The sequence below is a fragment of the Microchirus variegatus genome (assembly GCF_963457635.1).
Source record: "Microchirus variegatus genome assembly, chromosome: 17".
In the NCBI taxonomy this organism is placed as follows: Eukaryota; Metazoa; Chordata; class Actinopteri; order Pleuronectiformes; family Soleidae; genus Microchirus; species Microchirus variegatus.
In genome coordinates this window covers 18,407,055-18,468,512 of record NC_139818.1, presented here as the reverse complement: position 1 = coordinate 18,468,512, position 61,458 = coordinate 18,407,055, and the positions used below count along the sequence as shown (strand labels likewise).

At 40.5% G+C, this 61,458-nt stretch overlaps 3 protein-coding genes across 3 annotated transcripts; 1 reads left to right on the top strand and 2 right to left on the bottom strand.

The window, feature by feature from the left end:
- Positions 1–1,086: 1,086 nt before the first annotated feature.
- LOC310939053 (formin-like protein 1) lies at positions 1,087–28,612 on the bottom strand (the record flags this gene model as incomplete). Its single annotated transcript, XM_083903720.1, has 26 exons — positions 1,087–1,187; positions 2,779–2,893; positions 3,705–3,800; positions 3,895–3,996; positions 4,387–4,550; positions 4,875–5,004; positions 5,089–5,169; positions 5,260–5,328; positions 5,971–6,205; positions 7,313–7,515; positions 7,621–7,745; positions 7,829–8,089; positions 8,859–9,102; positions 10,058–10,159; positions 10,487–10,636; positions 10,725–10,835; positions 11,813–11,887; positions 14,710–14,803; positions 14,903–14,979; positions 15,170–15,278; positions 17,487–17,630; positions 18,353–18,436; positions 18,518–18,591; positions 18,912–18,995; positions 19,648–19,731; positions 28,451–28,612. The coding sequence occupies 26 exons, from the start codon at positions 28,610–28,612 to the stop codon at positions 1,087–1,089; spliced, it is 3,276 nt and encodes a 1,091-aa protein (XP_083759846.1).
- An 18,408-nt stretch (positions 28,613–47,020) lies between these two features.
- On the top strand, positions 47,021–48,650 carry adoa (2-aminoethanethiol (cysteamine) dioxygenase a; the record flags this gene model as incomplete). The annotated part of the gene is made up of 2 exons (XM_083904250.1): positions 47,021–47,338; positions 48,108–48,650. 2 exons carry the CDS (start codon positions 47,021–47,023, stop codon positions 48,564–48,566), a joined length of 777 nt encoding a protein of 258 aa, XP_083760376.1. The 3' UTR covers positions 48,567–48,650.
- Positions 48,651–53,391: 4,741 nt separating this feature from the next.
- Positions 53,392–55,519, bottom strand: egr2b (early growth response 2b). Its single transcript, XM_083903613.1, has 2 exons — positions 55,156–55,519; positions 53,392–54,954 (listed from the first exon to the last, which is right to left on the bottom strand). The coding sequence occupies exons 1-2, from the start codon at positions 55,313–55,315 to the stop codon at positions 53,783–53,785; spliced, it is 1,332 nt and encodes a 443-aa protein (XP_083759739.1). The 5' UTR covers positions 55,316–55,519; the 3' UTR covers positions 53,392–53,782.
- Between the last annotated feature and the right edge of the window lie 5,939 nt (positions 55,520–61,458).

The following is a 61,458-nucleotide window of genomic DNA, read 5'->3' as shown; positions in this document are numbered from 1 at the left end:
TAACAATCATACGTCGTCCGAAATTCGACTACAACGTCATACTATACTATGTCATCCAAATTTGAAAATTTTTTTGAAAAAACATTTCTTGGGTCCAAAATTTGACCAAAACGTCATACTATACTATGTTGCCCAAAATTTGATTAATTTTTTGAAAAGCACTTTTTGGTCTAAAATTTGACAAAAAATGTCATACGTCGTCCAAAATTTGACAAAAACGTCAGTAAATATTTTGGTTGCTTTTCTCCTTTTTAGTTCATCAGCAACTGAATAATAGATCATAGATTTTTTCCACGATCATATATTAAATCATGTTTAAAGTTTTTAGCTGAGTTATTCTTCATTGTGCGCTAACAGACAGTCAGTAATCTCCACACAACCAGACATTTAACCATCACAATGAGTCAGAGAAGCTGTAAAATGAGGGTACAAACAGTCAGGTATAACAGTATAAAATTCTTTTATTTGTTGAAATGCCAAAGCAAAAGTAGAAGTTTCATCATTCTTTCACTTCAGTATTAAAAATAATCTTAATATATTACAAATCTTTAGCTTAATTTTTGAGCGAACAGAAAAAAAAGAAAGAATGAAAATTAATATTTCATTCAACTTAAAACCAATTAAAAAATCATGTTTAGAACATTTAAAAAAAAAAAAAAAAAAAAAAGATTCATGAGTTGTCTGTCTGTCAAAGTTTCTCTTTAAAGATTCCACTTTAAGTGGTTTCTGAGCTGCGTTAACGAAGCACTCGTTTAACATCTCAGTCTTCCATGGAGTCGTCTTAATCAGCTCACATGACATCCAGTGTCATCAGCATTAAGATCCATTCAAATCATAGAATGACATATAATCATTACATCAAGTTTATTGTTTTCAGTTTAGAGGCAAGAGTTTCATCCAAACTCTTTTTTGTCAGCGTATGTTTTTAAGCTGCAGGTGTTTTTCCTCTCTTTTGTGCATTCTCAAACATGCATAAAGACTGTGACGCCACGGCGGAGACTGAAACATCTGAGCTCTTGTGCTTGTGTGCCGCCGCCGTCCGCCGCCGTCTGCCGTTGTCGTCTGGGTCTCTACGGCGTTTGTTTCTCAGAGAGAAATGTCTGAGGACACGTGCAGCTGCTGTCCCGCTTTCCACTTGGCGCTGCGGCGAACTCCGTCTGCCCTTCTGTACGGCTGATTCCTCAAATCTGACACGTAGGATGAAAAAAAAAAAAGAAAACATACTCTTAGATAAGCATGGGGCTTTAACGCATAAGATTGGGTTTAAATTGCATTTAACTTGACTTACAGTATATTAGTTATTATTTGCAGTGGAGTAAAAAGGTAGTTTTTGGGGCCTGAACTTCACCAAACCTCAACCACAGCTTAGTTTAAAAGGATTTGCTTTCACGTCTATAATTCACAATATCCTCTTTTAAAAGCATCAGGCGGTTTCAGTTGAGCCTTAAATGTACAAATACTGTAAAGAGCACTGAGGATATTGGCAGATTATGACGTGTGTGTATGAGCCCGTTTCTACTTCCTCTCCAATTAGTATCAACTTCCAAATAAGTTATGACTATTAAATGTGTGTGTGCAATATAGTAGAGCAGATTATTGCATTTTTTTTGTGGAAAGAAGCACCAAAATTGGCACAAAAAAAACCATTAGCCACACAAAAATCAAGATGGCTGCCATTGTTTCCACCAATTCAAGCTCCGAAATGATATTTCCAGGGCAACTTTGTATAAAATTGCCTAATAGGTATAATCTTGATATCAAATCATACATTTTTATACTGGAGAGGCTAAGAAGCTTCCTTTAAAATCACTGAAATCAGCCCACGAAATAAAAAATTCTGATGTAAAAGACGGTTGGAAATGGCGGCCATCTTTAATAATGGCCTTTAAAAATAAATAAATAAAATAAATGCATTTTCCTTTTTGAAATTTACATGGCTTATGCATGGTTGTTTTATATGAACTGGATAGAGCACCGCCCCTTCGCTTCCGTTCATTCCCATGAAGCTGCTCACCCAGCGCATATGCCCAAAAAGTTTTTGACTTCCACGTTTATTTCCGGGTTATGGGGCCCATGGAGCATGCGCAGTAGTGTCACTACCATATAAAGATCTATAAAAGCCTGTGTCCATGTCTCGAGGTGTCCTGTGGACACTTTTACAGGCGTCTCTTTTACTATTGCGGTCAATGGGAAAATTGCTTTTGGGCTCCATGGGGTTTTCTGTTGCAGTACCCACAGTGGCCACCATGTAAAAATTGTCTTCAAGGCATTTCAAAAGAATGACCCATTCAGTGAAATGGTGCTTCTTTCCAGATGTGATTTTTTTTTTTTTTTTTGCTAATCTACTCTACTAATATGTATGTGGTTGATTTTAAGGGTTTATAATGTGACGTGAAATGAACAGTCACATCTTACGTGTTTTGTTTGTATTGATAATATGGCGAAAAACCCTGCAATGTGATCATAACCATGCAGACGAGCTTTATCATCATCATCATCATCATCATCAATAATAATCTGTACCATAAACCAGACGAGGCCCCGGGAGTCACCTCGTCACTGAAGACAGAGTCACAGAAGAGGCGAGAGGAGCGTTTGGCAGAGCGAGCCGTGAAGGGCACGGATTTTAACGCTGGAAAGCGCCGCAGACGCAGAAGAAGAAGAAGAAGAAAAAGCAAGGAATAATCAAAAAAAAGAATGAAATAAGTGAAGATTTTTGAAGAAAAGGAGGAAGCAGAAAGATGCAGAGTCACGTGGTCTTCAGGTTGTTTTCCGTACCTGTGATGATGTCCTCGATGGCTCCGTCCTTCCCCTCCCTCACCAGAGGAGACACCTGCCTCCTCTTCAGCTCCGCTATCAAGTCCATCTGCGGCAGTTTGGGCGCCACGGACACCTGAAACATCCCAAACATCCGACATCTGAAGCTCCGCTGTCGTCAATTATTGCGCGGATTTCATTTGCAGAGGCGAGAGCAGGACAGGTGATCTTTTATGCATCGCCATTGTTTTTAATTTAACAGATCCGTTAAAAGACCCCCATGAAAGATACATGTGCCTCTGCAGTGTCGCATAAAAACAATATAATTAAGCCGTCGCATCACATTTTCTACTCCAGTAAAAAAAGTTTAACTATTTAACGACGCGTTCTGTTACTTATTTAACCGTTCTGCGTCCAAAGGCGAGTTTTTTTTTTTGGAATATTTAATCAATTCCTTTGTTAAATCAGGATTAGGGACGTCAGTGACACACTTTGAGTGCTCTTTTATTAAGTTTACACCAGGGCTGTCAGAATACATGTAACTAAATGTAACCAAATATAATGTTAAATAAAGGTAACATGTTGCTAAATAACTTTCTGTGTTCATCACTTGTCGCATGACGCGTATACAATGATACATTTGCGATCTAGTGGTGGTGCCGTCACTTTGCGGGTAACGTAATCGTCCATGCATTGTGGGAAATGTAGTCTATGGTCAACGCACGCCTTAAAGCAGCATAGACCTATTTTAACACAGATTTTTTAAGACCAATTAATCACTCGCGGGACACATAGAATGACGTGGCGGGCCACATCTGGCCCCCGGGCCTTGAGTTGTGGTTTAGACCTAGCTTGTGCTAACTAGAATGGAAATTCTTACTTACTCTAAATAATTACTCTAACGTCACCTTTTCACCTAATTTCAGCGAGCAGAACTGAGACGTTACCTTATTTTCCACGACTTTAGGCTTAGGTGGAGACGTTGGAGCTTCACAGCTCAGGACGTGTTGTTTCCTCCTCTGCTCATTCTCCAGCTCAGCTTGCTGTCAGGGATACAACACCGGAAGGTAAAATAATAATAAGAATAACAACAACAACAACACCAGCTCTGGTTTGTTTAAAAGACAATAATCTGACCTTGTACGCTTTGATGAATCTGACAAAAACTGGGAAGAAAATGGAGGGAGGAGTCGTTTTGGAGTTCTCTCCGAAGTACTCCACGGCCGAGTTGTACACGTCCTGTAAGAGAATATAACACAGAATCAACTTCAGCTCTTGAATTTACCCCAAAAATGAATATACACTCTTAAAAATAAGGGTTCCAAAAGGGTCCTTCTACAAGGGCTGATGTTCTACCTGGAACCATTTGCTTCTGAAAAACCCTTTTCCCGAAAAAAGGGTTTTTAAAGGGTTCTTGGTAACACTAATGGTTCCAGTAAGAACCATTTTGATCCAGAGAACCCTTTGAAACCCCTTTCCTGAATAAAGGGGTTTTAAAGGGGTTCTTGGTGGAACCCTCCAAAAGGGTTCTCCTACAAGCTAGAAGAAACTTATATGGTTCTACTTAGCACTTTTATTTCTAAGAGTGTACACAACACAGTTATCACAGATGCTTCATTAAAGTTTGACCTGTGCCGTTTTCCCATCAGCCGCGAGACGGTCGAGCACGTCCGTGTTCCTGCTGACGAACGTCTGCAGCACGGGGTTCTCCTGCTCCACGGAGAACTCCCTCTTGGTCACGTCCATGCCTCTCTCCAGAGCTCGCACATCCTGCAGGATACTGTCCAATGAGACTGCGAGAGACACAGAGGCACTGTCATTTTTTTTTTGTTCAAAAGGCCACTGAGAGAGAGAGGCCTTCAAAATTAACATTCCCATCACTGCGAGTGTCGCGCGGTAATTATATTATATGGCATTTAAGCCGAGCGAAAAGGTCACGCTGTGGTTTCAGGGTCAAAGGAAAAAGATAAGCTGCACAAAGGCAAGTCTTCTTATTAAATATGACATTTGACACTTCTATTTAGGGCTGAAATAATGATTTGGTTAATCAATTAGTCCAGTGGATTAGCGTGTAAAGCAGGTCAGTTTGACACCTTTCCAACAAAGAAATGACTCACTCATGGACGCCTTGTCCAGGAAGTGCAGCTCCGTGTAGAAGGACCGGAGTTCAGGGTATTTCTCACGAATGATGCCGACGATGAAGTGCAGCAGCGTTTGTTTGCGGTCTGTGGATTTGGTGTCTAACAGCTTTGGAAAATGAAATATGAAAAGTCAAACTTTGAAGCCTGATATCGTGTAATACGGTTGTGGTTCGAAGCCGTTTTTGCTCACCAAGTCCAAACTCTGCAGGCGGAAACCGTACGCCGCCCCGCGCTTGCTGCTGTTCATGTAGTTCCCGAACGCTAAGATGATCTTTCGGGTCATAGAAGAAAAAACAAATAATGTGACGTTTACTTTTCTGCAACATTTTTAATCATCATCGCAATAATAAAAGCAACTGACCTCAAGGATTTTCTTTAGTTTCCCCGAGGATTTGATCGACATTGACGCGGCAATGATGGCATCGAGTTGCTGAAAGAATAAAGTTGTATGTATTTTGCACTGAATTTGACTTTTACATCAGTGCATTTGTCATGAAGTCCAGTGTTTATAAGGAACTTTACTCTTCTTTGTTGTAAATAGTTAATTGGTCTCATATATTATGCAGCAAGAGGAGGAAAAATAAGCTTTTATATACTGTGTATAAAAGTTATTCGGCTAACTATGGCAATGTGTATTAATGTGCACCGTCCCTGTCAAAACAAACCCATAAAATTAAAAGTTAAACTAAACTAGGGAAGAGATATTTCCCCCTAAATGGAAAACAAATGGTCTAGAGTTGTCGGCAAAGTCAAGGAAAATTTACTTTTAAACCCTTTAATATCATAAATATATGCTTCTTTAAACAATAACTCTACAGAAAATATCTTTAAAATCCAACGGTTTTCTAAAGAAACATGTTTTCCTTCAGTATCACATTAGAGAGTTTAGTTCAAAAATGTACAGAAATGGTCATTATTCCATGTAGAAGAAGTAAAGCAGATTATACGGTGGGTGATCAGGGTCAAACGTCATAGTCAAACTTTGCATGTTACTTAAACTTTCCTCCCTGACACTCAGCTCATGTTACATAACCCCCCCCCCCCCCCCCTTCACCCCCACAGGGGAACTCACAGGCTGGATCAGCCGGACGCTCTCGTGGAAATTGCCCATGAAGGTGAGCGTGCTGATGTGCTGAGAAAGTCGCGGGATCTTGCTGAAGTGAACCATGAAGCGGTCCTCCTCGCTGAGCTCGTCCACGGGCCTGCCCTCGCACTCGTGGCTGTGGATGAGCTTCATCTCGTACTCTGTGGGGATGAAGCGCTCCAAGAGCTCGAGGAAGTCCAGGCTTAGAGATTTCTGGTTGTACCTGCAGGGAGGATTCCGATTTTATAAGTATCTTATCTCATACGTCAGTAGTGAAAACCATTTTTTTGGGGCAACCGTTCAGGGTGGGCGATATACATAATGTTATTCTTTAATGATATGATATTGCCATAACAATAATTAGTAGTCTTTTGTTGGTTGACGTGGAACAATGTATAGTTCACAATTAGTAATGGGCACCTTAACACGTCATGTTTACGGAGTCCAGGCACCGTTTACCAGTTAGCTACGTTAGCTGCGTTAGCTCCCTTAGCGCCGGTTGGTCACTAAGGGATCTGTTTGTTAAACGAAAAGAGCAGCGTATGGAAGTAAATCTGTGCCATCTGAGTTTGAATTCGATTTTCTAGCACTGAATTTTTTTGCATCGAAATTAGACTTTGAATTTTAAAAACCATCAAATTTCAAGCAGTTTTTTTTTTGCCATTGATTTTTTTTCATCGTTGAAATTGTTGAAAACGTTGAAAAAATTCAGTTGCAAAAAAATTGATGTCTCAAAAAATTCAGTCTCAAAAAATTCACTTGCAAAAATTCAGTCGCAAAAAATTCATCATCGTTTTTGCAAGTGAATTTTTTGAGACTGAATTTTTTGCAACTGAATTTTTTGAGATATTGAATTTTTTTACACTGAATTTATTTCAATGTTGAAAAAAAATCAATGGCAAAAAAAAACTGCTTGTAATTTGATGGTTTTTAAAATTCAAAGTCTAATTTCAATGCAAAATAATTCAGTGCTAGAAATTCGAATTCAAACTCAGATGGCACAGATTTACTTCCATAGCAGCGCTACAAATAACTAGCGTACCTGTGTACTGCGTATGTGTGCCTCTGTTTTTTAAAGTTTAGCGTTACTTTACAGACTCATTTTAACATGTGGTCACGTAAACATGACGTAACGCGCGTCTTTTTCCGGTCAGTCATCGTGGAAATGCGTCACACGTGTGCGCTAACGCCGATAACGGCACTATTCACTATAGAAACACATTTATGGTTCAAAAACATACAGAAGTAACTCATTCTAACTTGATGAAACAATATAGATAAAAACAATAGTTTGAATTTCATGGACATGTTCTTTAGGTTTCCCACTTACGTCTCGATGGCACGGCAGATGTCGGACGCAGCCATTCCTTCTTTGCGCAGCGTAATGGCCAGGTTTTTGGCCCTGTTGGGCTCCATTATAGAGACTTTACTGGGAGTCTTGTGGACCATTTTCATCTTGATGGTGCCCACGTCTAACGGCGCGGACTGGGCTTTGGTCTTGAACTGCTCCTCAAAGTTAGCCATGTTTAGCTCCTGAGAGAAGAGAGCAATTAGGATACGATAGTTTGTATTTATGCCACATCAGCATCAAAGGAAACGGAGATTTAAAAGACTGGAAACACGAATTATTGTTCAAACCTCTAACACGTGCTCATCATCCAGCTCGTTGAAGACGGTTCCTGCCACCTGGTTAGACTTGAGCGCCTGCCAGTTGAACAGAGGCATGCGGTATTTGGTCTGAACCGTCTTCTTTTTTTTAGAGCCTAGGAAAAGAAATTGTTCCAGATGATCAATTATTGATATTAAGCAAAATAACACAAAAGGGATAATATCGCATGAGACCCACCTGAGCTCCCATCAGCCCCACCTCCAGAAGGCAGCAGAGGAGGTGGAGGAGCAACAGGTGGAGGAGGAGGAGCTGTCGTTGAGACGAGTGGCGGCGGTGGCGGAGGTGGAGGAGGAGGTGGCGGCGGCGGTGGAGGAGGAGGAGGTGGTGGAGGAGGTGGTGGAGGTGCAGAAGCTTGTGTCTCCACTGACTGCAGAGAACCTTCAGAAATGGAATCCGGGGAGTCCGTGGTGTCATTTCCTGTTCCTGCTTCATCTTTGGCTGTGGCATTGGGGGAAACGACACGTTCAACGAAGTTAATCTTCTTTTTTCAAATGTGTTCTTCCATCTGTGCGCGTTCACTAAAGACCAACTCATAGAACAGCTCTCGAAATCCAATATTTTCAGGGTGAAATGATCTCGAGTTGCGGCCGTTTTGCCGTCGGACTCGCGCTGATTTATCCAAGGTTCGTGAAATGGAAATGTGAATTTTGATGTTGTGAGTAATAAGTCAAGTCACGATATATTGGCTGATGTGAAGTCAACTGAGAAAAGTTAGATTGACATTCTGGCTGCAATTTACTACATTTATTAGAATTTATACCTTATCACTATCGCCTTATAACAAGAGAAACCAAGTCTGAGCTTGACCAGGAACCTTTATGTGTGGAGTTTGCAGGTTTTCTCTGTATCTATGTGGGTTTTTCCTACAAGTACTCCACAGTCCAAAGACCAATTTGATATAAATGTGAGTGAGCATAAATGTGTGAGCTAATTCATTTTCTAATTTTGCCCCAAGAGCTCACTTAAGTTTTTGAAGGAAAGGCTGAAAATGTAATTTTAAAATATGGATTTTTTTTCTTTTCTTTTATGTTTATTCAACATTTTAATGTGCCCTTGTGACAAAAAATATCTCTTTCTAAACTTAAAATTGACTCTTTCAAGTGAGTTGGTTGAATTCAAAGTGAATATGTTATTATTTGAACTATAGTTCCTGAAGAGGACGACCTCATTAGTGCTGCCAGGTTTCATATTAAAAACCAGCTCTGACCTTTCTGTATCACGTGCTGGATGACAGGAACCACCTGAATCTCCAGGTGTCCCGACGAGGAGCGCTCCATCCGAACGACCCCTTGCTCGACCAGGGCTTGAACTTTGGCCTCCAGCTCCCTCAAGGCCTGGGTGGACTGGTCCTTGTCTCGCTCTCGCTCCCTTTCGCCTTCGCGCTCCGTCTCGCGCTCTTGTTCGCGCTGCTGCAGCAGAGTCGCCTGAGCGCTCGATTCCCGGAGACTCTCCTGTAAGACATACATGCGTGAGTCATTCTAGCCTCTCGGAAAAGTGGTGAAACAAGTGCAGTTGCTCCTGATTAGTGACTTTTGGAGATGTCTGACACTGATTCTGGATGAAGAGAATCATCATCAGTACTTTCTATTCACCCAGGGCCGGCCCAAGCCCTCCATGGGGCCCTAAGAAAAATTTGGATTTTGGGGGCCCTCTGTTACTGCCAATAATAATGATGATTACTGATCATTCACACACCGGCTATACTAAAGGTATTCTACTTATTCTACTCTGTCACAAATACGAATACACTTGTAAATCTAAATGTGAGAACTTTTATGTTGCATGGAAGCAGACACCAGATTTGCAAACTTACAGAAACATCTTTCAATTAATATTTGGCAAAATCAGCAACTCCCCCTACTGGTGACAAAGAGAATCAATACATAAAACCAAACAGCTTATAAATAAAATATTAAGATATTAAGGTCTGAAAATCTAAAAATGTGCACAATCTTTGGGGGGGGATTGACTTTTATATGTAAAAAATACAGCATTAAATAAAATAAACAAATATCAAACAAATACTGAAATAATAATGTAAATCAACAGAGGCACCCGGATCAAGGTAATAAAAATGGTTTATAAATAAAATATAAAGTTAAATAATCACATCTGACAACTATGTAAAAACTGTGAAAAAGCTTTGATAAAAAATGGGGAGAAAATTTCGAAATAAACTACAGCAACCCAAACTTTTTTTTTAGTTAATTGCTCTTGGGGGCCTCTAGTGGTCACGGGGCCCTAAGCAGCGGCTTAGTTTGCTTATGCCTTGGGCCGGCCCTGTGTTCACCCATCGGGAGAAACTGGAAAACCAGTGTTTTAAATATTCAATAGCAAACAAGATGAAGAAAGAATAATGTTTTTCCTTTAAGGAAACACAGAGAGGAGGAGAAGAGTGAACGTTACCTTCAGGAGCTCCACTTCTTTGGTGGTTTGAATGAGCTTTTTCTCCAACTCTGAGACTTTCTCCATCGCTTCCCTGTCGTTCTCCTGAAGTCGGCTGCTGAACTGTGACACAAGATTTAGGAACAGATCATTATTATCTTCATATGCCCCTAAAAGTTATTTCAAATTCAAATGTTTGCCCGACAATCACTCAATAAACCCAAAACTACAAATGAATAGCATTTTTCTTTTGGGTAATTAAAGTCTTCTTCATACCCTTTAATCCTAAAAAAGGATTAAGTCTCTACATGCTGTGTATACCTGGATTTGGGCAGCTTGGACTAGAAGTGTCTGTAAACTGCCACCTTCAGGTCAGATTAATCTATTGGAGATTAAATGTGCAGCACAGTTTAAGTGTATAAGAAGGTTCTAAATCCTGCCTGACAGCACCTGTGTGTTCTGCTCCTGCAGCTCCTCCATGTGCTCCAGCAGCGTGGTCTTGGTCTCGGCGTCCTCCAGCAGAGTTCCCACATCGAACACGTTGTCCAGGTAGGCCTGGATCTGCACCAGCAGCCTGTCGCTCTCTGTGAACTTCAGCCTCTGCACACACACACACAACAGAACATGTTAGATTAAACAAAAGAACACAAAAAAAACTGTGTCAATTTTCAAAAAAGGTCAAACTTGCCTCCAGGTAGTCGTCCAGTCCGTGTCTGGTGAACTCGTACTGAAGGTGAACTCTGAAGTTCATGTTTTCCACTGAGTGGACCACGATGTTGATGAACTGCATGCAGGCCACCTGACGGACAGACAATGAGAATACTTTATATATATATACATATATATAGTATGGGAAAACTCAGGATACATTTGTACTGTTAGAAAACTGGATATTTAAAGGTGCATTATGTAATAAATCTAAAGAAACTGGCCATAAAATCCTCCTAATATGTCACAGAGACTCAGGAATAATGTTCATATAACAAACTGAACTCACCAACAACAACAGTACAGACAAAATATTTGCATTAAAACATTTTTTTTGCAGACTGCAAATCATGTTTAAGTTTTAAAATCATGTTTTGGCATGTGGCGCCACCTACCACCGTCTACCAATCATTGCAGTCAGTAGAGTCTCAGCTGCCGAGCAACCACGGGTTGCCAGTTACGTAAAAAAAAAAGAAATCTAAAAGACCTCGGTATTTTGAATTTGAATGTAGTAACAGTTTTTGGCCACATTCTTACATATGGCGCCTTTAACGTATTCGTCAAATAACAGAACTTTAATTGAGTGTCTTTGTATTTGTGACTGCTGTGTTTCATCGTATAATTAAACTGTTACCCGACAAGCATCTAATCAGCCAATATAACATTATAATATAATATATTTATAAATTAATTACTTGCTGGATTTAAATCATCCATATATTCACATTTGTTCAAATGTATTAAATGCTATGCAGTAACTTTTTATCCCTCCTGGCACACGTCATAATCAAATAAATAAATAAACACATTTTAAATTTCAACAAAAACATTCCCTGTACTCAGAATTCACATTTGCATAATTGCACACAGGTCTTTTTTCTTTTTAATTAAACAGGACGACTGCCATTTTCTGGGGTTTAAGTGGTTCATTATTCCTATTGTTCTGGTCCACACTGTGTTTTATACAAAGAGGCTTTGTTCTGTTGGTATGATATGAACATAATAGAAATCTAACCAAAACACCATTTAAGTCGTTTAGAATGACAATTAAAAAGGATTAAACTTCACCATGAAGTCAATGTTGCTGTCTTCAGCGCGGAAAAACTCCATGAGCTTCTCAAAGCGGCTTTTCTCTGCACACACCTGAAAAAAACAACAACAACAACAACATCAGATCACAGCAGGCAGCTCAGTATGAACACTGACATGATATAATTACGCCTTTAATTCTCCTCAGTGTGATTCATGATTAATTGTTGAGTTCTGGAATCTCTGTGACGTCTCCTGAGATCTGAGACACGCTCTAATGATGACGGAAGACATTCTGTCGACTGTGTTTCCCTCCACTTGTACTCACCAGGGGGCAGTGTACGCACACAGAAATGTATTTAAAACACCATCCATCCATCCTATTCACTGTATCTACCTATCGCTTGTGCTGTGACGACAGATTACTCGGCTGCCGTTTGTTTGTCTCATTGTGGCCTCAGACACATACAACAGTGCAGCGTCGTTACTTTTTTTTATTTCTCCAGGCGAACCAACACATAATATTCAGTGTTTTTCTTTTATCTCCTGCTGCCCACGCAGAGAATGTTGCTTTTGTGAAACGGAGGTAAATCCTCACAGTTTTCTCTCAGCAGAACCTCTGCAGTCTGTCTCTGTTTGCCGCCTCATATTCTGCCCCCCCCCCCCCCACCCCACCCCCCTTTTTTTTTTTTGCCCACTCATGTCTGCTAAATAATGCAGCATGCCGACCTGGCAACCCGCACAGTCCAACGCAACGCTCGTGTTCTGCTACCGAGGGACACATAAAACCGGCTCCTGGCTGTGTGCCCATTGACCAGGAGCACTCTTTATCCCACTCTATCACTCTCTCCATCTTTCTCCCCCCAACCCCCCCACACACACTCCTCAATCTCCCTCTGGCTCTCATCCACACACACACCACGTTACTGCAGCAGCACCAAAAACAAGAGCCGCTCACTGTGATACTCGAGTCACTGCTGTGGTAAACTGACGCCGTGCTAATCAAGCAGGCGAGAGAGGACCGGTGCTGCCAGAGGATTTGGTCCTTACAAAGAGCCAGCTTTAATTTAACGTTGGCTTTCTTCCTCTGTTTGCTTGGTTACAGGGCAGACACCTGAAGAGCAAAACTAATACAAAAAATGACTTTCGCAGCCTATGTCAGCTGGGATTGGCACAAGAGCGCCCCCCTGTGACCCTCATGTGCGGGATTAAGCAGCAGAAGATGACTTACAATCATTTCCTGGAGGCTTAATCCTAATCCTAACCATTTAACCTAACCCAAACCTCACCTTAAAACATGTCTTCGCCCAAAAAATGGGACTTGCTTTTGGTCAAGTGTCCATAATGTGGACTGTGTAAACAGATTCTGGTCCCCACAACCTTAGTAATACATGGACCGCACACACACACACACAGACACACACATTTTGAATAACATTTGCAATGAAAATCACGACAGAGCAGCCGTGCGCCTCCGCAAACCAAAAATCTCAAGAAACACAGTCACAATAACTCCTTCTTTACACAAAGTATGGTGGGGTTTTTTCCCTCCTTTCACCGCAACCGGCCTAGGCAGATGGCTGCACATCATTGAGTCTGGTTCTGTCAGATATTTCTTCCTGTTAAAAGATTTTTTCTCGTTGGGCTTCTATTGAATTGAATTGAATTGGTAAATTATGGCCACAAAAGCCAAATAAAAAAAAAACGAAAACTGTTCTTCCTGTGGAGCAAAAATATTGACTTTGGTTTGTCACGTCCATGACTTTCAGACCATGAGACTACCCGACACTATACACTGAACACGTCTCAATCCAGAAGCTAAAATCACTGGGCGTTACAAAAATAGACGTCCAGGTTCACATTCATGCTCTCGTCTGTCAGCGCTGCAGAAACCACAGGAGGCGACGCGATGGCGACAGTTGCTGCTTTGTCAGGCAAAGATGAGAGAGGAGGCCAAGGAGAGGCCAAAGACAAACGCAACAAGTGGTTCACATTTATTTTTTTTACACCTCTTCACTCGCTGGCGGCGGGACAACTGCATGCAGCAGCTGACAGGGTCGGGGCGGGGGAAGGGATTGGGGGGGGGGGGGTATGTCCCTTTGGGGGTTCCCCTTAACCTGCTTTTAAACACGTTAAAGAACAAACTGGAATGTCAGAGGTATTATGGTAAGAGTTGATGTAGAAATCCTTAAAAATAACATGGAAAACCATGAACATATAAACATTAAGTGGCTTTTTTTTGTATTAACTTAAAGGTGCATTATGTAATAAATCTAAAGCAACTGGCCATAAAATCCTCCTAATATGTCACAGAGACTCAGGAATAATGTTCATATAACAAACTGAACTCACCAACAACAACAGTACAGACAAAATATTTGCATTAAAAAAAAATATTTTGCAGACTGCAAATCATGTTTATGTTTTGAAATCATGTTTTGGCATGTGGCGCCACCTACCGCCGTCTACCAATCATTGCAGTCGGTAGAGTCTCAGCTGCCGAGCAACCACAGGTTGCCAGTTACGTCGGAAAACGAAATCTAACAAACCTCGGTATTTTGAATTTGAATGTAGTAACCGTTTTTGGCCACATTCTTACATATGGCACCTTTAACATTCAGAGTCATTTACCACCATTTTACTTCATGGAAAAGTAGCATAAGTGTTGCTTTTTGCGGGGAGAATCATAATTTCTTATTTTAACACACATTTTAACAAAATTCTTCGAAAATATCAAAAGATGTTTTATGATTTTCTGCATTTTTACTCAACAACCATTTAAAAATCTCATAGAAATAAGAGAATTGAGTGTTACTCACACGGTTTTTTCCACAGAATTGAAATGTGAAACATTGTTGGAATTAAACTTTGTGATTCTACTCATAAAAAAACAAACAATAAACATGCAAACATATTACACATTACTTCAATCGTACCTCTTTGAAATTGTCGAAGGCCGAGAGGATGATGTCGTGGCCTCCTCTCACCAAACAAACAGCAGCCAAGAGCTCCAGCACCAGCGCCTTAGTCCTGAAAGATAACATTTGAATCATCAACATTCTTCTTTTAATGAAGAGTATTGTATATATATAAATATATACATATATACAGAATATGTTTTGTGTTTACCTTGGGTTTCTGTTGTTGAGGCTGAGCGTGATCTCATTGACACAACACGGATGCTGCATCACCAGGTTAAACCCAGACTGACGACATATATGCACACAAAATGTATAAGTATCCTTTAATGATGTATTTATTCATGTATTTCTTGATTGTGCATCTTGTAATCGAACAATTAATTATCATTGTAAATTTTGGCCTGGTATCTTCCTCTTCCAGGACACAAAAGGTCGTCCAAACTAAAATGTCGAGTGGGCGGTTGTTTCAAAGTACCTGGTAGTTCATGATGGCACGTAAACACATGATGCAGAGATGCACGTCGTCTTTCTGGCTGACGACGCGTGAGCTCCTCGCAGTTTTCCTGTTTTGGAGAGAGTGGAATCTGCCAGGTGAGAGATGCGGCAGTTACGGGTTTGTTGTTAGCAGCCCTGAAGCCGACCGACGCTTAAAAAGCACAATACATCAGTGTTTGTGATCTTTTACTTCTGCTAATCAGCCGTAGAGAAGTGGTGGCTTTGATGACACGTGGTATGTTAGACTTCGGAGCTGCGGATCAGCGCCAGACAGAAACCGGATACTCTTGTTTTTTTTTTCTAACGAGAGGCCGGAGAGCGTGTGTTTGTGTGTGTTTGTGTGTGTGTGTGTTTATCTGCGATGTGACAGATTTCTCAACGATAAGGAATGCACTTCCTACACGACAATCATACGTCTGAGAATCTACGCTTTTGAAGTGATGCTTCACACACACATGCTCAAACTACTACTTATTGCAATTTCGTAAGCATTATTGTCATTTTAAAGTGACAACATTCAGACATCAGCTCTTTTACAAATGGTTGCCATGTCCACTGAAAGACTTAAGCGACCAATCTATATTATTATTATATAGTATTATTTTCTCAATCTATTAATTCCATCCAGTTGTCATAGGGCAAAAGGCAGGGTACGCCTGTCCATCACAGGGCCACATACAGAAATAGACATGGTATGGTTAATTTAGAGTGTCCAAATTGCCTAATCCTAACCCTAATCTGCATGTTTTGGGAGGAAACCAGGGAGAACCTGACAAAAAAATAAAAACACACACACACACACACAGGGGAGAACATGCACAAAAGGGTCGCGAACCTGGGTCTTTTGCTGCGAGTATGTATAAAAATGGATGTGGACAGAGATTTGTGATTTTCACTGGTACAATGTCTCTTTTTGGAACTGGAAATGTACATAGGTCACTTGCAACAAGCATCTACTGCAGGGGTCTCAAACTGGCGGCCCAGGGGGCCACCTGCGGCCCCCCAATCGATCGCATCCGGCCCCCCCACTTAATATCATGAGATAATGAAAACATGGCCCCACCGTCTTTTAAACCCAGTGTGTAGCGAGGTGATAGAATATATTATGTTTGCTTTTTTTTTATAACAATAATAAGAAGACATTTATAATCATAATTATCCCATTATTAAATGTATCATATACAACATTCAATTACGTACATATATATATATATATATACGCTTGTTAGGGCCCGAGCCACAAATGGCAGTGGCCCCCGAAACGGGTCCTGGTCCAAATTTTAATTACAGTTGTCCACACTATTATTTATGTAATTTAAAATAAATGTTTTTGATATTAATACATTAACTTTGCATCATAAAGAGTATTATTAAGTATACGTGTGATATCATGATGCAATATTGTGAACAGTCTCAAGGCCGGCCCCCTCATGACCCAATAGATGCACATTGGCCCCCAGGTCATTTGAGTTTGAGACCCCTGATCTACTGGATGATACCAGCTGTTAATAACACTAGAATTCACTCATAGGTGACGGGCCTCATCGTTTTTTCCTCTAAATTGGAACAGAATTTCTAAAATCAGCCCATGGCCAAGAGGAGAGGGCTAAATTTGGCTAAATTAAACTGAAGGGTCACCAGTTCAATTCCCAGCATGGGTCAAGGGCTGGGAATTGGCGCAGATACGTGCTTCCCACTGCCCAGTTTGTGTGGTTCACCACTGCTGTGTAATAAAGAAGGATTAAAGGCAAATAACGCATTCTTTAAAAAATGTTTACTGTGTGTTTTAAATCAATTCTGAGTTATTTTTGCAACCAGTCAAGTTGCCCCCCCCCCCCCCCCCCCCGGTGGCTAAATGCTACTTCCATTATACTTTACTGCTTTCATTTAACTAGTCAGGGGAGGGAAACACAACCCCTCATATAATTTTTCTGAATATGCCTGCATGTATTTGTGTACGAGTGCTAGTGTGTGCATGTTAAATCCTCCTAGAAATCAAGCGTAAACAGCCTCAGCTCTGCAACAGGAAACAGTTTTTCGCAGAACCAAACCTAACGTCTGCAGCTTACGAAGGATTTCTGTGCATGAACAAGCACTTTGTCAAACACTGTGATTGTATTTTTGTTTGAGTGCAAATCGACATGATAACAAAGAGCATTAACTCAGGGTTTGTGATGACAGTACTTCACGCATGTGTTCTCCTCTCTAGCCAAAGTGGACACACCTGTTTTACATTTGTATTCCTTCATACTTTTTTTTTTTGTCACACACAGTAAATATAACGTCTGTCTTCCCACCTGCCTGCGAAGCCCTTGCTGCTCTTGGAGGCGTTGTGCGACGGAGAGTTGCTGGCGCTTCTGCTCACGTCCTCCATGGACTTTTCCGCCGTTCTGTGTTTATCCGCGGGCACCGAGCCGTTGTCCAGGGCGTCCGTGTCGTACCTGCGAGTCACAGATGTTTGACAGATTTTAATTTTGGTTTGATGCAGTGACAGGGAGTGTGGTCCTGTTCAGATCTGGCACAAGTGCCCTGACAGTATCAGCTGACAGACACTCATTTTGATGCCAAACGGGAACACATTTGTGTTCATACTGTTAAAATGCATCCCAGACCAACTCCAAATGCATCTTGGGAAGTCCATGTGTGACCTGATCACCTGTGATGCATTATGCAAACACCAGATCTGAACTGGGAGCAAAAATGTGCAGTATTCCACGCAGGGTTATTATAGTTAACGAAAAGTAAAACTAGCAGTTAAAAACTAATTTAGTTAACTGAAATGGTTAGCCTAATAGCTTAATTGCCTAAGTTATTTTTTTGGTTTTGATTGTTTTACCCCCCCCCCCCCCCCACCCCCAAAAAAAATGTTTTTTCTTGTTTTCCGAAAAACGTTCAATTATGACTTTAGCAACTATGCTATCAGGCTAACGAAATTAGAGATTTGATAATCCATATTTTGTGTCACGTTCTTTCATCCTTTTCCGGCGTCTACAAGTCAAGGCTTTCTCTTAATACTTGAAAAACTAAGACTAAAACTACTAAATCATTTGTTGAATTAACTAAAAACTAAACTGAAATAAAAAAAATAAAAAAAAAGCAAACTGGAAAACTAAATAAATAAAAAGAAAAAAGTAATGAAAGAAAAAAATCAGCTGACACGTACGTGACAGCACTGTGAGCGAACGACAGATAATCCACGAGAACATCTAAGCCTCGGTTCTCCTGGTTTAGGAACTCCTGAGCCCAGCTGAAAGCAGAAAGTACGTTCGGATTATAGTGATTTTTATGGAGAAAGTAAAAAAGAAAGAAAAAAATAAAGATGACTCACCCGATGTGATTGGTCCTCAGGGAAATCTCCAGCTCTCTCAGGATCTGCGTGGACTCCGGGACGCGTCTTTTAAACTGACACGAAAACATGATATTATCTAATAAGGTCAGTAAATGCTTCATTATTCCTAAAATGACACAGATGATGAGAGGATTTAGAGCACCTTGTTCCACGCTAATTACTGAACACTGATTTAGGATTAATTGAAGGGTATATTTGGTGTTTGGAGTGTACAATCACTACAAACACTCAGAAATGTCTCAATTATTCAATCAGAGTGGATAAATCTACAGGTTAGCGTTTTATTTCCTTCCCAATATAAGTTTAATCGAGAAAAAATATGGTGTTAAGAGTTGAAGATATTAAAAATCGCCATAAAGTGTCAGATACGTACCTTCCGACTGACTCCTCCGTGATCCAGATAACTCTTCAGCTTCTCCAAATATGCCGATGGCGGATTCTTTACTTGAAAACGCTCCTGCACACACACACACACACACACACACACACACACACAGAGAGAGAGAAAAACACACAAACACAGAAGTGAATGTTTTCATTACACAACATTTCCCAGGCGGTTTGATCTAAAAAGGCTCCCAGATATGATTCTAATATGATGCGGCAGTTATTTTATATTAAATTATCCTCTCAGATCTCAGATCATCCCTCAGTGGAGAAAAGCTGCATGAGTCACAGTTGTTTAGGCCGAACCCGCTGCTGTTGCTACAGGGATGATGTGCAATATTGATGAGCGTCCTCATGTGTGTGTTTGTGTTTGTGTTTGTGCAGGTTGGGATGTTTTTTTTTGTTTGTTTTTTTTTAAACACATATTCAGCATTAACTAGGTGCTTACTAACATGCATATAAGTCGCATACTAGCTCTTTATTAGTAAATATAAAGCATATATTATGTAGGAAAAATCTTAATTCATGTCATAATAGTGGTAGAATAAGGTTATGTAGAGTAAGCTGTTTGTACGTGCTTAATGATTACTAATAAAGGACTAGTACGCGACTTATATATGTAAGTAAGCACCTAATAATATTAATTATATATAATTATGTGTTCCCTAATCTAAATTGTTACCTGACTTTAAATACAGATTTAGGTGGAATTCAAAACACACCTGGTCACAGATCAGGTCCCACTTCTTCTCGTTATCGTACTGACCGAGGATCTTCACCTTGTCCGGTGGGAGATTCATCGTGTTCTGGAAGGAGAAATTAAAAAAAGTGCAAATATTTTATTATTATTATCATTATTATCTTGTACCTGCATGATGTTCTGAATGAGACAGGGAGGAATATGTGCTCTGATGTGACCACAAACACAATAATATCACACATCACTGGCCCCTGGTCAGTTCACCTCTTCACTAATTCATGACCGTGCTGTAAACGGTTTCACCCTGAGCTTCGTCACAGCAGCGTCCACTTCCTGGTGACTCTCTGCGTCACAGGCGTGCGATAACCGCACTGGTCATGATATCAGGCTTGGTTTGTCACAACACATCTGTTGCTAATGTTACACCGCTGCGATTACACGGAACCTTAGATCAAATCAATAATGAGATATTAGTAGTGAAGAACAGCCCTTCTTCTGTTTCTGGGGATGAATTATCCTCAGAAATCTGACTTCCTTAATCCTTAATCTTGTTTATTGTTTGTACTGTATAATAATCTCAAATTGGACAAAGACAAATCCATTTGAACTCCCGAACAAATGGCGAACACGCGTGTACATGTGGCAACGAAATCAACAAAACTTTACAGATTAGAAAAAAATTGTCCATGATTCAAAATTTGATGGGAAAACTTTTGGCCCCAAAAGTAGAATTAAAGAAAGTGAAATATAGTAAATAATAGTTCTCATGAGAGTGTGTTCCAAAGGGTTACAAAAGGTTCCTTCTACAAGAGTTGAGGTTCTACTTGGAACCATTTTCTTCTGAAAAACCCTTTCCCAAAGAAAGGTTTTTTCAAGGGTTCTTGGTAAAACTAAAGGTTCCAGTAAGAACCATTTTTATCCAAAGAACCCTTTAAAACCCCTTTCCTGAATAAGTGTTTTTAAAGGGTTTTTGGTGGAACCCAACAAAGGTACTTAGCACTTTTATTTCTAAAAGTGTACACTCTTAGAAATTAGGGTTCCAAAACGGTCCTTGTACGAGAGTTGAGGTTTTACTTGGAACCATTTGCTTCTGAATAATCCTTTCCCAAAGAAAGGGTTTTTCAAGGGTTCTTGGTAAAACTAAAGGTTCCAGTAAGAACCATTTTTATCCAAAGAACCCTTTAAAACCCCTTTCCTGAATAAGGGTTTTAAAAGGGTTTTTGGTGGAACCCAACAAAGGTACTTAGCACTTTTATTTCTAAAAGTGTACACTCTTAGAAATAAGGGTTCCAAAACGGTCCTTGTACAAGAGCTGAGGTTTTACTTGGAACCATTTGCTTCTGAATAATCCTTTCCCAAAGTAAGGGTTTTTCAAGGGTTCTTGGTAAAACTAAAGGTTCCAGTAAGAACCAATTTGATCCGTAGAACCCTTTAAAACCCATTTCCTGAATATATGGTTTGAAAGGGTTCTTGGTGGAACCCTCCAGAACCCTTTTTGGCTCGAGGTGGAACCTTTTTATAAAAGTTCCACCTGGAGCCAAAAAGGGTTCTCCTATGAGGACAAGCCGAAGAACCTTATATGTTTCCACTTTTATTTCTAATAGTGTATGTGACTATGTAACTTTATCACATGTTTTATACCCACAACCTTAATTTGTCAAGTTAACAGTAAACTAATCCAACTGTCATGAAATGAAAGTACTCAAACTGCACCTCCTCTACCTACTGTGTTGTAAAATGCCTAATATTGTATAATAATTCCAACACTTGTGCATTTGCGGTTCAGGATTTGTTCAGAAAAGCTGCTCAATGACAAACTCCTAACTTCTCGTTTGTCAGCTGTAAAATCTGTCCGGATAAAGTTTTGTCCTTGGTGAAGTTTTTTTTTTTTCTGAAAAGTCCACATGAAAGATTCCGACGAATCCGCTCGTGGTGTCCCCATTTACTGAACACAGACACATCAGCTGTACTAATTATAATCTCACACCCGCCCGCACACACACACAAACACACACGCATGTAAAACTGGGCTAATCGACAGGAGACTCCCACTCAAGGACAAAACCCCAGTCAGCAGCAGCATAAATGCCACAGAACCTCCTGGTGTCATATCTGTTTACCCTCATCAGCCCACCCTTCCTCCTCCTCCTCCTCCTCCTCCTCCTCTTAGTCACTGAAGCCGAGTGACCTGAGCGTCCATCACGAGCTCACGGCTCAGCTCAGTCAGCATTGACTCAGGCCTGCAGAGGAATGTCCAGCAGTTGTTACTTAGTGGGTGATTTACTGCTGTTTCACCTTCTCCAGAGGGGCCTCAGATATAATAGTTAAGCCTCAGCTGAAGCACATTATTAGCAGCTTCTATATGTGAGTGTTCTTTTTTGTAACAGCGCTGTTGTAATAAAAAGTCGTACCAAGCTCCTGAGTGTGCGTCATGCTCAAAAACAGGGGCACAGGAGAATCAGGAAATCAATGTGTGTGTGTGTGTGAATCTGATAAACTAGGTCTGACGAATGGAGCTTATGGATCAGTAAGTGCTGCTTATATTCAGTAACTAAAAGTAGGGATGGGATGATACCACTTTTTTGTGTCCGATACCAATACCGATATCAAAAACTTGAGTATCTACCAATATTATTCAAAAACAGTCGTTTTTTTGACTAGAGCTGAAGCTTTTTTCATGATTAAAACAAGCTTTCTGATCGCTTAAGCTTCTTAAATGGGAATATTTTCTTTGTTTCTTTGCTCCACATAAACAAAGAAATCATTAAAAAACTGAATCATTTTGGTCTGTGGACAAAACGAGACATTCGAGAACATCGTCATTTCCAGGTTTGACAAACACTGATCAACGTTTTTTAACATTTTCTGACATTTTATGGACCAAACGATTAATCGATTACAAAACGAATTGTTAGTTGCGGCTCTATTTTTGACCATTTATGAACTATTTATTTTATTAATCCCGTAGAGGTAATTCTCTCTCTGTATTTAGAAGCAGTGGGGGTTGGGTACCTTGCTCAGCCCTTCTTTTGACATGGTGGGGACTCAAACTGGCAACCCTGTGGTTACAAGCCAAGTTCACTTGGCCCTGAAGCTGTGAACAACACATTTGTGCCGAGTCATTTCAAAACACATGACTCTCCGACCGTGTATAGCAAAAATCGTGCTCTCAAAAAGAAGAATTAAAAAGCTAAAATGTGACTTTTTCGGACTGAAACCGATTCCCATCCCTAACTGAGGGAGTTGTTTTCAAAAGGCTACGTCATTCATATTCATACAGACTATAGACCAGACATCAATTAGAACTTATTGTTCAGTCTGGTTTGGTGTTTACGTCTGCGTGTGTGTGTGTGGTTTCTGAAACCACTGCCTTGTGAATTCAACACTTACTGACACTCTTAAGTATAAATGTAATAAAACTGTGTCATCTTTTAATACGTGGCTCAAACTGCAGGTATAACGAAAGAAGTGGGACACACGTGTGTGTGTGTGTGTGTGTGTGTGTGTGTGTGTGTGTGTGTGTGTGGGTGTGTGTCACTGAATGATGCATACGGACTCGCTCCCGAATCCCCTGAATGTGCTGACTGTCCCCGAAGCGTCGATCAATGAAATTATCATGAGTTTGCAGCAGTGGCTGAATAATAATTACTTCTAAATCTGGGTTTTCTCCCTGAAACCTTTTACTCTATTTTCCTCCTATGATCTGATTTCACAACATCACACAGTAATCTGGAGCTCAATCTAGAGCTTGTTTCTGCTCTTGTGTTTCGACCGTTTTTAACATAGCCGTCCCACTGGATTCACGTGAAGAACAGGATTCACATGAATTACAGGATCCTTGGGTTAGTGCAAGGGAAACTATAGTGGGGGGGAGGGGGGGGTTAAAGGCTGCAGTCACCAAACCAACTATCTGATCATGGTGAAGGTTTTGCATGGGGGTTGATGTCACCCGCTCTGAGTAGGGAAATCATGACAACCATGAAAACTCTCTTTGGTAAGCAGGAGTAATGTGCTGCCATGTAGAAAATGATAAAAAAAAAAAAAAAGGTGGCATTCAGTTCAAAAATATAAATGTTATTCTGCCGTATTGTATTCTAAGATGTAGAAGAAGAGCCACAAAATGACCTCCCCTTTAATTTTCTTTTTTTTTCTGTATCTCTGTGTATGTACAGTTCACAAATCCACAGATGTACATTTACAATTCCACCCACTGCTGCGTTCCCTGATGGGAAATATGCAAAGTGTTATGTAAAAAAGGACGAGGAACTAAAGTGCTCCACGTAAATCTGGCAAAGCTTGAACGACGCCCTTGGTGAACTCACAGTCACAAACTGTGCACATGCACGTTTTTTCATTTTCTTGATTTCCTGCCATTTTTGACGATGCTGCAGCGGCGGCATCATCGTCGTCATCGTCACGCACAGGGAATCGTCGTGTGATGAAAGCATCACTGACATATTCTCTCTCTCCCTCCCCCCCCCCCCCCCCCCCCGCTTTCCTCTGCTTGGATATCGCACACAAATACTGCACGCTCGCATGCAAATGATCCAGCTTTGCACAGGACTCGTTTTGTCTCTTTTCCCTCTTTTCCCTCTCTGAGCATCTGCAGAGAGAGACCAACGACACACACACACACACAGACTGCACAGGCTGGTTTGCATGCAGACCCAGTATCTCAGAGCAGGTTTTTTTTGCTGCATCGACAGACGATGTGGGGCGAAGGGAAGGGGGGGAGGTGGTGAGTAGAGAGGAGGTGTGGGGGGGGGGGGTTCTGGCATGGTGGAGGAGAGAGGATCTATATTTGGTAACAAATCTGAATGTTAACAGCCCAGTTTGGTGTCAGAAGAAGACTTTTTCTTTCTCTTTTTTAATCTGATGCAGTGATTAGTTAAACTGATGCAAATGCCAGCTCACACTCTGCTGCAGTTCCATACCCAGCAAAAAAAGGCTAGAAATCTGCAGCACTTGGCACAGGACACTTGTGGCACAGTCACTCATTGTGGGAGTGAGTCCACATCCAACACACACCCAAGCCTGCACAGCAGTTCTTCTAAGGACTATAAACATTATTCCTTAACTATAATCTTAACCAGGAAAAACTTAACCAGTTCCTCAGAAATTAGGTTTTGCCTATGGTTTAGGTTTCTCCATTCAGGACAAATACAAGTATAAACACACACTTACAGTTTGCACAGCTATTCTAGGTAAGACACTGCACTAAATTCATTCATCTGGGCAGCTGATATAAAGCATTATTCCCTAACATTTAATGCCCAACTTTAACCTAACCACAATTCAAACCTTCAAAAAACATGACCAGTTCCTCAGAAATAAGGTTTTGCCTCATTAGGAGAAGTTTCTGGTCTTGAAGACTACAGGTCCTGACAAGGATAGTGTTTAAGCTAGAAAATGTCCTAAAATGCAAGTATAAACACACACACAGTTTGCACAGCTATTCTAGGTAAGACACTGCACTAAATTGATTCATTTGGGCAGCTGATATAAAGCATTATCCCTTAACCGTGAACATTTAATGCCAAACTTTAACCTAACCACTATTCAAACCTTCAAAAAACTTGACCAGTTCCTCAGAGATAAGGTTTTGCCTCATTGGGACAAGTTTTTTTGGCTTAAACACTAAACACGAGGTTAGAGTTTAACCCTAGAACACCATTGCCGGGTGGTTTTCACCCGAGCAAATACATTTATGTGATTTTTTATTTTCTTCATTATTAATTTTTTTTTTTTGATTTTTTTAAATCCCCAATTCCTCATTTTCCAGTAACTTTGGAGCATTTTTATATGGTCCCCTCATGATTCCTTTTCTTTCATTTTGTTAGACATGACACAGTTTAAAATAAAAGAACACTACTCAAATGTGTCATGTATTGTCATGTTTTGATATATTTTGATGACGAGTACTTTTTATTGGGTGTATTTATTATCTCGGGTAAAAAAAAATCACCCGTCGTTAGTGATGGTGTTTTGAATTTGAGCGATAGTGTTCTAGGGTTAAGCTGGGAAAATGTCCTAAAGAGGTAAAAAAAAATACAAGAAACTGCATTGAATTCCATTCATTTGGACAGCAGAATCAGTTTTCTCCTAACTTTAAACATAAACAGTTAACTAATCTTACCACAATTCACTTGTGAGGACTACTATGCAAATTAGTGCACAACAGCTGCACCTATGACGTCAAAGCATCAAACAGCTGACCTGCTGTATCAAATGTGACAATTACTGATAATTAATGACAGTTTATTAGTGAATATGTATATATTATGTGAACTAAAGATGGATAATATAGTTATCATTATTATTATTATTACCTCTGTATGTGTAAAGTTGGGGACACAACCCTTGTTCAACGTGTCGATAAACCCCAAAACATCATTTTTCAGGCCTTTAGTCAGAACATCATTTTCACTTTTATGACTACACTTGTCTACATAACAACACAAAGACATCAGCTGATAGTTTAAGTGACATCCTTCTGCCAGCAGAAGTAATTAGAGTTGTGGTCCTGCCCTGAGAAGAAGCGTTTAAAGCTCTCGCCCATTGATTGAACTGCTTCAGTGGAGGGACGTCCCATTTATCAGGGCTCTAATCGATGGCTCTATACCTTCAGCCTCTCTCTCTCTCTCTCTGTGTTTGTTTGTCTTGTGTTTGTGTGCCATCACCGCATCAGCTGCACAATGATATCATCACATATCATCATCGTTCACCTCGAAGGCCGCGATGAGGAGGAATGCAGTCAATCACGCGGCGGAGTCGTCGGGCAACATAGCGAGCATAGCCGCGTTAGCGAAGACGCCACATTAAATGTGTCTTGTTTTTTAGCGGTCGTCACAGTGTGGACGTAAAAGTCTGTCACTGTCGTTGTTCGACGGGAGACAATTGACGGCTCTGTGAGGTGACGACGAGGACAAAAACAGAGTTATCTGTGGTGGGGAAAAAATGCTGCGCATGGAGTCACTGTTTGGCCATTGTTGGGTAAATGTTGTAGAGTTAACTGATCATTTCCGAGATTCACACAAATCCAACCATTGTATATGGTGCACAGCCAATCACGTGGCAGCAAATCAATACATTTAAACCTGCTGAACTTCAAAGGGGGTCGTACCAATGTTCCCCGATCGAGCATCTGACCTTTGTTCCCCACTTGGTGGAAGCTTGGGTGTGGAGCTCCAGGGTAAACGGTTAGGGTTAGGGTTGGGGTTCCGGTAAGGGTTAGGGGTAGGGTCCTATGTTCCCCAGTCTCATACAAAGTGGGGAACATAGGACCCTGGGAACAGAGGACCCGGGGAACAGAGGACCCGGGGAACATAGATACGGTCCCCTTCAAAGTATCAGAAATGAGGGAGCTAGCTTAGCGCTAGCGCTGCGATGACTAATCGATTATTAAATGAAACGTCAACTCTTTGGGTTAGGGTTAGGGTAAGGGGTAGGGTCCTATGTTCCCCGGGTCCTTTTGGGTGAACAGCGGGGAACATAGGACCCTTTTTTAGAGAAAGGGTCCTATGTTCCCCGGTCTCATACAAAGTGGGGAACATAGGACCCGGGGAACATAGATACGGTCCCCTTCAAAGTATCAGAAATGAGGGAGCTAGCTTAGCGCTAGCGCTGCGATGACTAATCGATTATTAAATGAAACGTCAACTCTTTGGTTAACTGATTCATTGGTTTAAAAACAAGTTTTTTGCTCCGTGTATGAAAGAAAGTATTCAAACGTAATCCTTTTGGTTTGACAAACAACAAATCGATTCATCTAGCATATAAACCACAGATTAATCGATAATGTTTGGTTGCAAACTTTCTACGAACATGGCACGTTTGTTGGTCTGTAAGAAACAAGACGATCTACTGGGATTTTCCAAGCACAACCATCTCAAGGCTTTAGGTCAGAGGAGAATGTCCAGACTGGTTTTTAAATGACAGTATCCCTCATTCTAACCATGTTCATCCATATGTGTTGACAAGAGCGTTTTGAAGCCCAGGAACGATAAAACGATGGGATGTTGATGGATGAAGTTCGACATCCTCGCCCTCTGCCTGTTTGCTACTCAAAGTTAAGTGAGCATGACAAGCGTTTCCTAAGCTTATGACCAAGGAAACCTCACCTAGATGTGGTGCGATTGGTGACAGCTTATGAATCGAGTTAGCAAATATCTGTTTCGCTAGGGGGGAAATGAGTATTATACTTTATATCTGATATCAATGGGCCATCAATTGTTGAGGAACTGCAACAAATGGGTTTGTTTTGGATTCATGTAGTGGTTTATGAGCACAGAAAGCTCATTTGGACAATAGGAAATCGTCATTATTGACTTTCTTTAGTGTTAGCTTGCAGGTCATTTTAGTTTCAGGGATTTTATACCAAAAATACTCGTTTTTCAGGAGGTCAGGAGTTGTTGCACAGACTGACAACAAAGGCCCTCCCCAGACCACTACAACTACAACTGCGCCGACTCTTAGGTATTTTAAGCTGATTTGAAGCCGTGCCTGTGCTAGTTCAGTTCAGTTGCAGTTCGTCTTATTAAAACGTAAACAGATCTGCCATTCTCCATCCAGTCGAACCGTGCAGTGAGCCCTAATGCTGCAGTAAGCCTCCGTATAAAGAACCTCTCTGTATGTATCTTTCCACAGCGACATTGTGTACCTGGCACAGCGATAAGCTTGTTTCCGAAAAGGAACGCGCACACATTTCCGACATATCCTAAATTCTTTGCCTCTTTGTGTTGCTGCTGCTGCTGCTGCTCTGTGTGAAAGGTGACAATGTGCTGCAGCAGCAGCAGCAGCAGCAAACCTGCACAGCATCAGCTCACCAGCACGCCGTTGAATCGCTCCTCCAGCTCTTCTTCAGGTGGCATCGGGAGCTTCGGCGCCGCACTTGGCTTCTGGGGGCCCGTGGAGCCTGTGGAAGGCAACGTTGCCGTCTTGCCCTCCTTTGAGAGGGGCACCTCCATACTTCCTGCTGCGTTCCCCATGATTGTAAATCCAACAGTTTAAAAAAAAATTTAAAAATAAACTCTTCTCAGGAAAAAAATAGTCTCAGTTTTGCAGATTCAAAGTCAAGTTCTTCAAAGTTCAAAGTGACCGTGACCTTTCGTTATTTTTTCGTGACCCCACTGCATTGTCACTGTGTCCACACTCTCCAGCAGCTGGACGAAATCCAGCACGGCCACCAGAATGAGAGTCAGACCTCACGCAGGTTCCCGGTGCATTATGAAATCCTAGAAAGAGGGAAAGGGGATATCCTGAGGAGTGACAGGCTGAGTGACAGCTGAACAAAGTGAAAGAGAAAAGGGAGGAGGCGAGTTCAGAGCTGATACCGCTGACAAGATAGACTGAATTAAAAAAATATAAAATATACACAAATACGATTAAGAAGGACAGGTATCACTCCAGTGTAAAAAACTTTACACTAAGCAAGTGTCCACTCAGGTAAAGAGATTTACTTGGGTTTGCATGTGATCTGAGGAAGTCTTCATCTGCTCAAGGACGCTTGGAGTCTCTGGACCTTTTATGTCCATGTCCAGAGACTAAATCAACAGAGAGAGGCAGATATCCAGCAGGCAGCTACTCTTTCTATCCACAACACAGGAACAGACAGAGAAGCAGGAGGCAGCAGTGGCGTTACTTCCAACAGCAGAGAGCGCAGGGAAATCTAAGCTCCCTGGGTCCTAATGCCTCCATGTATCAACTCAGTTTCACTGATGATGATAATAATAATAACTTTAAACTTTAAAGCTGCAGTGCCAGGTGTCATGTATAAAAATCTTAATTCTGTCTTTTTTTTATTCTTGTCAAAAGACAAAAAGAAGGAATAAAAGACAAATAATGTCATTATTTATTTAAATTCAGCCGCATTTTAATCTAATTTTAAAGATGTGATATGTACGATTTTGGCCCAAAAAATATTAAATTAAATTAATTAATTGTTTTAATTAATATATATTAAAGGTGCATTATGTAATAAATCTAAAGCAACTGGCCATAAAATCCTCCTAATATGTCACAGAGACTCAGGAATAATGTTCATATAACAAACTGAACTCACCAACAACAACAGTACAGACAAAATATTTGCATAAAAAAAATATTTTGCAGACTGCAAATCATGTTTATGATTTGAAATCATGTTTTGGCATGTGGCGCCACCTACCGCCGTCTACCAATCATTGCAGTCAGTAGAGTCTCAGCTGCAGAGCAACCACGGGTTGCCAGTTACGTCAGAAAACGAAACCTAAAAGACCTCGGTATTTTGAATTTGAACGTAGTAACCGTTTTTGGCCACATTCTTACATATGGCACCTTTAACTATTGCGTTAGCATAAGGACATAAGGAAGTTCTATTGTTATTGTGCTTCCACAACGAAATTTAGTATGTATACTCTCTTTGCGGCAAGACACATATTAAAAACATTGAATACAAAGACGTCAACACAAACTGCATGAAATGGAAGCAATAAATTATTTTTAAAAATAGGTAAACTATATATAAATATAGACTAAAAAGATAAAGAGATAAGAGCAGCAGCTAGTTAAAGTGCATTTCCGGAGTTAAAAATAAAAGAAAGACGTAGTTCAACATAATGTAAACACAAGGAAAGCCAGAGTTCACTTGTGTCCATGTACTCATCCATCATTCCAGCTCAATATGGCCTCGAGGAAGTTATGGTCACATACACACAGCGAGCATTTTTGCTAGGAACACTCTCACTCGACGACGAAACCCGTTCATCCAACCACGTTGTCATTCAGACGCGTTATGAAAGCGCCAGGCTGCAGATGCAAAAGTGTGACTGAATGCAGCAGCTGGTGTTTCACAGGAATCGAGGCCTCATTCATTCGCCAGCGTCGAAGTCACACACGTCATTATTACGGCAATAACAATCTCCTGGTTGAGCTCTGGTGTAGCAGTGATGTTGTTACTGTGTCAGTTAGTGAGAAGGTTTTTTACTGGCTGTGCAGACTGAGCAGGGTGTTACTGGAAGGAGGAAGCGGCGCCTGTTAATAAATAATGAGCGTCACGGGGATACCTGCATGTCTGGCCACACCTGGTCAGCAGCAGCAGCAGCAGCAGCAGCAGCAGCAGCAGCAGCAGCACACAGGACCTGAGGTACAATGTCGGGTAATGAAGCGTGACATTTAGTTAGATTAGAGAAATGTGATAGAAATATTGCACAAACAAAGGCTCAAAGAGGACGTTATGTTTCCAATCCCCCCCCCCACCCCCCAATGTACGACTTGTTACATCCCAGAATGAAGACCGAGACCATGATTGGTCCTCGGAGTAGATGGACGTCAGATTCCCCTCAGACAGTGTTGTATCGCAATAATGTCTTACTCAAGGACACATTATGGTAGACTACCAGAGCCAGGAATTTAACCCACAACCGCCCAGTTGAAAGACAACTCACCGTACCACTGAGCCGCCATGGCTCAATCCTAACTCCTCACTTTTAATTCTAAGAAGTAAGTACATTTTATATCAGAAAATGACTTTTGATACTTAAATACAGTAAATGTCATATACTTTAAGACTTTGACTTAAGTTATATTATTCAACTGCTACCAAAGTCATTTTCTGATAACATACCTGTACATGGAGCCAGAAGAAAAGATGTTTTTCATATCAGTGACAGTTTGAAAGTCTACCATTTTCTTCCCAAAACTTAAAACTTTTAAAAATGTAAATGCAAAACCTGAAAACAGGCAAACCTTTGTGCCTGTGTGTTATCAATAAATAACCATGATTTTAGCACTATTTATACGACTAAATATCAGTATTTTGGTTAGAACTGTGAAGCCCTAAGGAGTTTTTACAACATTTACATAAAAAAAAAAAATTTCATTAAAATGACAAGTACATAGTTTGTGTTTAGCACGTTTCTCGTCTCAATGACCACACAAAGCTGCGTTACACTACAGTTTTTGCCACTCCTCCGTTACAGCAGGATTCAATACAGTGCATCATCACTCACCTTTTCATTCCCATTCACACATGGGGCAACATGGGGTGAAGTGTCTTGCCCAAGGATACAGCGGCAGCCGGGAATCAAACCCTCAACCTTTGAGTTGAAAGACGAGAATATAACATATCTATTAGAGCCAAAAAAAGCTGAAAGAAAATATTATTGTGACTGTTCTGTGACAGCGTTGATTAGTTAGTCTTTAAGTTTCTTCAGCTGTTTTGCACAAACCATTAAAGAGCATCGCTGATCAACAGAGTTGTGGTTTTACTAAACAGGACTTCTGCATTAGACTGACCTCTAGTGGTCATAACATGTATGACAATATGAGAACACTAAAGTCTTCTGTTGAGCCATCGTCATGTAACTAAATCTCTAAATGTATTTATCTGTTTGAACACAAATGACTTTAATGATTTAATGATTTAAGCACTTTTTTATTTACATATTTAATGGTACAAAGTCCTATTTTAGGAATAATTTCATGTAAACAAGAGGTTTTCTGCTCTGTCAGATTTTAATGCATTTTTTCATATTCATTTATTCATCTATTCTTAAGGTCGTGTTTTGTTGTTGTTTTTTTTTACATTGCATAGATGAAATGTTTAGGAAAAACAAATAACAGGGAGAAAAAAAAATACTAATAATGATAATGAAAATGAGCATCTCTCTCCCTTTTTGACTTAGTTCACCACGTTTAGCCAATAATATTTGAATAGAACAGAAATAAATAAAGGTTTTTTTTAAAAAAAAGCAAAATAGAATGTAGTTATCCAGAAAATTAAACATTAAACCTGTTTGGTTGATAAAAGTGGAAGTGGGAGATGAGTTTAATTATCCCTAATTAATGAAGAAGAATTCAAAATAAAGCAAAGGTGAACAAAGATAAGAAAGGTAAAAATAAACTAATGTTAAAAGTAAAATCAGACAATCAAACATAAAGAATAAGAAACCTAAAAAGAAATTAAATTTGACTAAAACGTTGCTTATTTTCCTTTTTAAATGATTCTTATCGCCTACACGTTTGTGCTCATTTGTTAGTTTTCCGCTCCAATATTCTGGGAGTTCAGGTTATAATTGTCACTGAAGTCGTCACTGAGCAAAAATCACACATTTCTCTCTTGTGCACTAACAGCTCAAAACACAATAACTCAGTCTCAGCTCTGCAGTAAAGACGTTTAGCCACTTGATGGTGCCAGCAACTCGGAATAAAGACTGTGAGCGTCACTAAATAACCTCAATGACTATGTCTGGACTTAAAAATGCAAATGTGACTGAGGACATATAAGCAACAAACAGTTAAGTTCAAAGTCCTTCATCTCATCCTCGCCGTCCTAAATATAATCTCTGTCGTCATCGCTGTGGCATCTTGTTATGAAGAGTCCGACAAAACCCTGAGCTTCAAAGCCTTTGAATTCACCTCTCGTTGGCATCAAGTGCTTGTCGTCCTCCGGATAATCCATTCCCACCTTCTTCCCAATAATTCATCTGCATTTTCTGCTCTGCTACACCTGCTGTTCTGCCGGATATAGCTCACTGTAATGAGGGCATGTACTGCTGAAAGATTATAGTGTTTTTCTTTACATAAACAACATAATGTTTTGGTTTTAAATTAAGGAACATATTCACCATCATCTAGGTGCTTACTAACATAGAAGTCGCATACTAGCCCTTTATTAGTAACCATTAAGCACGTATTAACACCTTATTCCACATAATCTTATTCTACCTCTATTATGACGACATGAATTAAGATTTTTCTACATAAAGTGTTTAATATTTACTAATAAAGGGCTAGTATGCGACTTCTATGTTAGTTAATGGTGAATATGTGTTCCCTTATCTCAAGTGTTACTGTTTTATTTTTTTAATTCTGTTTTGTACAATGACCTCAACCTTAAAGTCTAATCTAACAAAATACAAGTTTTTTCCTTTACACTAATCAGCCACTTTATTAGGACAGTACATCTGTATCTTTATCGCTCTATAAACACATGCTTATTTGAGTTAATGAGTTGCCTTTCTGTCACTACTAACCTAATTTTTTGCCCGGTAGGATATTCTTTTTTTTTAATTATTATTAATTCTCTGTAAACCATAAAATGGTTCCGTGTGAAAATCAGCAGTTCAGATCAGGTTTTTATGAAATACTCAGATGTGGCACCAAAACCCAAAGTCCCTTCAATCACAGTCACAACTTAAATCACACAAACAAATCTTCAGCAGGTCATTTTCACCATTTTTACGTGCTTAAGCGCAGTGAGTAGCATCCATGTACTTGGCTGATATTCAGATATTAGTGTTAAAACAGTCGTCCCTAATAAAGTGGTTGTTCACAGGCTCCGACTACTTCTATAAATACTCTATTTAACGCATATTCATTTGAATAATATTCACTTACCAGCACATGGTTGTTGTTGTGTGTGGAACAAACTTTTGTGGGTATCACAGGTGGGTGAGTGAGTTGGTGGGGTTTTTAAAAAAAAAAAAAAAAAAAAAAAAAGTAAGTAAAGTGTTTTTCACACTTTCATCGCCAGCCACCTACACGGGTGTGTACATCAATAACGTGAGCTGATGAATCGCTCCATTTTCAGTGTTTGTGGTGTTTGTGGTCGGAATGATCCGTCATTTAGTGGAGATGACCCGGCCTTATCGCAGACGGAGAGAAAGACAGAGGGAGAGAGAGATGAATGAGACCATAACAAATCCATAGCCAATATTTCCACATCACCGACCTCTGGCTATTGCCATTTGAACAATAAACACCTTAGTGTAAGAAAAAGTGTCAGCTCTCACAGAACAATCCACCATTAAACAACAAGTCATTTACCCTGTATTTATACACTATTAAATGTGCTTTACAGCACAGTTGAGCCATTGTATTTCAGGAATTATCTTTCTATCGTCTTCCAGTTGACCTGATCTACCACTGATCCACCCCCGCACCACATGGAAGTTATTATAATGTAATGAAAAAGGTCCAATAATCTGATTTTCAGTCACATGCAGCGCTTAATGAATGCATTACACCACAAAAAAACGAGAACACGTAAGTATTTTATTTAATCTACTAAACTAAAAAAGGTTATAGTTATTTATTTGGCAAATAACAAACTGAATTCACCTTTTTCTAGCCAAATTTGAGTCGTTTCAGTGAGCTTCTTCGCGGAGAACGCTGAACTTTTTTGTCCAGACATGTAAATAACTATAATTTCACTGTTTAATGTTACTTACTATTTTTTTTTACGTTTTTGTAACAATAATAATCATATTTCAGCATTAAAATATAATATTGGTTAAAGATCTTCTGCACACTGGTGTATTAAGCATTCCAGAAACTTTAAAAAAATGATTTCAATAATTACCAATGCTGTTAATTTAGGGCAGATGTGGCTTTAGGTGATGGTCTAATAAATGTGTTAAAAGCCCTGTCTGGTTCTGTGACAATTTGAAAAGTTAAATGTGAATGTTGTTTGTCACTTTCTTTTTATATATTCCTCATATAGTTTAGAGATTAAGTCATAATCACACTTTTTTTTTTTTTCCTGAGAACAAAGAAACTACATTGAAACTTCAGGAATCTACTGAAAACGCTTTTTTCTTACAGGTCAAAAAATAGGTTAGATTAGATTTAAACTTTAGACTCTCTAAATTGACCATAGACGTGTGTGAGAGTGGATGGTTTGGTTTGTCTCTATGCGTCCCTATGATGGACTGTCCACGGTGTAAACTGGGATTGGGATTGGCACCCCCCCCCCCACATCCCTCATGTGGATTATAAAGCAGTATAGAATATGGATGGATTTAAGATGAACCCAGCAATGACATTGCAAGTTGCTCCCGACAACGTTCCAGCCACTGTTTTGCCAAACATCCTCATGGTCTGTGACCACACTCTGCTCTCCCACACATCTCACCAACGCACATGTCAAAGTATTGTGGAATACAGGGATTATACATAGCGGCATGACTTTTAAACGATGTACTTAAGCATTTGTGCATCAACCTACACACAGATTGAGAGAAGGGGGACCATGGGCCCGATGGTCAGTGACCTATGAGCTGGCCCTTTTTCAGTCGCTTTCACTTCCTTGTTTTGGATCTGTGGATTCCCCTACGACACTCGCACGCAAACATTCACAAACATTCTGCTGTGTCCATTTAAGGCAAATAAACAGTGTGACGTTTATCACCAACAGTCATTATTTATGTAGTGTTATTTAAAAATAGTAGTTTCTCTCACCTTTCCGCTAATGAGTAAAAAAAAAACTTTAGTAGAAAGCAGAATTTGCCACAAACTCTGAAAGACTCAGTTTCACTAAATCATGAACATATAATATCAGAGTTCTTGCCCAGGGCCGTTTCTAGGTTTGTGGGGGACCCTGTGCAAAGATGCTGTTTTGGGGGGGGGGGGGGGGGGGGGGCTTAGTTTGCCAAACTACGATGGAAAGATGAGGCACGAAGATACAATAGAATACAATCTATTACACTTCACGTCATGATAACCTCTCATATTAAAATGAAACTTCTGAAGTTGAGTCACTCATTAAAAAACAAAATCATTACCTCTATAATATAGAGGTAATGTGTAGTAGTGTTTTTGTATATAGATATATTATATCAAAAGACAAATAAATAAATAAATAAATAAATAAATAAAAAACAGGTGTAGAGTGTTTCCTTTAAATTATAAATGCAACTCGAGTTCTTCCGCCAACACAAATTCTCAGAACCCAAAACAATAATTATATAATTAAATAAATAACTAACTAACTAAATAAATAAATAAATAAATACATAATTAATTAAATAATTAATTAATTCAATAAAGTGGGCCAAGCCCAACTTCAACAGAAAATAAATTACTTAAAAACACAATTGGCCAGCATCCATATCACTGTGCAAAAAAAAAAAAATATTTTCCTTACAGATCATTTAACAAACAAATATTGCGGCTGTAGATACTGTATGTTCAGATATATTTTTTATTTTATTTTTATTTAAATCCCTGCTGGGATGTTGTCGTTCCTCCAATAAACTCCGCCATCTTCTCTCATGTCATTCCAACTGTAGCCTGTATCTGTCTCATCTCCTGCTCAAGCCTCTCTCTCCAAGATCTCCCTCTCCCCTGTTTCCCCGTGCATTAAGATAGTTGTAACATAGAACGCCAAATATGGCGTCACTTCACTTATTCGCTCATTGTAAAAACACAAACATCAGCGTCTAACTTCACAGATACTGGTTATAAATGTGTAGGAAGAACAGGAGACACATAGTCATTGGGTATCTGGCAGTTTCCAAGACATTAAAACAGGTCCTCTCATCATTTGTTGTTGTTGTCAGTATTGTTGTGACGGCAGCAAATGATTCATCAGAGACATTTGTGTGTGTGTGTGTGTGTGTCAAGACTCTGTGTAGTGGATACATTATTATACTTTATTATCCATTCAATGATTGAAGCGCCGTCCCCGAGAGATCATTATGTTTTCCTGTCTGAGTCATGATCCGTTCACATACTTCACACATACGCACATGCACAATGAACAACCTCTTGTGTTCGCGTCGCGCCCATCTGTATCATCCTAACATCGCAGGCACACACTGCTGCTCTGTCTTCATTCTCATCTGTCCATCACGGCCTCCTTCATTTGATTATTCATTGATCGGGAATTGTCTTTTGGAGACAACCATCCTGGATGATTTTCATGGAGATGTACACCACCGTTCAAAAGTTGGGGGGTCACCTATACTATTCGTTTGTGTTTTCCATTAAAAGTCACATTTTTATTCATCGGAAGAGTTGCAAAATGAATAGAAAATATAGTCAAGACATTGACAAGATTAGAAATAATGATTTTTACTCAAAATAATAACTTTGCTTTCGTCAAAGAACCAGGAAAACTGCAACATCATTGCACAAGGGTTTTCAAGGGTTTTCTAATCATCCAATAGCCTTCTAACGCCATTAGCAAACACAATGTACCATTAGAACACTGGGAATAGGCCTCTGTACACCTATGTACCTTATCCATTAAAACCCAGACGTTTGCAGCTAAAATAGTTGTTTACCACATTAACAATGTATAGAGTGTATTTCTGATTCATTTAATGTTATATTCGTTGAAAAAAAGTGTTTTTCCTTCAAAAATAAAGACATTTCTAAGTGACCCCAAACTTTTGAACGGTAGTGTATTTTGAGTTTCTAGGGAAATTTCAGCTCATTGAAGATCCAAAGTAAAAATGCTTTATCTTGTGTGACACTCAGGAGACGCCACCATTCTCCAATGGGACATTTGGCGCCCATACATTCATCCAGCCTCAGCTGATAGTTCAGCCTTTCATGAGCTCAGTAATCCCAGGAATGTCCAACAGGAACCAGAGGACCAAGGGTTCTCTCCACCTCGCCCTCCATCACCCAGCAAAAGACCTGAGCAGGTCCCTCATCCGTCCATCCACCTGTCACGCCGTGGCGGGACCCAGTGCGACGGAACAGACGTGAGCCGCCGCCGGGCTGAATCTCCTCTTACGAGGGTCCTGTCGGAGCCTGGAGTGCCACGTCAACTCAATCTTAGTAGTGGACAAAGTGAGGAGAGCGGGAGCCGTCCCATCAGTCTCCATTATGGGACGGCGTTGTTGCTCCACTGTCGTGTTCCTGTGGTACTCCAAGGGAGATGCTGTCTCATACATCATCGGGAAACAAAGGGGTCTGGCTGGGGGGTTGGGGTTAAGGAGTAGGTAGGAGGTGGGTCCTTCCTGCCACTGAGACACACACACTCCAACCCCCTCCCTCGAGATCCACCAGCATCAAGGCCCAGCTCCTCTCAACTTGATCTTTGTTTTTGTTTTTTTTAGATCATTTTCTCCTTTAAAAGTGAAACACGGAGGTTGTGATCTTCGTTCTTTGGACGTTGAGCAATTTGTCGCGTCAGAGGTTCAAACTGGACTGGGAAGGAAGGGCTTTTCAGCACATGTTTTACAGTGTGATCTTCAACTTCAGCACCTAGAAAACCCTAAATGGGTTGGATTTCGAGCCGTTTTCGTAATCGATGAGTCGTTTGTTCCATAAAATGTTAAAAAAAACGTTGATCCGTGTTCGTCAAACCTGGAAATAACGATGTTCTCCAATGTCTCGTTTTGTCCACAAACCAAAATGATTCACTTTGAACGATTTCTTTGTTTTGTGGAGCAAAGAAACGCAGAAACTATTCAAATTTAAGAACCTAAAACAATCAGAAATCCTATTAAAAAGCTTCAAACCGATTATGGATGATCAAAAGTAAGATAAGTGAGATCTTCCTGAAGATAAAATTGGTCAGCAGAACATTAGCATAGCAGCGGGAAGCTCTGCTCTCTCAGTAAAGTCGTGTCAAACCCAATCCCTCCCCCCATTCGGTGAACAGTATGTTCTAAGTGGAAATGTCATTGTTGTTCTGCATTTAAACCACAAGCGGTGGCAGTCGACGAGAGATCAATCTCTACTGTCTGTTACTCTCGATTGTGGAATATCTGACATCACACACCGCGGCAGGAATATTTACGCTGACTAAAGGCATCGCAAACGAGGGGTCGTGCAATCTCTTGAGATCAGATCGAGGCCTGGATTTAAAAAAAAAAAAATTCAAAAATGCATCTGTCTCCAGTCTGGTGGAGCAGCAGGGAGCTAATGCAGAGCGCTGCGATGAAGAAACAAAAGGCAGGTTCATGTGGGAAATTAAAGTTGAACCTGGCTTATTTCTTTAAAGTCATCTGGCAATGATTGCATCTGTAAACCGCATACATACATACATACATACATACATACACAATCCAGGCAGGTTTCTGTTTCTGTTTTTACCTTGCAATCATCAAAAAGAAAATCATTACAGCTATAATGACTCTGAATTAAAAAAAGGGGAATGTCCGAACAAAAGAGACTGACATTGTCCAGCATTTCATTTTTTATAAGGGATTAAGAGTTATTAGACTTCCCTGCTCAGGTAAACACACACACCACCTCAAAGACACACAAGAGCCAGACACTTTATACAAGGGGTGATAGTTTCTATCAAAGCAGCTGCAGCAGTGACAAATGGCCTGGTTCCACCCCATTGTTTTTACACTTTATACTCACACTCCTCTTAGGTCTGAGTGATAGAGATGCATTTGGATTTATCATCACCGTTCGGTATGAAGATGGTTTTTCTACAAACCAGTGTTTTCCCTCAGGACTGCGAGTACAGGACCGCGTACGGGGCCATAAAGAATAATAAAGCGCAGTGTTCAAACATTAGGAAAATAAAGAGTAACCTTTGATTTAAGTGAGATCAGACGGTAGAATCTCACAACCGCACAGAACTACATATATATCTTCATTTTACAAGACTGTGTCCTCCACCATGAGGCTCGCAGAGATATATGGCTGACATAGGGCGAAAGAGGGGGTGCACCATGACAGGACAAACAACCGTTCAGTCACTACGATCAGTTTAGAGTTTCCAAATTTGCCTAATCTGCTGCCCAAAGTAAAATAAAGAGAAGGAGGAAATCAGGGAACCCAGAGAACCCTGAGGAAAGCCACGCACACACATGGAGAACATGCAAACTCCATGCAGAAAGGTAGTAAATAAATGATAAATGACAATGTATCTATACATACCATCTAAAAAAAGAAAGAAGTTTGTTAAAAAGTAAAAAAAAGTAATTTACTTTTCTGTGTGTGTGTGTCTGTGTGTGTGTCATCACTCTTAATCCAGAGATTTCTGTTGGGTGGTCATGGTCTGCAGGTTAACCATAAAAGCCATAAAAGAGACAGGGAACAACAGAGTGGTTAGACAGATAGACAGAGAGACACTTTCGCTCTCTTATTCTAACTTATAGAGTCACTCCAGTTACACCAAACTCACTCATTCATATACATTTGTTAGCCACCGCATGCAAAAACGTGAGCATTAACATTAACTCTGAGAACCGTTCATGCATTTTCTTTGTTCAGTGTTTACACCAGCGTTTACTTTACTACACTCTTAGAAATAAGGGTTCCAAAAGGGTCCTCCTAGAAGGGATGAGGTTCTACATGGAACCACTTGCTTCTGAAAAACCATTTGCCGAAGAAAGTGTTTTTCAAACACGAATGGTTCCAGTAAGAACCATTTTGATCCAGAGAACCCTTTAAAACCAATTCCTGAATAAGGGGTTTTAAAAGGGTTCCAGGTAGAACCGACAAGCCGAAGAACCTTATATGGTTCTACTTGGCACTTTTATTCCTAAGAGTGTATCAAAGCATCGCTGCTTTTACTTTTACTTTACAATTTTCCAGCACTCTTTCTCATAACACTGTTAAGTTCTTACTTACATTTTCTTAATAGTGGTATTAAAGGGCCACTTCGTCCAAATAATATATAGTTGTTGTTTTTTTTACAAATTTCCAGAGATAAATGTGTTATTTGATCATCAGACAGTGAATCTGAGATACAGAGGATGAAAAAATTAATCAGATTGGCAAAAGGTCAACGTCAAAGTCACTTCCTTTAACCAAAATAAAAGCCCTACACTGCCTTACACCTAGTTTTATGAGTAAAAGATCTGGGGAAAAAAATAAACAAACACAGCAGCAGCATCATCATAGTGATGTTTAGTGTATTCTTCATTAGTGAGGCAAAAAAATGGGGGGAAACCTCCAAATTCCACTTTGACTTTTCATTAATTACGGAACCAGACAGACACATGATATAAAGTCTTGTTTAACAAAATACAGGAGCGTAAGTTATATATTATGACTGAAAGACAATATACGTACAGAGCCTTAAAGAACACCTGTCAATGACAGACATGTATCAACGCTCTACATCCCATAAGACTTGTATCAAGAATCCACAGAAAAATTGTGTGAAGAAACCAGCATTTTTGACGTCGAGAACAAACATTAGCATAGCATCGTCTCTCTCTATCATCTGCTGCTGCTGCTGCTGCCGGTCAAAGTTATGCAGACATTTTTTCCGACAAGCTAATGAATTTTTCATCTCCTGGCTCGAGTTGTTAGCGTTCTTTGATGGACAACAGAGTCGGTTTCATTCACAGCGAATGGCCCGATTCGAACGAGGCCACGGATAATAAAAAAGACTCTTCATGTTCTCAAGCAGTGGAACACATTTGCGAAATAATGACAACTCTGATGACAGGAGAACAGGCCGCGTATTGACTGGACACAAAGGCCGCCGTTGACTGGTCGCACTAAATGATCCATAAGCAGCTGTTATCATTGTCTCATTGTCTCAATATGCTGATTCCAGAGGACAGAGGAATGTGTGTGTGTGAATACGTCTGTGTGCGTGTGTGTGTGTATGAAAAAGACGCACTTTCTATTTGAACTAGCACGTGTACGTGCACCTGTGCTTGCACACGTGCACGGGCCTTCGTTTGCATATCAGTATACACTCTATACGTCTTCACGTCGTCTTCTGCGGTCGTATATTTCGATTGCAAAGCCCGGGAATCACACGCTACCAGCCTTTGGCCGCGGCGCTGAGGATGGCATGATGATGCTTGCTTGACTTCTCCGCAATGTCAGTCATGCACATTTTAAGCAGCCGGCGAATAATGTTGGCTTTATGTCCAGAGCGAAAACCAGCAGCGCCGCATTGCAAATAAGGGCCCCAGACAAACGGGGGCTTTTCACGTCTTTGTCCTCAGAGAGCACATCATTCAAACAATATTGTTTTATGCAACTTAATCTCCAGCAGTGATGGTGAGATGCCCTTTGAGCAGAGAGTTCCAGGAAAGTTGGGACATAACTGAGGAGACAAAATAACACTTCATCATTCAGTAAAGATATCAGATTTGTTTTATAATCCAATGTAATCTGCATCTCCTTGGCAGGTATCAAGTGCTTATGAACTCCCCTTCATCACTCTTTATTAATTTGGACCATACTTCCATTTGTAATGTAAAATTGATGATTTCTATGAAGCAGTTTTTTTTTTTTTATTTGTGACATTTCTATATATATACATGAGTTCATTGTCCATTCTAGAACTGGAAATGTTCATGATTCTGTGGTTTAAATAAATGAAAATAATATGAAATTAATGAAACCTGGATACAGTAATGTCTGGCTAAAGCTGCAGTGTATCACTTTTGGTGATTTGTGTTGGTGAAAAGAGACAGTGCATGTGTGTTTGCGTGAGACTCTGTTGCAGTAATTAAACATCTGTAAAAGAGCTTTGTATTGTTTATTATTAATATTATTTTTAGATTTGCTGACTTTAACCCAGGTGTCTCAAACTCTATAGTTTGGTCACTGGGGGGGGGGGGGGAAGTCAAACTTTTTGAGATAAAAAGATACCCAAATAACAACATTTCTATATAATTTCAAAATAAAAGTGTTGGCTTTGATATGGAACTACAAATAGCTCACAATATAAATGTGTATATGATGCAAAATAATATAACTTTTTGAGGAAAAAGATACCCAAATAACATTTATACATAATTTCAAAATAAAAGTGTTGGCTTTGCTATGGAACTATAAATAGCTCACAATATAAAAGTGTATATAATAATAATAATAATGCATTAAATTTATGATGCAAAACAATATAACTTTTTGAGAAAAAGATAACAAAATAACAACATTTATGCATAATTTCAAAATAAAAGTGTTGGCGTTGATATGGAACTATAAATAGCTCACAATATAAATGTATATATGATGCAAAATAATATCACTTTTTGAAAAAAAGATACCGAAATAACAACATTTATACATAATTTCAAAATAAAAGTGTTGGCTTTGATATGGAACTACAATATAAATATATACATGATGCAAAACAATATAAAAACCTACAGAAATAACATTATAATTTGATATTAAGTGGCAGGCCGCATAATATTGATGTTGCATGTTTGAGAGCTGATCGATCGCCTTCATCATCCAAATTCATCATCTTCTGTTAACGATAACATCCAAAGTAATATTAATAACAAGACTGATAAAAATAAAACTAACAGCTAAATCACCCTGTGGGCTAATTAACTTAGTTAACTATATTAGCTGAAGAAAGGTATCTAAGCAACCCAGTCCCCTCCTCTCGCGCAAATGAAGTGTGTGCATGTGTGTGCATGTGCGTGTGTGTGTGTGCAGTGCACGCGTGTGCGTACTGTACGTGCATACATGCGCATGGAGCTACAATGAATTGGCCCTCATTACTTCTCAAGAGGATATTGCTCGCTTTGTGTCTCCCTCACTAATCATGCGGGATGAATCATACATAATGCAACACAGGCACAAACACACACACAGAGCTGCTCACACACACAAAAGTACACCCATGTAAGGACGTACTCAGACCTGAACCCACACACACACACACACACACATGCACACAAACTGTCCAAATGGTTTGACTGAGAACACACGGGCTCTCCAAAGTCCATTTACTCACAGAGTGTCTGTGGTGTGGGTGACTCAGGCTTGTGTTTTGCTTCTGGGTGAACCAGTGACAATGTGAAAACACAGTCACAATACGACAGCTTAACATTAGAGTTTTAAAGATAATGCTTTGACGAGAACGAACCCACTAGAAACTTGGTCAGGGTGACGTTCTGTTGTTTGTAATGAACTTATATTGGATTTGATCTCAGTTTCCTGTTGTGATGCGTCCTCTTTGTGGCAGTACAGTATAAAAGTGAAGAAGTTTTTATCGTTCTGACCACATATCATTAAAATACTGGTTGGTTTCGTCACATTTGTTTGCATACTGTCTACTCATGCTAAATAAACACTCATTTAGGTGCAATTCTAAAGTGCAATTGCTACATATTGCTGTATAATTGCTGTGCAATCACATGTTTCATGGATTTGCATTCACACATTCATCTATATAGAGGAGGGACTATTCTTTTTTTTCCCCTTTCTATGGACATTACAGACAGAGGTGTTGTGGTAAAGTTCCATTCTGATTACGGTTTGGTCTGTAGAGGGCGCTCTTTGCACAGGTAAACCTGCACTCCAGTGTCACTTTTAACTATGGAGTCACATTATAGGGTGCAGTAATGTATGACATCAAGTTTAGATAACATGGCCAGTCATTCATCTCCATGATAAAAATTCATCAACATTACAATAACAATAATAATTTAAAAAAATAGTGTGTGATTCGGATAAATATAATAAGTGCATCATGCTGCTCTTATGTATTTACTTGCTTTACATCAGGGCCTGAAGGGTAAAGGTTAGGGTTAGGGTCAGGGTCAGGGTCAGGGTCAGGGTCAGGGTTAGGGTTAGGGTCAGGGTTAGGGTTAGCCAATGCCAAAGGCTTTGTAATGTTAGAGCGAGCGTGCAGACAGAAGCACAACACAGATGTCTGCAAGAAGCAACAAGCAACAGAACATTGAACAGCAGCGAGATGTGATTAAAAGAATGCACAGAGACGAACAACAGAGAGTTGGACGAGATTATGAGCCACTTTACTTACGTACAGTTCACCTTGTGGGTGTGGAGTCTTGCCAAGTATGATTGTATCAGTCCAATCAGGTCGGTAAGGCTGTATGTTTTCAATATCGTACAGTGCAATGGCAGAGATGGTATACTATGCAGTGTTGTAATGCAACTTAAGTACAAAGTTTGTGGATCTGTACATTTACTTAGTTATTTGTATTTCAAGCAACTTTTACTATAAATTATACTTTACATTTCCTAAATAAATGTACTTTTACTGAACTACATTGCCTCTGACCGTCTTTGTTACTTGTTACTACCAAATAAAATCAGAAGAAGAAGAAGAGTTGGTAATGGTCTGTATTTATATAGAGCTTTTCTAGTCTGGATGAGCTGATTTACACTACACATGTACACTGTAAAAAGAAAATGAGAAAACTCAAAATTTCAAGGCAACTTGGTGCAATCCATTTTTGAGTTTACAGCTCAACAAAAGATCTTGAGTTTAAAAAAAAAAAAAGTTCCATCAACCAATATTATTTTGTTGGATAAACTTGTAAGTTAGAGTTGTGCCAACTCAAAATTCTCCTTTCAAACAGTTTGGCTAACTAATCTTGTTCAGATAATGTAAATGTATTTATTAAAAAATACAATTTTGAATTTTGAGTTGGCACAACTCTTACTCACAAGTTTGTCTAACAAAAAACATATTATTTTTTAAACTCGAGATCTTTTGTTGGGCTGTCAACTCAAAAGTTGATTGCAGCAAGTTGCCTTGAAATCTTGAGTTTTCTTTTTTACAGTGTAGACTAGCAGGGGCCAGGAATTTAACCCATAACCTTCCAGTTGAAAGTCACACACATAAAGACTTTTACTTAAGTAATATTATAAAAAGTTCTACCAAAGTCATTTTCTGGTAAGATACTTGTACTTTTACTCAAGTATCCCTACTTTATACAAGACTGATACTATGTGTATGCTGTGGTAAATACACACGCAGTGTAAACAGTATTCTAGGATTTCAGTTTATACTGAAAACAACATTTCCTGTTTCCAGGTTCATATGTTTAACCTTGACAGGTTCATAGGCTTCTAATGTGTCTCGTATTCAGATTTGATCTAGATCTTACATAGTGCACAATGACCTTAATGCAGGTGTAAACAGGAAGTAACATTAAAACAGGTATAGATGTGGCTTGCCTGTTAGGAACCTTCATGTGCCCCAGTTGTTCCAGCGTCAGTGTTCAGTCACAGTTTGGTGAAGTTATGGTACTTAAAACTACACGTGTAAGGTTAACAAAGGTCACAGTTTGGTTGTAATGTGTTTCAAATAAACCCTTCCACTGTTACAAAGTGCACTAGCAGCAAACTTTATCTAATTTGCCCTTTTACAAAGCACAATCCAGCAGCAGCTGGAGTCCAACGTCAACCCCGAGGGGAGTTCAATGGCCTCTAGGGCCTTCCCCTCTGTAATCCTGTTGATTCCCAGTGGCTTCTGGGAAATGTAGGCGCTATTAAATGCATATCAAGTTATATTTTTGTATTATATGCTTTCGGTGATATTGTTGTGTCACCTAATCTGGTAAAACCACGTTGAATAAGGATATTACATCCTTGAAATGCATTGGTTTACTGAACATCATCCAGAATAAGTACATTTGAGGTTGTGATCTGTGCTCGGACTTCATATCCCAGGATGCTTTGCGCTTCATGCGCTTGTTCGGTGTGAACACAACCGAGGGGACTGCTGTGGAAAATGACCGCAGGGTGGCTCAAATCTGGGGCTGAAATCAGGCTATATTACCACGAAATACGTTTTATTTTTCCATAGAAACTTGATTCGTGGTGTGCACTAGGGTTCGGCGGGTTCACCTCGGCGGAAATCCGGTGATACTGGATTATTAACAGGCTTTTCACGAGGGTTGTAGTCGCGCCGGAACCGCGGCAGGGACACGCCGATAACCGTTAGTTTCGTGTATGTTTGTTCGTTTTTCGCAGTCAAAATGCCGCGGGACAACAAAACGCCGCTTATCCAGAAGATAGCGAAGCAGGCCTACGTCACCTATAAAGACCCCGAGTCTTCGGCTAAGGTCGATAAACAGGGTGAGCTCATCTCCTTGATGACCGCGGTCAGGGCGGCCGACCTGAAAATTGCTCCCCGGAAAAGCAAAGGGAGCGCCGGGGCGGCGGGGCTCCAGCATCCGCCGGTCACGTACATGCACATCTGCGAGACTGAGGTGTTCAGCATGGGGGTGTTTCTGCTGAGGAGCGGCGCCTCCATCCCGCTTCACGACCACCCGGATATGAACGGCATGCTCAAGGTCTTTACACCAATGCTGGCTGTTATTTTAGCTTGTTTTAAACATGGGACAATGTGCTAATTTCCTGTCACGATTCTCCTCATCATAACAATTGCGATTCACGATATAGTCATTGTTAGCAGAGCTGCGTGATGTAGCCAAAAACATCACGATAACATTATTTTCAGCCTAGTTGATAGTGATAATTATCACAATAAAAGCAAACTGAATTAAACAGGAACACCATTCCCAACTAATTCAGTCAGTGATTCATAACTTTTAATTTGTTTAAGACAAATTAACTGTGGTTTTAAACGTTAAACAATGCATGATCATTATAATAATAGTGAACTTTTCTTGAATTATTGCTTTATCGATTTACTGTTTTGTAATGTTCCTTTATTTAGTTTGTGAAACAAATACATTTTAGTAAAAATGTAGCCCAATAGTTATGAAAAGTTATTAAATAAATACATGTATATAATGTGGTGGAGGAATGACTGCACAAATGCCAGTGTGGCACTTCATAATAAATCACTAGGACTGAATGTTGGCGAGTAAAACAGCATTTGTAACCCACTGCCAAGACGCGAGAAAGTCGCCATTATCGGCTTATTGTGAGTGCTTTTTGTAATGTTGCATTAAGGTTGTAGGTCACTTTCATATGTGATGTCAGGATTTTTTTTTTCCACTTTGTTCTGGTTTTACAAGCTGTTGGTGTAAGAATCTCTGTTTACCTATAAATATTGATATTTTATATTCCCACCCCCCCCCCTCTTGATTCCTGCAGGTCCTCTATGGGAAGGTGAACATCCACTGCTTCAATAAACTGGAAAATCCTTTGACTGTCGACGCCGCCCCACCTTGCTTCGATCCTCCGCTGGACCGTCTCCAGATGGCCTCCGTGTGGCGCTCCATACGCCGGTCGGTGGAGGAGTACACGGAGAACACCGGGCCGTGCCTCCTCACCGCTCTTAAAGATAACCTGCATCGCATCGACGCAGTGGGGGGGCCCGCCGCTTTCCTGGATATCCTGGCACCGCCGTACAATCCTGACGACGGGCGGGACTGCCACTATTACCAAATCCTGCAAACGGTGGCAGAGAGGGGAACGGATGGAAAGAGCGGGAAGGAGCAGGGCGAGGAGAAAGAAGAAGAAGAAGACGAGGCATGGCTGCTGGAGGTCCCTCAGCCTGAGGATTTCTCGTGTGGTGGAGAGCCGTACCCAGGCCCTGCAGTCTCTATTTGAATCATCACTGCGGCCTTGGCTATGTCATCATGTTGTCATCCATCCACAACAGTAATCTGGGGTTTACCATCCTCACACACACGGAGGTCAAACAGAAAGGCTCACTATTCCCCTGTTAAGTGGCTTGCTCAAGGACGCTACAGTGGGGAGCGAAGCTCACGGAAGACTGGAGCTGTGGACTGCAACCTGAATGTGACGCAGTCGGTCCTGCCTCCACAGACCTCAAACAACCTTGTCAAGCACTTCTCAAACAGCAGAAATCTCTCCTTTATATCGAAATATTTGTTTTTGGGGACCATTATGGCGGCGCACACGCGTGAATGTCATTGACCTGACGTCCTGTTGCTAGCGCGCTAGTTGTCGTTGACGTTATTTTCTTTGGACTGTCCAGTGGAGGACGTTCATTCCACATTCTGTCTTAAATGCCAACTCCAGTCATGCCTGCCTTGCCTTATTTATGAATTTTGAATGTATATGTATTAATAGCACCATTTTTACCTTTATTGTACACGATTCCTTTCCTTCTTGCACATGCTACAGCATTTACACACACCAATATATAATATATATATATATACTCTATTTTCTATGTATTTATCATATTCCAGTTGATGGTTCCTGCACGGGTATGGACAGTGAAGGGGGGGAAAAAGCCGATGTTAAGCCCTCAGTCTTTTTTTTATTGTCATTTTAAATATAACGTGACTGAATCCACTGATTATTACACTGAATTCTTTAAGTTCACTTTGAAAATACACAGTCTTGCCTCACGCAAAAGGAAGCTGTGTTTCTGTTACATATCTAGCTTTTTTTTTTATATCAGACTGATATGACTCCACGTTCCCATGTACCAGTGATTCACTTACTCTGATGATGAATGTGCGCGGGGCAATTAAGAAGATACGAGCGAGCATGGAGCATTGTCTTATACTGCTTGTGCTATACTACTAATACATGACATTGCAGCAAGGGAGCTAAAAAAAAAAAAAAAAAAGCATAAATGAATGTTAAGGTCTTAACTGGTGATTTCTTTTGCTGGACTCTGTAGGCTGAGACAAAATACGACAAATCTAGTGTGTGAGTAATCGTCATTTTCAGTCCGATTAACCCACAGACGAGTGTCTCAATATCTGTTAATGTGTGTCGGCAGTTTGATAAACAGTATAAAATATGATGCTAGAGTGCATTTGTTCCAACATTTTTTCAGAAGTAAAGAGACATTATCGGTACACTTCGGCTTGATTTTCGATTCTTAATCGTCGCGTAATCGGGTTGAGCGGGAGAATGAGAATTGAGGAACATTTTTGGGGGTTTCTTGGTTAACAAGTGCTGTAACTTCTGTGTAGAAAAAAGGTTGAGCGCGTCTCATCTATACCTGGAAAATAATTTCACACAATTTTTAACAATTAAAAAAAAGCGTTTTTAACATTAGTGCCATGCCTCATCTACACTCGGGGTTAATTAAGCCCACGTCCACCTATGAAAACAGTATAAGTAGTGCATGTTTTTCAGGTGAGCCGAGCACAAACCGTTTTAAGATGACGAAGAAGTTCGGCTCACGCTTGGCTCACAGACCCTGGGAACACAGATCTGAGGTCCTGCAGTCGACCTTTCTGACGACACCACCCTCGTACGGGGTCACGGTCCTGACGGGAAGGAAGAAGAGAGACATGTCAGTGTTCAAACTCCTTCGTTTTAACATAATAAAACATTTATTTTAAAATTGGCAGTTCTTATCTTAGAAAAAAGAGTGTTAAAAGTTTAATTCAGGCAAACATATGAGTGAACAGAGATTGAACAGCAGCAGCCACTCGAGTCAAGTCGGGTCAGCGGCTGCGGCTACATCGCAATTATCCTCAATTTCCAGTGTGGAGTTTTATCAGGCCAGTGCATCAGTATGGGAAAAATATGCAGCACAGCTTGAACAAGAAAGGACATTTTCACGTCAAATGTGTGAGTGTGTAGTCACTTCACCTCACTGAAGTCTGCTTATCAATCGTTTCCTGCTTTGTGATCAGACCGCACAGGGATACACGGATCACTATAAACCATAAAACTTGAGTGTATTCTATAGAACCACGAGTGCACGAGAGAAACACTGACGTCTTTGTTCCAGCAGTTGCTCGGACTCTGTGGTCAAGCTGGCATCGGATGAATAAAGATGTTATAGATAACAAGAGGCCTTTTCACCATAATGTGTCACAAGCAAATGTCCGACACCGGGAAAATATCCCTGTTTTCTGTCTTGTGCGGAATCAAAAAAAACTAGAAGATTAAAGTCACTTTAATCTGTGTGTGTGTGTGTGTGGCACAAAGACAGGTCTTGTACAAAGTCAGGCAGCAAAAAACACTCAGTTTTAGGACTGTGTTTTCTTAAAATGTAGGATTTTTAGTCACAGGCGTCCAGGGAAAGTCACAATATCAACAGCGTCTTTACACTGGAGCCACATATTGTGACATGAGTCACTGGGAATCCTGGACAAACCAAGTCCACCACATCAGGAGGTCAGTGGACGGTCCTCTGTGTCACATAATAACCCAATTTCAGATTTAATAGAAAGAGGCCTTGGTGTACTTCTATAATTTTGACATTTGTAAATTGTCCGTGTACAGCAGCATGGACAGGAAATCATGGTCAAAACTGAGGGGGGGGGGGGTGTCTCTCTAGGAAAAGTCTTTGTGGCCTTGAGTGTCCTCAAGATAAGGCTCTGTCCGTTTCCCACAAGTGTCCTGAGATTAAAGCACAGACACTTGATGGAGCTTTAAAGGCTTGATCTGCCAGGATCCACGGAGGTGTGCAAACCTTATAGACCTGAAGCCTAAAGCATCTTTTAAACCAGGGGTCTCAAACTCAAGTGACCTTGGGGGCCAATGCGCATCTATTGTGGTCAAGAGGGGGCCGGCCTAGAAAACAAAAAGTGAAAAAAAAATGCTTTTCACAATATTGCATCATAATATCACATGTATACTTAATAATACTATTTATGATACAAAATGTATGTATTAATATCAAAAACAGACATTTATTTTAAATGACATAAATAATAGTGTGGACAACTGTACTTAAAATTTATACCAGGAACCGTTTCGGCCACTGCCTTTCGTGGCTCGGGCCCTAACAAGTGTATTTATATATGTAATTGAATGTTGTATACTGTATGATACGTTTAATAATGGGATAATTTTGACCCAAAGTCCTATTATTACTGTTATAAAAAAACATTGCTAGGAAACATATATTATATTCTATCACCTCGCTGACAGCTGTGCCTCAGCTACACACTGTGTTTAAAAGACCGTGTTTTCATTATAACATGATATTAAGTGGGGGGGCCGCATGTAATTGATTGGGGGGGGGGGCCGCATGTGGCCCCCGGGGCCGCCAGTTTGAGTCCCTGTTTTAAACGCTGGATTAGGGCTTTTTCCAATTTTGACAAATTTCCAAAACATAATGATGTAATATTGTGTTTTGCTTATAGGCAAAAGAAAAAAGAAAAAGAAAGAAGAGGTAAAACCGTCTCCTGTATGTTTTACAGCCACGGTTCTCAAACTGTGGCGAGTGTACCACCAGTGGTACGCGAGTTTCCTCCGGTGGTACTCAGAGGAAACTCAGTTCTACTGCTTAAGGGTATGTGATCGGGGAGTGGAGTGGAGGAAATTTGACCTGGATTTAATAGAAAATGAAACAAATAATTAAAATAATATTACTAATAATAATCATTAGTCATCTTATCGCTCGCTCCATCTTAATCTAATCTCGTGTGAGGAAGAGGAGGATGATCGCAGAGCAAATGATCTTATTGGGAATAAAATCTGCTTCGCTGTATTTTCTAATATTCTTTCAGGTCACTTGGTATAAAACGTTTTGGGTTTTTTACTTTTTTTTACAAGGAATATGAGTAAAAAGAAGCACATATACATATACCCTTAGTAAAGAAAGGGACCATACAGCAATCTGGGTTTAGATTCTACAATTATTCTAGAATAGCTGGTTTCAGCACTTTATCCTGTGAATTAACTAATATAATAATAAAAGCTGGACAAATAAGAGAGGGATGAGAGGGATTTAGTCATTTTTTTGCCACACTTTCTGGAAGTCTTCTTCCTTTTTCTTCTTTTATATTAAACAAAAAAAACGTCGCCAGAATTAACGTCTATTAACTTGCACATAATTTGACATTTAAAAAAACCGTCGCCTTTAATCCGATGCGTCGCCTTTACCTGATTAAAAACGAGTGGGTGAAAAAAATATCTGAGTCAGAAATGCCATGTGTGACGCAGCGTGCGGTGGAATTCACCCAACACATTTCCAAACATCGACACAGCCTTTTTATAACGAGTGCTTTGAGCGTTAAATGCAAGATAAAAGAAAATGCATTCAAACACTTTGACCTCTTTCTGTTCCACGCGATTCCTCTTCTTCTTCCTCTGTTGTTGTTGATGATGATGATGATGATGATGACAGACCAAACTGATTCTGTTTATCTTCGTAGATTTAATAAGTCTCAAAACACACACCACAACAAAAAAAAAAGTCAAGTATTAGTTCAACATATTTACAAGTTTTTTCTCTTTTTTTTTTTTTTACAAGTGAACTGCAACGGCTTCAAACTCGGAGTTACACGAGATGTATACAAAAATAGAACTCCACTGTACATATTAAAGACAAATACACAATGGTGTTTGTTATACGAGCGTCCTTGAACCCACGTACAAAAAAAGACACGCAGCAAGGCACTAAAGGGGAGATCAACAAACATGTTAGAATGAACACTTTTGTCAATTTAATAACTTAACCAAAAAAAAAATGTGTTTAAAACTCCTTTGTTTAAAACGTTATTGCAGTTATTTTACACGTGAACGCGCTGCCTCCTGCGCGCTCATAAATCTTTATTTTTTTTACAGTCCCCTTTATTACAAACGCGAATCCTTATATGCATCATTGATGGCTATATTTGCTAGAATGTTCAGTAGACTGTGCAGGGAAAGTGCATTCGTGTCAGTCTGTTTTTCTTTTCTTTTCTTTCCTGGAGCAGGAATGTGTGGATGTGCGTAATTGCGCACGGCTGCGAAAGAAGTTGTTGTTTATTCCTCCATCAGATCATCTGCTATTTTTAGTTCACAACAGTTTCAGGATCGTTATTCGACGGTCTCTTCCTTTTTTGGGTGTTAGTGTGCGTCACGCAGCCACGGTGACTAAGTTTTTATTTTTCAAACTATGGACAGATCCCGTTGGTTGCGCTGATCCCGCCTGATGACCGCTCCAGTCCGGTGCTGCCGGACGAGGAGGAGGACGAGGAGGAGACAGTGGAAGACTTCCTCTCCTTCTGCCTCAGGTGGATCTTCGTGTGTCTCTTCCTCTCGTCGCTACGCGCAAATTTCCGGCCGCAGAAATCGCACGCGAACGGCTTCTCCCCCGTGTGCGTGCGGATGTGCGTGGTGAGGTGGTCGCTGCGGCTGAAGTTGCGCATGCATATCCGACACTGGAACGGCTTGTGTCCAGTGTGGATGCGGATGTGTCTGGTCAGCTCGTCGGAACGAGAGAAGCGCCGGTCGCAGCCCTCAGCGGGACATGGGTACGGGCGCTCGTGGATGGGCGTCTTGCTGGGTCTGTTCGGGTACTTTCTGGGCCGCAGGATCGGTCTCAGCGGCAGGTTCTGTGGGCTGTATGCAGAAGGAAGCCTCGGTGGACCGCCTTCGGGGACGCCGCCACCCGGACCCCCGAGCGTAAAGTTCCTAATAGTGTTCAGAGGGGTCAAGGGTGGAGGCACGCGGAATGAGTCGAGCGTGCATGCGCCGAACGGTTTCCGATCTTGGATACCTGCCGTGTGCATGTCCCGCTGACAAGCCGGCTGGAAGAAGCCAGAGTAGTCTGGGATGATGGGGAAAAGCCCCGGCGCGTCTGAGCCCATGGGCTGCTTAGGAGAAGAGTAGGAGGGCGGCGGGTAGGACGCGATGGGACAGGTGGAAGTGGACAAAAAAGCCGAGGTGTCCTGGTACATCTCCCCGCAACCCGAGGAGGAGTAAGGAGGAGGTGGGGAGTAGAGGTGGTGGTGATGGTCCATCTCTGCCTGGTTCGCAGCCGCCATGGTGCAACTCAAATTTCCGTTGGAGAAGTGACTTGGAGATCCAGAAGAAGCCGGTGAGGAGGACGCTGAAGAGGAGGGAGGAGGAGGAGGCGGCGGCTGGGCCACGTTGAAGATGCCCGAGACGATGTTGATGACTCCCTCGGGGTTCCAGTTACCTGGATACTGGGAGTCGATGGAGAACTTTCCCATGTAGGTGAAGGTCTGGTTGCGGTGGGACGCGGGCTGCGAGAAGCCGCCGGTGTAGGGGGAGAGTTCCAGAGAGCGCTTCTCTGCGCTCATGTCTGCGCCCATCAAACCATCTGCAGAGGGGGAAAAAAAGACACACACATCATTAGTGAGGTGACACAAAGAAGATTAATTAAGATGTTCACATGCGCGCTGGTGTGTCTCTGTGCCATTACGCACGGACTCTGTTCCTATTGTGTCAGCAAATGAACACCTGGATGATCTTTTTTTCAGTGTGAAAAGCACAAGGAAAAACACTCAGAGTGTCATCTTACCTGGTGCCACGTTAATCTGGTCGTAGTGCGCTCCTAAATCTGTGTTGGGGAAGATCGCCACAGAGGTCGGCATGTCATCCATGGAGTACACGCTCTCTGCTACGGGATGCACGAAGCCGCCGAGATTCATCGGCACCTTCTCCAGAGTTTTGGCCGTCATTGCGCAGAGAAGGACGCGTCTAGGTCTAAAGTCTTATTTGTCTTCCAAGCTCCCGCAAACAAACAAACAAACAAACAAACAACGCAACCGTGAAGTGACCCAGTCTAGCGTGGGTCACCGCTGCATCTCCCTTCTCTGTCTCTGTGGATGTGGGTGGATGAGCTCCGTGTGTGCGCTGCGCTTCATGCGCCTCCGACTGCTCGCAAAGTTTACGCCGGGCTTCAAGTATATCACTCGTGTGGGGAACGCGGGCCCTGCCACTAGTTTGTATATATGGGGAACCTTTTGAATGCGCCCCGCTACGTCATTGCCCAAATATGGAGTGGGAGGGGCGACGCGAGCGGAGAAGGGAGTGGCGCTGGCGCTGCTGATTGGCTGCGCGTCTCCGTGACGATTTCAAAGGGAATCACTTGTCAATGGAGAACCCGCTGCTCGGGGAGAGAGAGTTTCCACTCCGCCCCTGAACAGCTGCTATAAATATTATAATAATAAAAAAACAAATAAAGACATAAAACACACAAACAGAAGGAAATGTGCCACAGTGGACTCACATCGCCAAACCTCGTTTTTTAATATCACTCTGTTCTGTGCGCCTCTGCTGTCTAATCTCACTCTGATATCAAAAGAGGAATTCCGGTCCTGCTTCTTAAAGCCATAAAAGGTTGATTCCGGTAACACCCTCGTGCCCCATATTTGGTTTCGATTCCGGGGGAATGATCATCGGAAAGACGAGCTTTGCCGAGTAGAAAGAGAGACACGCAGAGAGAGAGAGAGAGAGAGAGAGAGAGAGAGAGAGAGAGAGAGAGAGAGTCGCTCTGGCATGACCACAGTTAAATGAGACGACGAGAAGAGCGGAATTTTGACTCTTCTGGCTGCGCCTGCGACAGTTTGCGCATGGCTCGGAAAGTTGTGTCAGTGTGATTTGACTGTGGTCTGGGAAAGAACACTTTTAGTTCAGCCGAGGAGTTAAATATAGTCATTCTGAGATATTTTTTGTGACAGAACTCGGTATTTATAGATGCGGATGTGGTGGGTATGTAAAATAAATAAACAATGAGATGAAGACGGAGGGGAACAACACAGAAAAGTGTGAAGAGACACACGGTTATGTCTGTCTTTGAATTCATCCACATGTAATATTACCAAAACTTATTGACATAATGTATGGCGAATTATTATTATTATTATTATTATTATCATTATTTTTATTATCACTACTACTACTAATAATAATAATAATAATAATAATGATAGCTTTTAAACTTTACATAACTCTTACAAAGTGCTTACCTACTATATTTATGTAGGGTAAACATTAAACCTACATACATACAGTATAAGATATAATACCATACAAATAAATACGTTTTTAACTGTTTAAGATAATATTTAAATGATTCTAGATAAATAAGATATACTTTGTTTGAGTCCAAGTGTGTGTGTGTGTGTGTTTTTAAAAATGTAATATTCTACAACTTAAAAAGGTGCCATTTGGTTGAACTGCAACAGAATGGTGTGCCCTCTTGTGGCCTCAATGAGAACTGTCTCCCCCTTACACACACTGAGAGAGAGAGAGATTTGATGTTGTAAAGTCCCTTCGTGGGTGGGCAGAAGATGATGTGTGACAGACAACAGAAAATATTGGGCACCATAGGTGGAATATAGTTTCCAGTGTGTGTGTGTGTGTGTATATGTGTTTGTGTGTGTATGTGTGTGTGTATTCACCACTGTCACGCCGTTGTCTAAATATAGGTTTTTACCACTGACATCACACTGATAACCAGGCAAATGAACTGTATTCATTTAAAAAACAAAAAAAACAAACACATAGTAAAAGCATCACATTATTAACACTGATGAAACTGTGATCAGTGGCTAAGCATATATGTGCACACTATTTAAAAAAATAAATAAATAAATAAATACTTACACTCTTTGGTTGATGCACACAAGTTGGTTTTGTTACCACCTGAGAATCACAGTCATGTCCTAGTTTATGGTCTCGTCTTTAAATCGTACAATAGGACACGTGGTGAGTAGATTACACAATAACTACTGATTTTATATTTTGGATATCTTTGGTGCTAATTTTAACTTATTCTGTCTGTAAAGTGTCCTTGAGTGACCTGAAAGGTGCTTTTAAATTAAATGTATTATTATTATTATTATATCACAGCAAACATTAGTGTTGATAATTTGATAACTTTTTCTGGTTCCGCTTTCCACTTTGCAAACTGGGATAACTGCAACAAAAGCTTGAAAACAAACACGTAACATAGTGGAATTATAGTCTTCTTTTTCATGTTTCCTTCTATGTGACATGAGCTGTAAATAATGAATAAACACACGGTCACGCGAGTCAATAACAAACTGTCGGTAACAAACTTTGCTTTTAAATGTACACCTGGTGTGTGTGTGTGTGTGTGTTCTTGTATGGGTATCTTTGAGAGGACCATACTGTAAACCTAAGGAAGTGAGGACATTTTGGGAAAGTGGGCACATTTTTGGCTGGTCCAAGGGTTAGGGTTGGGGTTGGGGTTGGGGTTGGGGTTGGGGTTGGGGTTGGGGTTAGGCACTAAATTGTTGCACAAACATGTGTGTGTTCTTGTATTTGTGTCTTCTTTAGGACCTTTTCTGACATAGAAACACTGACCCTGTCAGGACCAGTACACTCTTAGAAATAAAAGTACTAAGTAGAACTCTATAAGGTTCTTCGGCTTGTCCTCATAGGAGAACCCTTTTGGAGGGTTCTACCAAGAACCCTTTTAAAACTCTTTATTGAGGAAAGGGGTTTTAAAGGTTTCTCTGGATCAAACTGGTTCTTAATGGAACCATTAGTGTTACCAAGAACCCTTGAAAACACCCTTTCTTCAGGAAAGGGTTTTTCAGAAGCAAATGGTTCCAGGTAGAACCTCAGCCCTTGTAGAAGAACCCTTTTGGAACCCTTATTTCTAAGAGTGTCATCCCCGTGGAGACCAAAACCTGGTCCTCACAAGACTGACGCTGATTTCTGAGGATTTCTGAAGATCTGAATTCAGGATTTAGATCAAGTTTAGGTTTAGCCATGAACTGGTTAGCGATAACACTTTGTTCAGGTTGTCCAAACAAATGGAAATCAATGCCGTGTCCTAAGAAGAATAGCTGTGTGTGTGTGAGCATGTATATCATCCAATCAAATCATTGGGTTTGCAGGTTATTTGGTCTCAAGTATCAGACGTATTGAATTAGTTTGAGTATAAATGTCAAATGTCATGTTCATCCATTCCAGAAGTTGTTGAGATATTTCAGCCTGAAACAAAAGTCTCTATATTGTGTCAGCGTGGTGTCGACATTCCTGGAGCTCGCAGAGTCAGAAATGAGACGATTTCTCCCCCCTGATCGTTTCTTCAAAAACCAAAGGTGACCAAAGTCTGATGACCTTTATGTCATTGTTTACAGATCAGATCATCAACATCAAAACTGGGTTAATAATCTGCTGCAGCATCAGCAGCAACGGCTCGGGAGGGGAAATCCCTGTACTGTCCCTAAAATACCTGCTTGTGCTGCACAGAACCCACAATGGTTCTTATAACATCACCACAGAGGCTGAGGGTGTATCCGATCATTTACTGTATACAGTAGTGACACAATTTACAGTCCATCCATTTATAAGGTTATATATGAGATACGCTTGTTTTAATTCAAATATATCAACATCTATCAACATAATCCAAAGAATCAATCATTTAAAGGCCCAGTGTGTGACAATGAGGATTTAATATAATAGTAATACGTAAAAAATTCCTTAAAAATAAGTTGGGTTTTAGAATAAGCATCTTATATGTACTTTAGGTCTTGCTTTACACAAGGAGTCATCTTTGTACAGAAGCCCAAACTGACATTTTCAAGCAGAAGCTTACGATGCCAACCAGAAAAAATCTGATGCATAAACTGACGAAGAGAGTTGTTTAAGCCCTTCTTAATCCAACCCTGGGTCATTTGCTCAGAAAATTTTTGTTCGTGATTGTGCAACAAAGAAGCAAACTTCTAGGTTCTAGGTTCAAGTGAACCAAATGCAGGAATTGGACTACGATGCAGGGCATTGTGGGTAAACACAACCAAAACATAAGCGTGTGTAGAAAGATAGCCGCGGTGAAAAATGGCTTGTGTGTTTTTGCTGAGATGTGGAGGAAACAGACGTTGTCCGGCATTAACCAACAGATGAGCGAGTTTTCTTGTTCGTTGTTTGCCTCGTCTTCTCCTTCAGTAATTCTTGAGGCAGCGCCACCACAGGTCAGGAGGGGAATACGCAATTCAAAAGGTTTGGTTCATTTCACTAAAGTGCGAAAGTGTGAAAGAACACTCGGACCGACTGAATGTTGCAACCCCCAATTGGACCAAGTCTAGTGTACTATTAGGTGTGAATACGACCTAATAGTTTTACTATAGGCCCTTTTCCACCTATGGTTCCAGGGTTAGCCCTAACCCTAACCCTGCACGGCTGCATGAAACTGACGTGTCTCGTGACTAGTGACTTGTTACTTCATTTAATTTAAAATATTAGCGTTTTTCCTCCACAGACTCTGTCTGTCACTGACACTGGACGGAAATACAGCGGCAGGATTTGTGATGCAGGTCGCGATCCGCATTGCTGTTGCTAAATACACCAGGCTCCTCTGCTAAATATTGAGATTTTAGACATTTCCCTGGTAATTGTTGGAGATTAACCCACATTATGAGGATTTTTAAGTCTTTTTAACTCATCTATATTTGGGCATTGTTCGGCTTGATTCTTGTGGACGTCTTGCTCACATTTCTGGATTTATCTTGTGTGATTTTAACAGTTACACACTTTCTAACACTGAAGAGAAAATTGCTTTAAATATAAAGTATGTTACTCTATATTATTATATACAGGGAGAGTGCAAGAAACTCCATGGTCAGCAATCTTCTACAGAGGACCCAGATCACCATAAGTGTACATTTCATTTCCTGTAATGCCCTGAAACACCTCTGTGCAATTAGTTTAGAATTAGGACATGGAATTACATTATTACGTACATCTATATCCTGCATTCCTGTGGAATGGAAATGGAAATTAAAATTGTAAAAAAAAAAAGTTTCACTTTCAGACATTCCCACTCAGGTTAATCCACTGCAGTGATTTTTAAATGAGAAAGAAATATACAATTATTTCCTTGTCAGTTTAATTGTCAGTGACACTGACACAGAAACCCACGCTGGATACTGTTTGCTTCTGTAGCCCACACACTTTTGTCTGAGTGGGAGCAAAGCAACTAGTGTGTGTATGTGTGCAAAAAAAAAATGTGTGTGTGTGTGTGTGTTGATATATATACTGTATGTGAGTGGGGTGTAGAAACAATGAGTGTGCAGCAACAGCCAAATGTGAGAAAGTGAGTGCGTTTGTTTCAAATTTAAATCTGACCCATCTTCAAGCGATAGCTCCTCAACAAACAGCCCCCGTTGTTGGCATTAAGACGCCATATATGGAGTTCTGAAAGGATGATTAAGGACTTTCACTTCGCATCTAAAGTCACTTAAAAGAACGCTTTGAGGGTTTTTTTTTTTAACTCATTATCAGAGATAAATGCGTCACGTGGTCATCGAACGGGGTCGCTCCGTCTCATTCCCAAAACAACAGAGGAAGTTGGAATATTAAAAAAAAAAAAAAATGTGTTGTGAGTAAATAAATAATATCTCGTAATCCAAACGTGGGGAAAAAAATTGGTGAAACAGCCCTTTAAATATCAGGCGCTCTCAATACAATAACTGTATCTTCTCAAAGCAGCTTCAACACCATGGTGTGACATTTAAGATGCATCATTTAATTGATTTTTATGAAAAAATTTTGAGTAATTTAAAAAAAAAGCTCTCTGTTTTAGGCAGACATTGGTTCTAAACCATCAGAGAGCCATTAAAATAAACCTATAACTCTGGAAAGTGACATTTTGATATTAGCTTTTTGGATTATTGGGCTGATTTGTTGTATTTTTTTACATACATTTAAGATTTTTTTTGAACTATAAGTGTTTATCGTGGATGCTTTGATTATTTCAGGCTGTTGGACCGCGCTCTTTGTATTTGCCCTCACCCACAATCCTCCCACCTGACTTTCGTACACTGAGTCACGTCAAACACCGACT

Coding starts and splice junctions, on each gene's coding strand:
- egr2b (XM_083903613.1), bottom strand. CDS start 55,315: ATGACGGCCAAAACTCTGGAGAAGGTGCCGATGAATCTCGGCGGCTTC. Junction 54,955..55,155: donor CCAGATTAACGTGGCACCAG/GTAAGATGACAC, acceptor CCCCCTCTGCAG/ATGGTTTGATGGGCGCAGAC.